At 51.4% G+C, this 71,536-nt stretch overlaps 2 protein-coding genes across 2 annotated transcripts; one reads left to right on the top strand and one right to left on the bottom strand.

The window, feature by feature from the left end:
• Window positions 1–21,469: 21,469 nt before the first annotated feature.
• LOC121274736 (hepatocyte nuclear factor 3-beta-like) lies at window positions 21,470–46,749 on the bottom strand. Its single transcript, XM_041182076.1, has 2 exons — window positions 46,504–46,749; window positions 21,470–22,651 (listed from the first exon to the last, which is right to left on the bottom strand). The coding sequence occupies exons 1-2, from the start codon at window positions 46,747–46,749 to the stop codon at window positions 21,470–21,472; spliced, it is 1,428 nt and encodes a 475-aa protein (XP_041038010.1).
• Window positions 46,750–65,262: 18,513 nt separating this feature from the next.
• LOC121274740 (somatostatin receptor type 1-like) lies at window positions 65,263–66,351 on the top strand. Its single transcript, XM_041182080.1, has one exon. It carries the CDS (start codon window positions 65,263–65,265, stop codon window positions 66,349–66,351), a length of 1,089 nt encoding a protein of 362 aa, XP_041038014.1.
• Window positions 66,352–71,536: the final 5,185 nt, after the last annotated feature.

Genomic DNA, 71,536 nt, shown 5'->3' with positions numbered 1-71,536 from the left:
ATCTCTGTAACATCCTCCAGCCCCTACAACCATTCCTATCTCTGTAACCTCCTCCAGCCCCTACAACCCTCCCTATGTCTGTAACCTCCTCCAGCTCCTACAACCCTCCCTATCTCTGTATCCTCCTCCAGACCCTACAACCCTCCCTATCTCTGTAACCTCCTCCACTCCTACAACCCTCCCTGTCTCTGTAAACTCCTCCAGCCCCTACAACCCTCCCTATATCTGTAACCTCCTCCAGCCCCTACAACCCTCCCTATCTCTGTAACCTCCTCCAGCCTCTACAACCCTCCCTATCTCTGTAACCTCCTCCAGCCCCTACACCCATCCCTATCTCTGTAACCACCACCAGCCCCTACACCCATCCCTATCTTTGTAACCTCCCCAAGTCACTACAACCCTCCCTATCTCTGTAACCTCCTCCAGCCCCTGCACCGCTCCCTATCTCTGTAACCTCCTCCAGCCCCTACACCCCTCCCTGTCTCTGTAACCTCCTCCAGTCACTACAAACCTCCCTATCTCTGTTAACTCCTCCACTCCTACAACCCTCCCTATCTCTAACCTCCTCCAGCCCCTACAACCCTCCCTATATCTGTAACCTCCTCCAGCCCCTACAACCCTCCCTATCTCTATAACCTCCTCCAGCCCCTACAACCCTCTCTATCTCTGTAACCTCCTCCAGCCCCTACAACCCTCTCTATCTCCGTAACCTCCTCCAGCCACTACAACCCTCCTAATCTCTGTAACCTCCTCCAGACCCTACGACCCTCCCTATCTCTGTAACCTCCTCCAGCCCCTACAACCCTCCCTATCTCTATAACCTCCTCCAGCCCCTACAACCCTCTCTATCTCTGTAACCTCCTCCAGCCCCTACAACCCTCTCTAACTCTGTAACCCCCTGCAACCCCTATAACCCTCCCTAACTCTGTAACCTCCTCCAGCCCCTACAACCCTCTCTATATCTGTAACCTCCTCCAGCCCCTACAACCCTCCCTATCTCTGTAACCTCCTCCAGCTTCTACAACCCTCCCAATCTCTGTAACCTCCTCCAGCCCCTACAACCCTCCCTACCTCTGTAACCTCCTCCAGCCCCTACAATCCTCTCTATCTCTGTAACCTCCTCCAGCCCCTACAACCCTCCCTATCTCTGTAACCTCCTCCAGCCTCTACAACCCTCCCTATCTCTGTAACCTCCTCCAGCCCCTACACCCATCCCTATCTCTGTAACCACCACCAGCCCGTACACCCCTCCCTATCTTTGTAACCTCCCCAAGTCACTACAACCCTCCCTATCTCTGTAACCTCCTCCAGCCCCTACACCGCTCCCTATCTCTGTAACCTCCTCCAGCCCCTACAACCCTCCCTATCTCTGTAACCTCCTCCAGTCACTACAAACCTCCCTATCTCTGTTAACTCCTCCACTCCTACAACCCTCCCTATCTGTAACCTCCTCCAGCCCCTACAACCCTCCCTATATCTGTAACCTCCTCCAGCCCCTACAACCCTCCCTATCTCTATAACCTCCTCCAGCCCCTACAACCCCCTCTATCTCTGTAACCTCCTCCAGCCCCTACAACCCTCTCTATCTCCGGAACCTCCTCCAGCCACTACAACCCTCCTAATCTCTGTAACCTCCTCCAGACCCTACAACCCTCCCTATCTCTGTAACCTCCTCCAGCCCCTACAACCCTCCCTATCTCTATAACCTCCTCCAGCCCCTACAACCCTCTCTATCTCTGTAACCTCCTCCAGCCCCTACAACCCTCTCTATCTCTGTAACCCCCTGCAACCCCTATAACCCTCCCTAACTCTGTAAACTCCTCCAGCCCCTACAACCCTCTCTATATCTGTAACCTTCTCCAGCCCCTACAACCCTCCCTATCTCTGTAACCTCCTCCAGCCCCTTCAACCCTCTCTATCTCTGTAACCTCCTCCAGTCACTACAACCCTCCCAATCTCCGTAACCTCCTCCAGCCACTACAACCCTCCCTATCTCTGTAACCTCCTCCAGCCTCTACATCCCTCCCTATCTCTGTAACCTCCTCCAGCCCCTACATCCCTCCCTATATCTGTAACCTCCTCCAGCCCCTACAACCCTCCCTATCTCTGTAACCTCCTCCAGCCTCTACAACCCTCCCTATCTCTGTAACCTCTTCCAGCTCCTACAACCCTCCCTATCTCTGTAACCTCCTCCAGCTTCTACAACCCTCCCAGTCTCTGTAACCTCCTCCAGCCCCTACAACCCTCCCTATCTCTGTAACCTCCTCCAGCCCCTACAATCCTCTCTATCTCTGTAACCTCCTCCAGTCCCTACAACCCTCCCTATCTCTGTAACCTCCTCCAGCCTCTACAACCCTCCCTATCTCTGTAACCTCCTCCAGCCCCTACACCCATCCCTATCTCTGTAACCACCACCAGCCCCTACACCCCTCCCTATCTTTGTTACCTCCCCAAGTCACTACAACCCTCCCTATCTCTGTAACCTCCTCCAGCCCCTACACCGCTCCCTATCTCTGTAACCTCCTCCAGCCCCTACAACCCTCCCTATCTCTGTAACCTCCTCCAGTCACTACAAACCTCCCTATCTCTGTTAACTCCTCCACTCCTACAACCCTCCCTATCTGTAACCTCCTCCAGCCCCTACAACCCTCCCTATATCTGTAACCTCCTCCAGCCCCTACAACCCTCCCTATCTCTATAACCTCCTCCAGCCCCTACAACCCCCTCTATCTCTGTAACCTCCTCCAGCCCCTACAACCCTCTCTATCTCCGGAACCTCCTCCAGCCACTACAACCCTCCTAATCTCTGTAACCTCCTCCAGACCCTACAACCCTCCCTATCTCTGTAACCTCCTCCAGCCCCTACAACCCTCCCTATCTCTATAACCTCCTCCAGCCCCTACAACCCTCTCTATCTCTGTAACCTCCTCCAGCCCCTACAACCCTCTCTATCTCTGTAACCCCCTGCAACCCCTATAACCCTCCCTAACTCTGTAACCTCCTGCAGCCCCTACAACCCTCTCTATATCTGTAACCTTCTCCAGCCCCTACAACCCTCCCTATCTCTGTAACCTCCTCCAGCCCCTTCAACCCTCTCTATCTCTGTAACCTCCTCCAGCCTCTACAACCCTCCCTATCTCTGTAACCTCCTCCAGTCACTACAACCCTCCCTATCTCTGTAACCTCCTCCAGTCACTACAACCCTCCCAATCTCCGTAACCTCCTCCAGCCACTACAACCCTCCCTATCTCTGTAACCTCCTCCAGCCTCTACAACCCTCCCTATCTCTGTAACCTCCTCCAGTCACTACAACCCTCCCTATCTCTGTAACCTCCTCCACTCCTACAACCCTCCCTGTCTCTGTAAACTCCTCCAGCCCCTACAACCCTCCCTATATCTGTAACCTCCTCCAGCCCCTACAACCCTCCCTATCTCTGTAACCTCCTCCAGCCTCTACAACCCTCCCTATCTCTGTAACCTCTTCCAGCTCCTACAACCCTCCCTATCTCTGTAACCTCCTCCAGCTTCTACAACCCTCCCAATCTCTGTAACCTCCTCCGGCCCCTACAACCCTCCCTATCTCTGTAACCTCCTCCAGCCCCTACAACCCTCCCTATCTCTGTAACCCCCTGCAACCCCTACAACCCTCCCTATCTCTGTAACCTCCTCCAGCCCCTACAACCCTCCCTATCTCTGTAACATCCTCCAGCCCCTACAACCATTCCTATCTCTGTAACCTCCTCCAGCCCCTACAACCCTCCCTATGTCTGTAACCTCCTCCAGCTCCTACAACCCTCCCTATCTCTGTATCCTCCTCCAGACCCTACAACCCTCCCTATCTCTGTAACCTCCTCCACTCCTACAACCCTCCCTGTCTCTGTAAACTCCTCCAGCCCCTACAACCCTCCCTATATCTGTAACCTCCTCCAGCCCCTACAACCCTCCCTATCTCTGTAACCTCCTCCAGCCTCTACAACCCTCCCTATCTCTGTAACCTCCTCCAGCCCCTAAACCCATCCCTATCTCTGTAACCACCACCAGCCCCTACACCCATCCCTATCTTTGTAACCTCCCCAAGTCACTACAACCCTCCCTATCTCTGTAACCTCCTCCAGCCCCTGCACCGCTCCCTATCTCTGTAACCTCCTCCAGCCCCTACACCCCTCCCTGTCTCTGTAACCTCCTCCAGTCACTACAAACCTCCCTATCTCTGTTAGCTCCTCCACTCCTACAACCCTCTCTATCTCTGTAACCTCCTCCAGCCCCTACAACCCTCTCTAACTCTGTAACCCCCTGCAACCCCTATAACCCTCCCTAACTCTGTAACCTCCTCCAGCCCCTACAACCCTCTCTATATCTGTAACCTCCTCCAGCCCCTACAACCCTCCCTATCTCTGTAACCTCCTCCAGCTTCTACAACCCTCCCAATCTCTGTAACCTCCTCCAGCCCCTACAACCCTCCCTATCTCTGTAACCTCCTCCAGCCCCTACAATCCTCTCTATCTCTGTAACCTCCTCCAGCCCCTACAACCCTCCCTATCTCTGTAACCTCCTCCAGCCTCTACAACCCTCCCTATCTCTGTAACCTCCTCCAGCCCCTACACCCATCCCTATCTCTGTAACCACCACCAGCCCCTACACCCCTCCCTATCTTTGTAACCTCCCCAAGTCACTACAACCCTCCCTATCTCTGTAACCTCCTCCAGCCCCTACACCGCTCCCTATCTCTGTAACCTCCTCCAGCCCCTACAACCCTCCCTATCTCTGTAACCTCCTCCAGTCACTACAAACCTCCCTATCTCTGTTAACTCCTCCACTCCTACAACCCTCCCTATCTGTAACCTCCTCCAGCCCCTACAACCCTCCCTATATCTGTAACCTCCTCCAGCCCCTACAACCCTCCCTATCTCTATAACCTCCTCCAGCCCCTACAACCCCCTCTATCTCTGTAACCTCCTCCAGCCCCTACAACCCTCTCTATCTCCGGAACCTCCTCCAGCCACTACAACCCTCCTAATCTCTGTAACCTCCTCCAGACCCTACAACCCTCCCTATCTCTGTAACCTCCTCCAGCCCCTACAACCCTCCCTATCTCTATAACCTCCTCCAGCCCCTACAACCCTCTCTATCTCTGTAACCTCCTCCAGCCCCTACAACCCTCTCTATCTCTGTAACCCCCTGCAACCCCTATAACCCTCCCTAACTCTGTAAACTCCTCCAGCCCCTACAACCCTCTCTATATCTGTAACCTTCTCCAGCCCCTACAACCCTCCCTATCTCTGTAACCTCCTCCAGCCCCTTCAACCCTCTCTATCTCTGTAACCTCCTCCAGTCACTACAACCCTCCCAATCTCCGTAACCTCCTCCAGCCACTACAACCCTCCCTATCTCTGTAACCTCCTCCAGCCTCTACATCCCTCCCTATCTCTGTAACCTCCTCCAGCCCCTACATCCCTCCCTATATCTGTAACCTCCTCCAGCCCCTACAACCCTCCCTATCTCTGTAACCTCCTCCAGCCTCTACAACCCTCCCTATCTCTGTAACCTCTTCCAGCTCCTACAACCCTCCCTATCTCTGTAACCTCCTCCAGCTTCTACAACCCTCCCAGTCTCTGTAACCTCCTCCAGCCCCTACAACCCTCCCTATCTCTGTAACCTCCTCCAGCCCCTACAATCCTCTCTATCTCTGTAACCTCCTCCAGTCCCTACAACCCTCCCTATCTCTGTAACCTCCTCCAGCCTCTACAACCCTCCCTATCTCTGTAACCTCCTCCAGCCCCTACACCCATCCCTATCTCTGTAACCACCACCAGCCCCTACACCCCTCCCTATCTTTGTTACCTCCCCAAGTCACTACAACCCTCCCTATCTCTGTAACCTCCTCCAGCCCCTACACCGCTCCCTATCTCTGTAACCTCCTCCAGCCCCTACAACCCTCCCTATCTCTGTAACCTCCTCCAGTCACTACAAACCTCCCTATCTCTGTTAACTCCTCCACTCCTACAACCCTCCCTATCTGTAACCTCCTCCAGCCCCTACAACCCTCCCTATATCTGTAACCTCCTCCAGCCCCTACAACCCTCCCTATCTCTATAACCTCCTCCAGCCCCTACAACCCCCTCTATCTCTGTAACCTCCTCCAGCCCCTACAACCCTCTCTATCTCCGGAACCTCCTCCAGCCACTACAACCCTCCTAATCTCTGTAACCTCCTCCAGACCCTACAACCCTCCCTATCTCTGTAACCTCCTCCAGCCCCTACAACCCTCCCTATCTCTGTAACCCCCTGCAACCCCTACAACCCTCCCTATCTCTGTATCCTCCTCCAGCCCCTACAACCCTCCCTATCTCTGTAACATCCTCCAGCCCCTACAACCATTCCTATCTCTGTAACCTCCTCCAGCCCCTACAACCCTCCCTATGTCTGTAACCTCCTCCAGCTCCTACAACCCTCCCTATCTCTGTATCCTCCTCCAGACCCTACAACCCTCCCTATCTCTGTAACATCCTCCAGCCCCTACAACCCTCCCTATCTCTGTAACCTCCTCCAGCCCCTACAACCCTCTCTGTCTCTGTAACCTCCTCCAGTCCCTACAACCCTCCCTATCCCTGTAACCTCCTCCAATTCCGGCCTCTTGACCATCCCCCGATTCCCATCGCTCCACCATTGGCGGCCGTGCCTTCAGCTGCCTGGGGCCCTCAGCTCTGGAATTCCCTCCCTAAACCTCTCCGCCTCTCTCTCTCTCTCTCCTTTACGATGCTCCTTAAAACCAGCCTCTTTGACCGATACCGATCTGTTGGTCACCTGTTCAGCTGTAGGTAAGCAGCCTGATTAGGGTCCGAGCTGGTGGAGTGTGGCACTGCCAGAGGTACTGTCTTTTGGGTGAGAGATCAAACCGAGGCCCTGCCTGCTCTCTTGGTTGAGTGTAAAAGTTCCCAGGGCCACTATTGAAAAAAGTGTGGGGGTTGTGGGGGGGATGGTGGGGTGGTGGGGGGAAGGTCTCCCCAGGGTGACCTTATTTTACGAGTTTTTCCTGGATTTGAGGGCACGGTCCAGTGGCCGCCAGGGAAGCTGTTTGTCCTTTAAATCCCGTGCGTGCGGACTACCCGCTCTTCACCTGCCCCCTCGCAGCACCGGCTGCATGCACCCTCCCCGCTCTAATGGACCTCAATCTTCTGCACAAGGGTTCGCCACTCTGGTTCTCCCCATTGACCCCGGGGCCACCGGGAAACAGGAGGTCAGTCGGAAACAGAGGTGCCCGCTGGTCTTCTGGAGCCTGCTGTGCTGTTCCGCGAGACCTGGGCTGCTGGCCAGCATATACAAAATCAACAGCTTGACAAGGTACAGGAAACGGGTGGGCAGCTACCCTTCAGCTGACCTCCATGTCTGAAACTCGGTCCACGGCGAAACTGCTCGTTTTCCTTTCAGTCAGACCCTGCCATGTGAGTCAGTGCCTGTTGTATTGTGTCCCCACCACCCCAGCGTGAGTCAGCAGAACAGCAGCTCTCTACTTTCAGTTGCTCACCTTCTATCAGCGCGCTGAGTCGGTGCTAATATCTCTCTCCCGCACCCCCCACCCCCCCCACCCCCCCAACAACACACAATCCTATCTGACACTCTCATTGTGTCCCATAGCTGTGTTGCAATACAACTCTGCCCCTTATCTCTCAATGCATCAGGCCCCATCCCGAGAGGGAACTGGAGGGCGTCCAGTTAGGGTGCTTTTAACGTCAGAATTAGGACCAGGTTGGGGAGGTTGGGGGTGGGGGGGGGGTGGTGGTGGTTGGTGGGGGGGAAGCGGAGTTGGGGGGGGGAATAGGCCATTCAGCCCCTCGAGCCTGCTGCTCCATCCGGTAAGATCATGGCCCGGTCTGATTGTGACCCCGATGCCACTTTCCTGTCTGTCCCCCCATAACCCCCTCAACTCCCTTGTCAATCAGAACCCTGTCTTGAATATATTCAGTGACATATTCTGGTTGGGGGGGGGGGGGGGGTGAATATTCCACAGACTGACCACCCTCTGGGAGAGGAAATTAATCCTCATCTCCGTCTTCAACAGGAGACCCCTTATTCTGAAACTGTGCCCCCCCCTCGTTCTAGATACCCCCGCGAGGGGGAAACATCCTCCCAGCCTCCACCCTGTCATAACCCCACCCCCCCCTCAGGATCTGATATGTTTCAATAAGATCACCCCTCATTCTTCTAAACCCCAATGGGTACAGGGCCCAACCTGCTCAACCTTTCCTCATGAGACAAACCCCCTTCATCCCGGGAATCAGCCAAGTGAACCTTTTCCAAACTGCTTCCTTTATCAGCAGGGGGCCAGGCAGCAATGTGACCCGTGCAGGAACGGTACATAGGAACCTGGCTTCACAAGAGCAAAACACTGCAAGCAAATGTTTTGCAGCCCAAAGGCAGAACGGGAAGCAGTGTCACATAACGCTCAGAGTGTCCAGGGCGCTCCTTGACTGGCCTCCCATCTTTCACCCACAGTGAAAGTTGCTCAACCCAAGTTGTGAGGACACAGAGTGAGAGTATATCCCTCCCAGAGGGAGGGGGGATAAATGTATTCCGACGACAAAGCTGCGCACCGGCTAGTCCAAGCTGGTGGGTATAGCGGTCACTGGCAGCCCCAAGCCCCAGGAGCTCATCCAGAACTCCCAGCTCGCACCAAGTCCCGTTCACCCATCATCATCCCCTGAGCTTGCTGACCTAGGTTGACCCTCTGACAGTGTGGCGCTCACTCAGTACTGACCCTCCGACAGTGCAGCGCTCCCTCAGTACTGACCCTCCGACAGTGCAGCACTCCCTCGGTACTGACCCTCTGACAGTGCAGCTCTCCCTCAGTACTGACCCTCCGACAGTATGGCACTCCCTCAGTACTGACCCTCCAACAGAGTGGCGCTCCCTCAGTACTGACCCTCCGATAGTGCAACAGTCCCTCAGCACTGACCCTCCAACATTGCGGCGGTCCCTCAGTACTGACCCTCCCTCAGCACGGCACTCCCTCAGCACTGACCCTCCGACAGTGCGGCTCTCCCTCAGCACTGACCCTCTGACAGTGCGGCTCTCCCTCAGCACTGACCCTCTGACAGTGCGGCGCTCCCTCAGCACTGACCCTCCGACATCGCAGTGTTCCCTCAGTACTGACCCTCCAACCGTGTGGCGCTCCCTCAGCACTGACCGTCTGACAGTGCAGCGCTTCCTCAGCACTGACCCTCCCTCAGCATGGCACTCCCTCAGCACTGACCCTCCGACAATGCAGCGCTCCCTCAGCACTGACCCTCCGACAGTGCGGCGCTCCCTCAGTACTGACCCTCCGACAGTGCGGTGCTCCCTCAGCACTGACACAAGTGTCCGCCTCGATTATGGGGCTTAGGATTCTGGAAGGGGTTGAACCCACAACTTTGTGATTCAGAGGCAGGAGAGAGAGAGAGAGAGAGAGGTAGCCACTGATCCATGCCTGACACCCTGGTGACAGTTTGTGTTGCTTGAGAATGATATGATTAGTGCAGCACGCCCTCCTTAGTGGGCCTGGGTCCTCAGAGCTTTTCCACAATACTTCTGCTTGTGCAGGTATACACGGGGAATCAACGAGTGTCCATCTTCTGTTGGTGGTCAATATCCTCCACCTCCTCCTCATTATCCCTCACCCTTGGGGGCTTTTGTGTGATAATTATAAAGGATTTCACACCTCCTGTTGCTCCCTGGGTGTCCTGTTGTCTTCAGTGTTAGATTCAGAACTAATTCATTTATTCTTAGTGCTCTTAGACAATAGGACATTATCAGAGGATTAGGTTGGTAGCCTTCACCCAGCAACCATGTTTGCAGTGCGATCCCTGCTTCTCCACTGTATCACCTTGTTAATGATACCATTTTCCCTTTTCCAAATTGCATAATTATTTCGAAATCAGGCAAAAAATTGCCACCTGTCAAACTTCCCCTGCCCATCAGATATCTTTGCTCGCTTTGTGTGTCGGCTGTGACTCAGTGGTAGTGTACAGTCATAACGGAGGGAGCGCCGTACTGTCGGAGGGTCAGTGCTGAGGGAGTGCCGCACTGTCGGAGGGTCAGTGCTGAGGGAGCGCCGCACTGTCGGAGGGTCAGTGCTGAGGGAGTGCCGCACTGTCGGAGGGTCAGTACTGAGGGAGTGCCGCACTGTCGGAGGGTCAGTACTGAGGGAGTGCCGCACTGTTGGAGGGTCAGAACTGAGGGAGAGCCGCACTGTCGAGGATTAGTGCCGAGGGAGCGCCGCAGTGTTGGAGACAGTACTAAGGGAGCGCCGCTGTGTTGGAGACAGTACTGAGGGAGCGCCGCTGTGTTGGAGACAGTACTGAGGGAGCGCTGCAGCGTTGGAGACAGTACTGAGGGAGCGCCGCAGCGTTGGAGACAGTACTGAGGGAGCGCCGCAGCGTTGGAGACAGTACTGAGGGAGCGCCGCAGCGTTGGAGACAGTACTGAGGGAGCGCCGCAGCGTTGGAGACAGTACTGAGAGAGCGCCGCAGCGTTGGAGACAGTACTGAGGGAGCGCCGCAGCGTTGGAGACAGTACTGAGGGAGCGCCGCAGCGTTGGAGACAGTACTGAGGGAGCGCCGCAGCGTTGGAGACAGTACTGAGGGAGCGCCGCAGCGTTGGAGACAGTACTGAGGGAGCGCCGCAGCTTTGGAGACAGTACTGAGGGAGCGCCGCAGCGTTGGAGACAGTACTGAGAGAGCGCCGCAGCGTTGGAGACAGTACTGAGGGAGCGCCGCAGCGTTGGAGACAGTACTGAGGGAGCGCCGCAGCGTTGGAGACAGTACTGAGGGAGCGCTACAGAAGTCTCCCCGCGGCGGTGCAAACTCTGAACTAACCCCTCACTTTCTGACTGTCACCAACTGATATGAAGGGTTCCCTTGATCTTGTTGATGGAGAACAGGATTCTGCCCAGTATTTACATATTGAATTCCGATAACTTTGCTTGTACAGCGGCACAAGTACAAGTGTGAGAGGAAGAAAAAATAATGCAATAACAGTGCTGGATCACTAGAAGGGGTGCCTGATGGGGCAGAGGAGGGGGTGTGTCTCCTGGGGAACTGGCTAAATGTCAGATTGGGGCATTGACACACTGCTACCTTGCTCTGTCGGTGGTGGACGGAGAGAATGATTAAGCTTGTGCCCATCAAGTGGGCCTCGATGGTGTTGGGTGCCTTCAGTGTTGTTGGGGCTAGCACTCAGACAGGCAAATGGAGCAGGGGGAGCGGGCGGAACCTTTACGTAGGTTGAGGGTATCACTTGACTGATACCTGGGATGAAGGGGGTTTGTCTCATGAGGAAAGGTTGAGCAGGTTGGGCCCTGTACCCACTGGAGTTTAGAAGAATGAGAGGCGATGTTATTGAAACATATCAGATCCCGAGGCAGGGTTTGACAGGGTGGAGGCTGAGAGGATGTTTCCCCCTCGTGGGAGAGGCTAGAAGCAGGGGGCACAGTTTATCAATGAGGGGTCTCCCACTGAAGACAGAGATGAGGAGAATTTTTTCCTCTCAGAGCGTCGTGAATCTTTGGAACTCTCTTCCCCGGAGGGCACTGGAGGCAGGGTCAGTGAATATTTTTTAAGGCAGAGGTAGATAGATTCCTGACTAACATGGGAGTCGAAGGTTATTGGGAGGTGGGGGATGGGGTGGTGTGGGGGTAGGCGGACTGTGGAGTCAAGGCCACATCCAGATCAGCCACGATCTTATTAAATGGCAGAGCAGGCTCGAGGGGCCGAATGGCCTGATTCATATGTTCATATGTGCTAAGGCAGTGTTGACTGCGGTTTATTTCTGTTTCATTTCTATAAGTGCACGACAGCCCTGATCCAGGCCCAAGAAGCAAATCCCTGCCTTTCTTTGCAGGTTTCAACCTTACCTTTTCACCCACAGAGCGAGCTGGCACTCATTGTACAGCCCGCTATCAGAGGGCAAACCAGTCCAAGCCGATGACACAGAGAACAAAAAAAGGAGCTGTTTGCCTTGAACAAGACTGCACATGATGGCCATACCGAAATAGCTTCGCTATCGCTTGGGAGATTTGTATCAGCACGGCTCCCAGTTTCACTCTGCCAGGTCAAGCCAGTTTGCTGCACTGTGGAGAGCAGTAATGCCACCAGTTAACACTCAAGCAGTCAGTGCCTGCATGCAGGAAATATCCAGGCTTGGGCTGACAAGTGACAACTAACATTCGCTCCACACAAGTGCCAGGCAATGACCATCTCCAACAAGAGAGAATCTAACCATCGCCCCTTGACATTCAACGGCATTACCCTCACTGAATCCCCCACTATCAACATCTTGGGGGGTTACCATTGACCAGAAACTGAACTGGACTAGCCAGATAAATACAGTGGCTACAAGAGCAGGTCAGAGACTAGGAACCCTGCAGTGAGTAACTCACCTCCTGACTCCCCAAAGTCTGTCCACCATCTACAAGGCACAAGTCAGGAGTGGGATGGAATACTCCCCACTTGCCTGGATGAGTGCAGCTCCCACAACACTCAAGAAGCTCAACACCATCTAGGACAAAGCAGCCCCGCTTGATTGGCACCACATCCACAAACATTCACTCCCTCCAACACCGACGCACAGTAGCAGCAGTGTGTGTACCATCTACAAGATGCACTGCAGGAACTCACCAAGGCTCCTTAGACAGAACCTTCCAAACCTACGATCACTACCATCTAGAAGGACAAGGGCAGCAGATAGATGGGAACACCACCACCTGGAATTTCCCCTCCAAGTCACTCACCATCCTGGCTTCGAAATATATCGGCTGTTCCTTCACTGTCTCTGGGTCAAAATCCTGGAACACCCTCCCTAACAGCACTGTGGGTGTACCTACACCACAGGGACTGCAGCGGCTCAAGAAGGCAGCTCACCACCACCTTCTCAAGGGGGCAATTAGGGATGGGTAATAAATGCTGGGTCCAGCCAGTGAAGCCCACACTCAGAGAGTGATTTAAAGAAGATTCAGTTTTCCCCACACTTGACCCTGAACCCCTGGCACCCAACCATCCCTCCCCACCCCCGCCCTGCCTGAGTCACGGGGGTCACAGTCGGCCTCAGGACTCTTGGTTGTGGAGGGTGTAGATTCAAAAGCACCTGATGCAGCTTTTTCGGCTATGGGTCAAAGGCTATCACAAAAACCCTTTAAAGAAGAACACGCAGAAGGAGGTCACTCAGCCCACCTTGACCATGCTTGCCCAGACTAATCCCACGTGCTCGCTCTTAGTCCATGGCCTTGTAGGTTGTACCACTCCAAGGGCACATCGGAGAGGCTTTTTTGAAATGTGGTGAGAGTTTCTGCCTCTACCCCCCTTTCAGGCACTGAGCTCCAGACCCCTAACACCTTCTGACTGAAAAAAATATCCCTCAACTCCCGGCCCACTGCAACCCCCCCCCAACCCCTCCCCAATTCCTTCTGTCAATTGCTTTAAATCTCTGCCCCATAGTTGTTGACCTCCCAGCTAAGGGGGAATAGATTTTTCTGAGCCATTCTAACCAGGCCTCCCATCATTATACCTCAATTAAAGTTCCCCTCAGGCTCTTCCAACTTTAAGAACAGATGGGGCCTTGTTTTAATGGCTTATCCTGAAAGCCAGCATCTCCAGCCGTGCAGCACTCCCTCAGCACTGACCCTCCGACAGTGCAAAGCTCCCTCAGTACTGACCCTCCGACACTGCGGCTCTCCCTCAACACTGACCCTCCAACAGTGCGGCGCTCCCTCAGCACTGACCCTCTGACCGCGCGGCGCTCCCTCAGCACTGACCCTCCGACAGTGCGGCGCTCCCTCAGCCCTGACTCCGGGGTCTGCTTGCCTGGATTATGGTGCTCAGGCCTCTGGAGCGGGACCTTGAACCCGCACTGCCCTCTGATTGTTAGGGGTCACCCCACACCCACAAAGGTGAGTTTCGACCTGAGGTCACTGGCTAGGGATTGAGATTGTGCTAACAATCCCTGCTCTGTGTGCTTGGGACATAGCTGCTTAGTCCTCTTGCCCTGACTGGGGTGGGTTAAGCAGACATTGAAGGCCCTGTGGAACATACTGGCAGTGATGGAGACAACATAATCATCTCTTTTCAATTAATGAAAATCAGAAACTGACTGACCAGAATGTCAGGCCAGGCCAGTGCTTTTAGTTTCTGAGCTCAATCTGTTTTATCCTCCTGCTTGAAGCAGCTCAGTCTTTTGTCAGTCTCCAAGGTTAGATAAAAATCTTTACTCTGAGTAGCTGATTGTGGGGTTTATCTATGCTTGGGTCAAAGGTGAAAGTTCGTCTTGAACTGGACAAACAAAGAGTCACCGTTTTTCTGTTTGCTGTGCTTGTGGTCAGTGAACCAGGCTCGGAACTGCAGCACACGCTGACCAGTCAATCCAACGTTTCCCATTTCAACTCTTGACCCCCCCCCTCAACCTCCCAAAGGTGCTGACTCTCGACAGGGGCATAGGATCGATCTTAGCGTGTGAGCACCAGAGAAGGCTATTCGGCTGTGGAAGAAAACCCGCACCCCCAATCCCGCCCTCGCTCAGTATCCACCCTGCGGTGTTCTGTAAGGTTTGAACTTCCCATTGACAGTTCCCAACTGGCAGACACCCATCTCTCCAGCTCCTGTCACCCCCTCGGGACGTCCCAAAGCCTTTCACAGACAATGAAGGAATTTTTTTTTGAAGTGTGCTGACTGCAGTAATGTAGGAAACTCAGCAGCCAATTTACGCACAGCAAGATCCCACAAACAGCAATGTGATAATCAACCAGGTCATCTGCTTTTAATGATGTTGGTTGAGGGAGAAATATTGGCCCCAGGACACCGGGGAGAACTCCCCCCTGCTCTTCTTCCAATAGTGGCCGTGGGATCTTTTACCCCCACCCGAGAGGGCAGAGAGGGCCTTGGGCTGGTCTTTGGGCTCGTAACCACAGACTCAGAACACAAAGAGCGACAAACTGAGCCCCAGCCCGGTGGAAGAGGCATGTTGACACAGACTTGATGGGCTGAATGTCCGCAACCTGCACTGGAGTATTCTTCAAATTGAAAAACATGGATAGCAACTGCAGCCAGTATTCTTGAGCAGCGCACCATGTCTCTGTCAGCAGTGTTGGGTCTAACTGCCAAGAGTGTCAGTGCTGAAGGAGCGCCGCACTGCCTGAGGGTCAGTGCTGAGGGAGCGCCGCACTGTCGGAGGGTCAGTGCTGAGGGAGCGCCGCACTGTCGGAGGGTCAGTGCTGAGGGAGCGCCGCACTGTCGGAGGGTCAGTACTGAGGGAGCGCCGCACTGTCGGAAGATCAGTCTGAGGGAGCGCCGAAATATCGGAGGGTCAGTACTGAGGGTGTGCCGCACTGTCGGAGGGTCAGTACTGAGGGGGCGCCGCACTGTCAGAGAATCAATGCTGAGGGGGCACCACACTATCGGAGGATCAGTGCTGAGGGAGAGCTGCACTGTCGGAGGGTCAGTACTGAGGGAGCGCCGCACTGTCGGAGGGTCAGTGCTGAGGGAGTGCCGCACTGTCAGATTATCGGTACAGAGCGAGCACAGTAATTAGTACTGAGGGAGCGCCGCACTGTCGGAGGGTCAGTGCTGAGGGAGCGCTGCGCTGAGGGAGGGTCAGTACTGAGGGAGCGCCGCACTGTCGGAGGGTCAGTACTGAGGGAGCGCCGCACTGTCGGAAGATCAGTCTGAGGGAGCGCCGAAATATCGGAGGGTCAGTACTGAGGGTGTGCCGCACTGTCGGAGGGTCAGTACTGAGGGGGCGCCGCACTGTCAGAGAATCAATGCTGAGGGGGCACCACACTGTCGGAGGATCAGTGCTGAGGGAGAGCTGCACTGTCGGAGGGTCAGTACTGAGGGAGGGTCAGTGCTGAGGGAGTGCCGCACTGTCAGATTATCGGTACAGAGCGAGCACAGTAATTAGTACTGAGGGTGTGCCGCACTGTCAGAGGGCCTGTACTGAGGGAATGCTGGTGTTGCTGGAGGTGCCCTCCTCCAGATGAGACAGTAAACTAAGGCCCCGTCTGTCCCCATGGCCAATGTTGGAAGAACTATGGTCCACCATCTACAAGGCACAAGTCAGGAGTGTGATGGAATACTCTCCACTTGCCTGGATAAGTGCAGCTCCCACAACACTCAAGAAGCTCAACTCCATCCAGGACAAAGCAGCCCCGCTTGATTGGCACCACATCCACAAACATTCACTCCCTCCCCCACCGACACACAGTAGCAGCAGTGTGTGTACCATCTACAAGATGCACTGCAGGAATTCACCAAGGCTACTTCAACAGCACCTTCCAAACCCACGACCTCTACCATCTAGAAGGACAAGGGCAGCAGACACATGGGGAACACCACCACCTGGAAGTTCCCCTCCAAGTCACTCACCATCCTGACTTGGAACTATATCGGCCGTTCCTTCACTGTCGCTGGGTCAAAATCCTGGAACTCCCTCCCTAACAGCACGGTGGGTGTACCTACACCACATGGACTGCAGCGGTTCAAGAAGGTAGCTCACCACCCACCTTCTCAAGGGGCAATTAGGGATGGGCAATAAATGCTGGACCCAGCCAGTGACACCCACATCCCGTGAATGAATAATGAAAAAGAGCACGGGTGGTGGCAGGGGGGTTGAAGTTCTCCCCGGTGTCCTGGGGCCAATATTTATCCCTCAACCAGCACCCACTAAAAACAGATGATCTGGGTCACTATCACGTTGCTGTCTGTCGGATCTTGCTGTGTGTAAATGGGCTGCTGCGTTTCCTACATCACAACAGTGACCGCACTGTCTGTGAAACGCTTTGGGAGGTCCAGAGGGGGTGACAGCAGCTGGAGAGATGGGGATCTTTCAACCCGTGCTGAAGTTGGAGCTGGTCGTCTTGGTCACTGTCACTATTCTGTTATTCCAGGCCCGCTGAAACAACTTGCTTTGTTTTGTTTCTCGCTGCAGTGTCTGTCCACGTGTACAACAAATCGCTTGCACAGAGAGAGAGAGAGAGATGGGCAGAGATCGATTTAATTACAGTTAATTAAAGATTACCAAACAATAGCCCACCCAGTCGCTGTCTCTTCTGATCCGTGAAGGGCAGGACAGTCTGTTGTGCTTTGTTTTATGAAGCCTCCTGAGGGAGGGGGGGATTTTTTTTTTTTGGAGCCACCTTCTGCCCCCGATTTCTCTCCCCCGCACCCCACCCCCCCACCACCACCTCCACCACCACCCCGCTGTGCTGAGTCCCACTGGCACCTCGCTCCACGTGGCTGCTTCTCCGACACCGTCGGGTGGTGGGGGACTGTCCTTCCGCTGTGGTCGCAGCCTCTTGCTGCCCGAGCTGTTCTTGCATTCACCCAGCTGCTCCCCGGGAGTCGGCGTTGGATTGGATTCTTCACCGGCAGCTCCCACTCCTCGGCTCGGACTCTGAGGCCAGGCCCTCTTCCTGCCGACTTAAGCCAAACTCGGCAGACGTTTTAGGATTTTTATCGGCGATCGTCCGGTTCTTGGGAGCCTCGCAGCGCAACTGAGAGGCTGGGGCTTGTTAAGGAAAGATTGAACAGGGCGGGGGCTCTCTCCTCTAGAAATGAGAAGGCCAAGGTGGGGGGGTGACCTGATCGAGCTCTTTAAAATGATGGAGGGGGTTTCGATAGGGTTGACGTAGAGAAGATGTTTCCCCTCGTGGTGGGGGGGGGGGGAGAGACCAGAACTAGGGGCCATCGATATAAGACAGTCACTAATAAATCCGATGGGGAATTCAGGAGAAACTCCTTCACCCAGAGAGTGGGGAGAATGTGGGACTCGCTCCCACAGGGAGCGGTCGAGGGGAATAGTATCGATACATTTAAGGGGGAAGCTGGATAAACACATGAGGGAGAAAGGAGTAGAAGGACATGGGGATGGGGGGAGGTGGAGGGGGGGGGTGGGTGGGAGAAGGCTCGTGTGGGACAGAAACGCCAGCAGATGGGCCGAGTGGCCTGTTTCTGTGTTGATGGACAGACACTGAGGCTGACAGAGCAGCTCTGGATAGATCTTCAGGCTCAAATGGGCGTCTGCAAAGGGACACACGAATTTCTCAAATAATCTATATGATTTGACATGGTGAGCGAGCGCTTCAGCACACAGCCCCTGACTTTGTGGTTCTCCTGCCATTCTTTATTCAACCCTCTCCTTTGCCGCCTGCAATTCTGTGTAAGGTTAACCCTTGCTTTTGGGCCGCAGGGTTGGAGGTGCATCACTTGGCTTGGGCCTTAGCTCTTGGAGCCAAGGCTGATTGCTTACACCAGCGGAGTCCCTTGGAGAGGGATTAACATCAGCCTTGGAGCCGCTTTGACGGGTCTTGCATACCGTGGATTTGGTGACAGTGCAACCCAACTCAGGCATGCTGTGGCGGGAGAGCGAGCGAGCGAGCGAGCAAAGCCGTGATGCACACCACAGTTGAATAGGACGTGGCACTCACGGAGGCTCAGGCTAGGAGACTTTCCCTTCCAGTGAGGGGGGCCGTGTAGGGCAGTGAGAGACGTCAGCTCGGAAAGAGGGAGGCTAGGGGACAACGGTGTAGTCGTAGAGACCCCAGCCCTTCTGGTTGACCCGCACTCAGACAGAGGCCGTTGGAATTTCGGACTGATGTGAGTCAGACTAGAATGTGCAGGAGACAGCGGTGGGGTGGGGCTGCTGCACACAGCACAGCACAGCGCATGCAGAAGTCCTGAAGCAGTTGGGGGTTTGGGGGGATGCAGGATGCATAGGAAAGGTGGAGTCTAGTCCAAGTGGATGAAACGATGTGAATGGGATGCCCGAATTCCTCCACAACTGTCACGCGGGATTGGCTGGTCTCTTCTTCAGGTGAATCACATGGCTGGGGTCAATTAAAGCCGGCGCAGGTCGGGGGTCAGGGCCTCCATGCCCTCTGCAACCCACAGAGCAAACTCTCGCCATCACAGAGGGACCCTCTGCCGCCCCCAATGTCCACAGGTGAGCAGGGGTTTAACCGTAACTGCGCGCACACCTGGTTAGACCACATCTGGAGTGACCGTGTGCAGCTCTGGAGGTCTCTGCAAGGAGATATTGGAAACGGCACAGCTTAGATTCACCAGAATTGGATTACGAGGAGAGATTACATAAAGAAGCTTAGGCTTTCCACACCTGGGGACACATAGGAACACCACCCTCCAAGTCACTCACCACCCTGACTTGGAAATATATCGGCCGTTCCTTCAGTGTCGCTGGGTCACAATCCTGGAACTCCCTCCCTAACAGCGCTGTGGGTGTACCTACACCACATGGACTGCAGCGGCTCAAGAAGGCAGCTCACCACGCACCTTCTCAAGGGGCAACTAGGGATGGGTAATAAATGCTGGGCCCAGCCAGCGATGCCCCCGTCCCACGAACGAACAAAAAAAATTGAGGTGGACATTGCAGGGTGCTTGAATCCATTTTCCGCAGCTTGCTCTCCCTGTTACAGGCCTCCGGTGTGAAACCTGAGGCTACAGCCACTCCATATCGCGCTGCTGGCTGTCCAGGAGACTGCCCCCCCCCCCACCCCCACCCCAAACCTTACCGCCTGCCTTAGGCGTGTTGGAAGGACCTACAGGTGGACAATCGACCCATTTGGTCAGGTTATCAACGCACCTTCCTTGACCAGCCAAGTCCTGAAGCTGGACTGGAACCCGGAACTCCTGGCTCGGGGCAGGGACACCACCCACAAGACCCCCGAGATCATTGCGTAAACCAGGCTTGCCTCCCCGGGAACGTCTGCATGTTAAGGGGCGATCGGGATGAGGTTTACTTTGGCTTTTGAAAGGAATTGCTAGGGCCATTAGTGAGAAACTATTCTCGCTGATTGATGGGTGGAGGGGGCGGGGGGGGGGGGTGGGGGTGGAGAGTGGGGGCGGGGGAGAGAGGGGGTGCGGTGGAGTGTGTCCAGAACGAAGGGCCAAACCTTAAAATCAGAACCGAGTCATTCAGGAGAGTATTTGGGAAGCCCTTCATCACACAGAGGGTGGTGGACGTGTGGAACCCTCTTCCACAAAGAGCACTTGATGTGGAGCCCCATTAACCATGTTAAAACCTGAGATCAGGAAGGTTTTTGCAAGACAGTTGATAGTCTTCATGGTCACCATTACGGAGGCCAGTTTAATATTTCAGTTAATAAATCCGGAGCTGAAAGCCAGTCCCAGTAGTGATGACCATGAAACTATCATCGATTGTGGTAAAAACCCATCTGGTTCACTAATGTCCTTTAGGGAAGGAAATCTGCCGACCTTACCCGGTCTGGCCTACATGTGACTCCAGACCCACAGCCACATGTGGTTGACTCTGAACTGCCCTCTGAAATGGCCGAGCGAGCCACTCAGCTCAAGGCAATTAGGGATGGGCAACAATTGCTGGCCTTGCCCAGCGACGCTCACATCCCATGGAAGTATAAATAAATAATACAGGAAGCTAAAGCAGCAGGATGGCGTTAGAGACAGATCAGTTATTATTTCATCATGTCCTGGTACATGAATCACAAAAATGTTAGCATACGAGTACAGCAAGTGATTGGGAAAGCAAATGGAATGCTGGCCTCTATTGAAAAGGAGATGGAGTATAAAAGTGTGGAAGTCTTGCTACAGCTGTACAGGGTGTTGGTGAGACCCCACCTGGAGTACTGTGCACAGTTGGGTCTCCTTATTTAAGGAGGGATAGACTCGCACTGGAGGCCGTTCAGAGAAGGTTCACTCGGCTGATTCCTGGGATGAAGGGGGTTTGTCTCATGAGGAAAGGTTGAGCAGGTTGGGCCCTGTACCCATTGGGGTTTAGAAGAATGAGAGGTGATCTTATTGAAACATATCAGATCCTGAGGAGGGGGGGGGGGGTGGTTATAACAGGTTGGAGGCTGAGAGGATGTTTCCCCCTCGTGGGGGTATCTAGAACAAGGGGGGGCACAGTTTCAGAATATGGGGTCTCCTATTGAAGACGGAGATGAGGAGGAATTTCCTCTCTCAGAGGGTGGTCAGTCTGTGGAATTCTCCCCCCCCCGCCCCCAGAGAGCAGGGGAGGCTGGGTCACTGAATATATTCAAGGCCGAGTTAGACAGATTTTGGATCGACGAGGGGGTCGAGGGTTATGGGGGGACAGACAGGAAAGTGGGGTTAAGGCCACAACCGGATCAGCCACGATGGTATAGAATGGCGGAGCAGGCTCGAGGGGCCGAATGGCCTCCTCCTGTCTTCTATTGTTGTGAATGGCGGAACAGAAGCTGAATGTACGAACATACGGCCTCCTCCTGCTCCTATGAGTGGTGGTGTCAGCCTTGAAGCAGATGACACTTCCGAGGAATGCGGCGCGCCCATCGAGAATCCTTTCCCCCTCGCAATGTCCATTCGACCCACAAAACGAAAGATTGACATGAACTAGCGTCGCTGATCGGCAGGCGAGAGGGTGGTTATCTGCAAAGCATGTACACGTCGGGTAAAGTCAAGTGGGTCTGGCGCAGGTTTCAGATGGAGCTCAGGATGGGCCGGGAGCAGAGCGACTGGTAGTGGGCTGAGTCGTTGGAGATGGACGGGAGGTCGCCGGCGGTTTTGGGGAACATGGAGCTCATTGTTAGATTGCTGCTCACCGAAGACCCATAGCCCGAATAAGACATCATCTGCTCGTGGGCTTTGAAGTCCATCCTGTTATGCTGATGCTCGGACACCATGAGGTTGGTGATGGAGAAGGGGTGGCTGGAGGGGAAGTGAGGGTCCGGCTTGAGGTAGATGTCGGAAGCCAGTTGGGAGAGGAACGACGGCTGAGAGGCTGCCAGGGAGTTGGCCTTGGCATCGGGCGGGCCCTCCTGCTCCAGCGAGCACCCTGGGCTGCCTCCGGGGGACGACCCTCCCAGCTGCGGGTAGAGGGGCCTCCCCTGCTCCCTGGGGGAGTCGAGGGAGGAGTCGGTCTCCGCGCCGCGGGCCGGGGACTTGTCGCTCGCTCCGGGGCTCCCGTGACAAGGCCCCGCGCTGTCCTTCGGCGGGGCGGCCGCCGCGCCCTTCTTCTCGCACTTGAAGCGCTTCTGCCTCCTCAGGTAGCAGCCGTTCTCGAACATGTTCCCCGAGTCCGGGTGCAGGGCCCAGTAGGAGCCTTTCCCCGGCTTCTCGGGGGCCCTGGGCATCTTGATGAAGCAGTCGTTGAAGGAGAGGGAGTGGCGGATGGAATTCTGCCAGCGTTGCTGGTTTTGCCGGTAATACGGGAAGAAGTCCATGATCCACTGGTAGATCTCATTCAGCGTCAGCATCTTGTGCACCGACTGCTGGATGGCCATGGTGATCAGCGAGATGTAGGAGTAGGGAGGCTTGGCGTGCGTGTAGCTCCGTCTGTAGGCCTTGGCGTCTCCGGGCAGGTCCAGGGCCCCCTGCCCGTAGCTCGGGTTGAGGACGGGGTTCCTGTCGCAGTAGGGGGCGATGTCCGTCATGAGGCCACCCTGGCCTCCGAACTGCCCCATGCCCGGGCACGACGGGGACCCCACCACAGCCATGTCCGAGCCCATGCTGCCGCTCAGGGCCCCTGGGCTGGCTCCCATCGCCGACAGCGGGTGGTGGCTCATCCCCGGATTGAGATACGGCATAGCTGTGGCTCCCGGGGATCTTGCGTTGAGGATGTAGGGGTTCCCCGGATTCATGATGCCTGCAGTTTGATAAGTCTGACACAGATAAAGATTAACATTTAATTTATGTTCAACCATAGAGTGCAATATCCAACTGTGCGGGCCAATCTAACTGAACCTGTTCTGCCTCAGCACCTTAAAGAGCTCGAGACTGGCTCAGAACAAGTGCCTGCATTTATATACAGCCTCTAACACGGTCCCATTCGGGACAGAATTTGACCCCAAGCCGCGTAAGGAGACATCAGGGCCGGGCAGTCAAAATCTCGGTCAAAGAGGTCGGTTTTAAGGACCGTGTGAAAGGAGAAGAGAGAGTGAGGGGAGGAGAGAGAGGTTTAGGGAGGGAGTTCCAGAGCTTAGGGCCCCAGGCACCTGAAAGCACGGCCGCCAATGGTGGAGCGATGGGGAATCTTCAAAAGCCGTCACCTTCGACAGAGGAAGAGAGGGAGAAAATTAGAGGTGGGGGGGTGGGGGGGCGGTGTTGAAAATGATCATTGTTTTGAAAAGTCCTGGCCTCTTGGAACGAGCTGATTTCCGATCTTTGAGCTAGATCTGATGGCTCACCTGTCACTCACAGTTCAGCCTCTGTCAAAGTTCAGTGACAAAGTCTAAAGAGTTCAAAGAACAATGGGAGTGGCAGAGGTCTCTGAGTGGGTGGTCTGCAGTGTGTCAAAGGGAAGGGTCTCCCTTGTTTGCACGTTGGCAGTGTGGAGAATGAGCTCATGAACCTTGAACAGGAGACTGTGTCGTGAGGGAACAAATGCCAAAAATGGGGATGGTCTAAATCTCTAGGCAGACCGCTGCACCCCTCACCAATCGGAATGAAGCTGTAAACACACTAGTGGCGATATGACTGTAGATTAGCAATGAATTGATATTCACCCCTTCTGGTTTACAAGTGGTCTCATTACAAAAGCAAGGAAGTTATATTAGACCCTTTATGGGACACAGAGGGAGCATCGTGTCCAATTCAGGGCCACACACTTTCGAAAGGATGTCAAGGTCCTGGAGAGGGTGCGGAGGAGATTTACTAGAACGTTCCCAGGGATGAGGGACCTCAGTTCATGTGGAGAGATTGGAGAAGCTGGGATTGCTCTCCTTAGAGCAGAGAAAGTTAAGGGGGAGATTGATTGAAAGGAGAGGCACTCAAGAGGACAACAATCAGGAACAGGGTTTCCAGAGATAAAAACAAAAAACTGCGGATGCTGGAAATCCAAAACAAAAACAGAATTACCTGGAAAAACTCAGCAGGTCTGGCAGCATCGGCGGAGAAGAAAAGAGTTGACGTTTCGAGTCCTCATGACCGTTTCTTCTCTGCCACTGCTGCCAGACCTGTTGAGTTTTTACAGGTAATTCTGTTTTTGTACAGGGTTTCCAGGCTGATTTTCTCCATTGTAATTTCAACTGTGAATCTTATGCTGAGGGACAGTGTAACAGAGAGAGTGTTATAACTGAGAGTCTTATACTGAGGGTCAGTGTAACAGAGTGTTATAACTGAGAGTCTTATACTGAGGGTCAGTGTAACAGAGAGAGTGTTATAACTGAGAGTCTTATACTGAGGGACAGTGTAACAGAGAGAGTGTTAAAACTGAGAGTCTTATACTGAGGGCCAGTGTAACAGAGAGACTGTTATAACTGAGAGTCTTATACTGAGGGTCAGTATAACAGAGAGAGTGTTATAACTGAGAGTCTTATACTGAGGGTCAGTGTAACAGAGAGAGTGTTATAACTGAGAGTCTTATACTGAGGGCCAGTGTAACAGAGAGAGTGTTATAACTGAGAGTCTTATACTGAGGGTCAATGTAACAGAGAGAGAGTGTTATAACTGAGAGTCTTATACTGAGGGTCAGTGTAACAGAGAGAGTGTTATAACTGAGAGTCTTATACTGAGGGTCAGTGTAACAGAGAGAGTGTTATAACTGAGAGTCTTATACTGAGGGTCAGTGTAACAGAGAGAGTGTTATAACTGAGAGTCTTATACTGAGGGTCAGTGTAACAGAGAGAGTGTTATAACTGAGAGTCTTATACTGAGGGCCAGTGTAACAGAGAGACTGTTATAACTGAGAGTCTTATACTGAGGGTCAGTATAACAGAGAGAGTGTTATAACTGAGAGTCTTATACTGAGGGACAGTGTAACAGAGAGAGTGTTAAAACTGAGAGTCTTATACTGAGGGCCAGTGTAACAGAGAGACTGTTATAACTGAGAGTCTTATACTGAGGGTCAGTATAACAGAGAGAGTGTTATAACTGAGAGTCTTATACTGAGGGTCAGTGTAACAGAGAGAGTGTTATAACTGAGAGTCTTATACTGAGGGCCAGTGTAACAGAGAGAGTGTTATAACTGAGAGTCTTATACTGAGGGTCAATGTAACAGAGAGAGAGTGTTATAACTGAGAGTCTTATACTGAGGGTCAGTGTAACAGAGAGAGTGTTATAACTGAGAGTCTTATACTGAGGGTCAGTGTAACAGAGAGAGTGTTATAACTGAGAGTCTTATACTGAGGGTCAGTGTAACAGAGAGAGTGTTATAACTGAGAGTCTTATACTGAGGGTCAGTGTAACAGAGAGAGTGTTATAACTGAGAGTCTTATACTGAGGGCCAGTGTAACAGAGAGACTGTTATAACTGAGAGTCTTATACTGAGGGTCAGTATAACAGAGAGAGTGTTATAACTGAGAGTCTTATACTGAGGGTCAGTGTAACAGAGAGAGTGTTATAACTGAGAGTCTTATACTGAGGGCCAGTGTAACAGAGAGAGTGTTATAACTGAGAGTCTTATACTGAGGGTCAATGTAACAGAGAGAGAGTGTTATAACTGACAGTCTTATACTGAGGGTCAGTGTAACAGAGAGAGTGTTATGACTGAGAGTCTTATACTGAGGGACAGTGTGAGGGAGAGAGTGTTATAACTGAGGGTCTTATACTGAAGGACAGTGTGAGAGAGAAAGTGTTATAACTGAGAGTCTTGTACTGAGTGTCAGTGTAACAGAGAGAGTGTTATAACTGAGAGTCTTATACTGAGGGCCAGTGTAACAGAGAGAGTGTTATAACTGAGAGTCTTATACTGAGGGCCAGTGTAACAGAGAGAGTGTTATAACTGAGAGTCTTATGCTGAGGGTCAGTGTAACAGAGAGAGAATGTTATAACTGAGAGTCTTATATTGAGGGCCAGTGTAACAGAGAGAGTGTTATAGAAACATAGAAACTAGGAGCAGGAGGAGGCCATTCAGCCCTTCAAGCCTGCTCCGCCATTCATTATGATCATGGCTGATCATCCAACTCAATAGCCTGCTCCCGCTTTCTCCCCATATCCTTTGATCCCTTTTGCCCCAAGAGCTATAAATAACTCCTTCTTGAAAACATACAATGTTTTGGCCTCAACTACTTTCTGTGGTAGCGAATTCCACTGGCTCACCACTCTCTGGGTGAAGAAATTTCTTCTCATCTCAGTCCTAAATGGTCTACCCCGTATCCTCAGACTGTGACCCCTGGTTCTGTCTCCCCCACCATCGGGAACTCGTACCTGTATCTACCCAGTCTAGTCCTGTTAGAATTTTATAGGTTTCTATGAGATCTTCCCTCATTTTTCCGAACTCTAGTGAATTTAATCCTAACCGACTCAATCTCTCCTCATATGTCAGTCCCACCATCCCAGGAATCAGTCTGGTAAACCTTCACTGCACTCCCTCTGTAGCAAGAACATCCTTCCTCAGATAAGGAGACCAAAACTGCACACAATATTCCAGATGTGGTCTCACCAAGGTCCTGTATAATTGCAGCAAGACATCCCTGTTCCTGTACTCGAATCTTCTCGCTATGAAGGCCAACATACCATTTGCCTTCTTTACCGCCTGCTGTACCTGCATGCTTACCTTCAGCGACTGGTGTACAAGGACACCCAGGTCTCGTTGCACATTCCCCTCTCTCAATTTATAGCCATTCAGATAATGATCTGCCTTCCTGTTTTTGCTACCAAAGTGGAAAACCTCACATTTATCCACATTATACTGCATCTGCCATGCATTTAACCACTCACTCAGCTTGTCCAAATCACACTGAAGCATCTCTGCATCCTCCTCAGAGCTCACCCTCCCACCCAGCTTTGTGTCATCTGCAAATCTGGAGATATTACATTTAGTTCCCTCATCTAAATCTTTAATATATATTGAGAATAGCTGGGGTCCCAGCACCGATCCCTGCGGTACCCCACTAGTCATTGCCTACCATTCGGAAAAAGACCTGTTTATTCCTACTCTTTGTTTCCTGTCTGCCAACCAGTTTTCTATCTATCTCAATACACTACCCCCAATCCCATGCGCTTTAATTTTACACACTAATCTCTTATGTGGGGCTTTGTCGAAAGCCTTCTGAAAGTCCAAATAAGCCACATCCACTTGCTCCCTCTCATCAACTTTACTAGTTACATCCTTGAAAGATTCCCTTTTTAAATAGTGGGGTTTCATTAGCTACCCTCCAATCTGTAGGAACTGTTCCAGAGTCTATAGAATCTGGGAAGATGACCTCCCATGAATACACTATTTCTTGGACCACTTCCTTAAATACTCTGGGATGTGGATTATCAGGCCCTGGGGATTTATCGGCCTTCAATCCCATCAATTACCCAACACCATTTCCCTACTAATACTGATTTCTTTCAGTTCCTCCCTCTCACTAAACACTGTGTTCCCCAACATTTCTGGTATGTTATGTGTGTCCTCCTTTGTGAAGACAGAACCAAAGTATGTATTTAGTTGGTCAGCCATTTCTTTGTTCCCCATTATAAATTCCCCTGTTTCTGACTGTAAGGGACATAACATTTGTCTGCACCAATCTTTTTCTCTTCACATACCTATAGAAACTTTTGCAGTCAGTTTTTATGTTCCCTGCAAGCTTACTCTCGTACTCTACTTTCTCCTTCTTAGTCAATCCCTTGGTCCTCCTTTGCTGAATTTTAAACTGTTTCAATCTTCAGGTCTGTTGTTTTTCTGGCCAATTTGTATGCCTCTTCCTTGGATCTAATACTATCTCTAATTTTCTTTGTAAGCCATGGTTTGTCCACCTTTCCTGTTTTACTTTTGCGCCAGACAGCAATAAACAATTGTTACAGTTCACCCATGTGCTCTTTGAATGTTTGCCATTGCCTATCCAGCTTCATCCCTTTAAGTAATGTTTCCAAATCCATCATAGTTAACTCATGCCTCATACCATCGTAGTTTCTGTTATTAAGATTCAGGAGGATTACAACTGAGAATCTTATACTGAGGGACAGTGTAACATGGAAAGTGTTATAACTGAGAGTCTTATACTGAGGGTCAGTGTAACAGAGAGAGTGTTATAACTGAGAGTCTTATACTGAGAGTCAGTGTAACAGAGAGAGTGTTATAACTGAGAGTCTTATACTCAGGGTCAGGGTAACAGAGAGAGTGTTATAACTCACAGTCTTATATTGAGGAATAGTGTAACAGAGAGATTGTTATAACGGTCAATCTAATGCTAAGGGTCAGTGTGAGAGAGCAAGTGTTATAACTGAGAGTCTTATACTGAGGGACAGTAGTGAGAGAGAGAGTGTTATAACTGAGAGTCTTATACATAGGTTCAGTGTAACAGAGAGAGTGTTATAACTGATAATCTTATACTGAGGGACAATGTAACAGAGAGATTGTTATAACGGTGAATCTAATGCTAAGGGTCAGTGTGAGAGCGCGAGTGTTATAACTGAGAGTCTGATACTGAGGGTCAGTGTAACAGAGAGATTGTTATAACTGAGAGTGTTATACTGAGAGACAGTGTAACAGAGAGAGTGTTATAACTGAGAGTGTTATACTGAGAGACAGTGTAACAGAGAGAGTGTTATAACTGAGAGTCTTATACTGGGGGTCAGTGTAACAGAGGGAATGTTATAACTAAGAGTCTTATACTGAGGGACAGTGTAACAGAGAGAGAGTGTTATAACTGAGAGTGTTATACTGAGGGTCAGTGTAACAGAGAGAGTGTTATAACTGAGAGTTTTATACTGAGGGTCAGTGTAACAGAGAGTGTTATCACTGAGAGTCTTATACTGAGGGTCAGTGTAACAGAGAGTGTTATAACTGAGAGTCTTATACTGAGGGACAGTGTAACAGAGAGAGTGTTATAACTGAGAGTCTTATACTGAGGGACAGTGTTACAGAGAGAGTGTTATAACTGAGAGTCTTATAATGAGGGACAGTGTAACAGAGTGTTATAACTGAGAGTTATACTGAGTGTCAGTGTGAGAGAGAGTGTTATAACTGAGAGTCTTATACTGAGGGTCAGTGTAACAGAGAGAGTGTTATAACTGAGAGTCTTATACTGAGGGTCAGTGTAACAGAGAGAGTGTTATAACTGAGAGTCTTATACTGAGGGTCAGTGTAACAGAGGGAACGTTATAACTAAGAGTCTTATACTGAGTGTCAGTGTAACAGAGAGAGTGTTATAACTAAGAGTCTTACACTGAGGGTCAGTGTAACAGAGAGAGTGTTATAACTGAGAGTCTTGTACTCAGGGCCAGTGTGAGAGAGAGAGTGTTATAACTGAGAGTCTTATACTGAGGGTCAGTGTAACAGAGAGAGTGTTATAACTGAGAGTTTTATACTGAGGGTCAGTGTAACAGAGAGTGTTATAACAGAGAGTCTTATACTGAGGGTCAGGGTAACAGAGAGAGTGTTATAACTGACAGTCTTATATTGAGGAATAGTGTAACAGAGAGATTGTTATAATGGTCAATCTAATGCTAAGGGTCAGTGTGAGAGAGCAAGTGTTATAACTGAGAGTCTTATACTGAGGGACAGTAGTGAGAGAGAGAGTGTTATAACTGAGAGTCTTATACATAGGTTCAGTGTAACAGAGAGAGTGTTATAACTGATAATCTTATACTGAGGGACAATGTAACAGAGAGATTGTTATAACGGTGAATCTAATGCTAAGGGTCAGTGTGAGAGAGCAAGAGTTATAACTGAGAGTCTTATACCGGGGGTCAGTGTAACAGAGGGAATGTTATAACTAAGAGTCTTATACTGAGGGACAGTGTAACAGAGAGAGTGTTATAACTGAGAGTGTTATACTGAGGGTCAGTGTAACAGAGAGAGTGTTATAACTGAGAGTTTTATACTGAGGGTCAGTGTAACAGAGAGTGTTATAACTGAGAGTCTTATACTGAGGGACAGTGTAACAGAGAGAGTGTTATAACTGAGAGTCTTATACTGAGGGACAGTGTTACAGAGAGAGTGTTATAACTGAGTGTCTTATAATGAGGGACAGTGTAACAGAGTGTTATAACTGAGAGTTATACTGAGAGTCAGTGTGAGAGAGAGTGTTATAACTGAGAGTCCTATACTGAGGGTCAGTGTAACAGAGAGAGTGTTATAACTGAGAGTTTTATACTGAGGGTCAGTGTAACAGAGAGTGTTATAACAGAGAGTCTTATACTGAGGGTCAGTGTAACAGCGAGTGTTATAACTGAGAGTCTTATACTGAGGGCCAGTGTAACAGAGAGAGTGTTATAACTGAGAGTCTTATAGTGAGGGTCAGTGTAACAGAGAGAGTGTTATAACTGAGAGTCTTATACTGAGGGTCAGTGTAACAGAGAGAGTGTTATAACAGAGTTTTATACTGAGGGTCAGTGTAACAGCGAGTGTTATAACTGAGAGTCTTATACTGAGGGTCAGTGTAACAGAGAGACTATTATAACTGAGAGTGTTATACTGAGAGACAGTGTAACAGAGAGAGTGTTATAACTGAGAGTCTTATATTGAGGGTCAGTGTAACAGAGAGAGTGTTATAACTGAGAGTCTTATACTGAGGGTCAGTGTAACAGAGAGAGTGTTATAACTGAGAGTCTTATACTGAGGGTCAGTGTAACAGAGAGAGTGTTATAACTGAGAGTCTTATACTGAGGGTCAGTGTAACAGAGAGAGTGTTGTAACTGAGAGTCTTATACTGAGGGTCAGTGTAACAGAGGGAACATTATAACTAAGAGTCTTATACTGAGGGTCAGTGTAATGGCGAGTGTTATAACTGAGAGTCTTATACTGAGGGTCAGTGTAACAGAGAGAGTGTTATAACTGAGAGTCTTATACTGAGGGTCAGTGTAACAGAGAGTGTGTTATAACTGAGAGTTTTATACTGAGGGTCAGTGTAACAGAGAGAGTGTTATAACTGAGAGTTTTATACTGAGGGTTAGTGTGAGAGAGAGTGTTATAACTGAGCGTTTTATACTGAGGGTCAGTGTAACAGAGAGAGTGTTATAACCAAGAGTTTCATACTGAGGGCCAGTGTAACAGAGAGAGTGTTATAACTGAGAGTTTTATACTGAGGGTCAGTGTGAGAGAGAGTGTTATAACTGAGAGTTTTATACTGAGTGTCAGTGTAACAGAGAGTGTTATAACTGGGAGTTTTATACTGAGGGTCAGTGTAACAGAGAGAGTGTTATAACTGAGAGTCTTATACTGAGGTTCAGTGTAACAGAGGGAACGTTATAACTAAGAGTCTTATACTGAGGGTCAGTGTGAGAGAGACTGTTATAACTGCGAGTCTTATACTGAGGGTCAGTGTAACAGAGAGAGTGTTATAACTGAGAGTCTTATACTGAGGGTCAGTGTAACAGAGAGAGTGTTATAACTGAGAGTCTTATACTGAGGGTCAGTGTAACAGAGAGAGTGTTATAACTGAGAGTCTTATACTGAGGGTCAGTGTAACAGAGAGAGTGTTATAACTGAGAGTCTTATACTGAGGGTCAGTGTAACAGAGAGAGTGTTATAACTGAGAGTCTTATACTGAGGGTCAGTGTAAGGGAGAGTGTTATAACTGAGAGTCTTATATTGAGAGACAGTGTCACAGAGAAAGTGTTATAACTGAGTCTTAAACTGAGGGACATATATTAGGGACAGGTGACCTAAGGCTTAGTTAAAGAGGTCAATTTTAAGTAGCGTCTTAAAGGAGGTGCGAGACAGAGAGAGAGAGAGACAGAGAGAGAGGGTCGAGTGGTTTAGGGAGGGATTTTCAGAGCTTAGGGCCCCAGGCAGCTAAAAGTACGGCCGCCAATGGTGGAGCGATGGGAATCGGGGGATGCTCAAGAGGCTGGAATTGGAGGAGCCCAGAGATCTCAGAGGGTTGTTGGGGCTGGAGGAGGTTACAGAGATAGGGAGGTTTGTACGAGCTGGAGGAGGTTACAGAGATAGGGAGGGTTGTAGGGGTGGAGGAGGTTACAGAGATAGGGAGGGTTGTTAGGGCTGGAGGAGGTTACAGAGATAGGGAGGGTTGTAGGGGCTGGAGGAGGTTACAGAGATAGGGAGGGCTGTTGGGGGCTGGAGGCGGTTACAGAGATAGGGAGGGTTGTAGGGGCTGGAGGAGGTTACGGAGATAGGGAAGGGTGTAGGGGCTGAAGTAGGTTGCAAAGATAGGGAAGGTTGTAGGGGCTGGAGGAGGTTACAGAGATAGGGAGGGGTTGTAGGGGCTGGAGGAGGTTACAGAGATAGGGAGGGGTTGTAGGGGCTGGAGGAGGTTACAAAGATAGGGAGGGTTGTAGGTGCTGGAGGAGGTTACAGAGATGAGGATGGTTGTAGGTGTTGGAGGGGGTTACAGAGATAGGGAGGGGTGTAGGGGCTGGAGGAGGTCACAGAGATAGGGAGGGTTGTAGGGGCTGGAGGAGGTTACAGAGATGGTGAGGCTTGTAGGGGCTGAAGGAGATTACAGAGACAGGGAGGGGTGTAGGGGCTGGAGGAGGTTACAGGGATAGGGAGGGTTGTAGGGGCTGGAGGAGGTCACAGAGATAGGGAGGGTTGTAGGGGCTGGAGGAGGTTACAGAGATAGGGAGGGTTGTAGGGGCTGGAGGAGGTTACAGAGACAGGGAGGGGTGTAGGGGCTGGAGGAGGTTACAGGGATAGGGAGGGTTGTAGGGGCTGGAGGAGGTTACAGAGATAGGGAGGGTTGTAAGGGCTGGAGGAGGTTACAGGGATAGGGAGGGTTGTAGGGGCTGGAGGAGGTTACAGAGATAGGGAGAGTTGTAGGGGCTGGAGGAGGTTACAGAGATAGGGAGGGTTGTAGGGGCTGGAGGAGGTTACAGAGATTCGGAGGGGTGTAGGGTCTGGAGGAGGTTACAGAGATAGGGAGAGTTGTAGGGGCTGGAGGAGGTTACAGAGATAGGGAGGGTTGTAGGGGCTGGAGGAGGTTACTGAGATGGGGAGGGGTGTAGGGGCTGGAGGAGGTTACAGAGATAGGGAGGGTTGTAGGGGCTGGAGGAGGTTACAGAGACAGGGAGGGGTGTAGGGGCTGGAGGAGGTTACAGGGATAGGGAGGGTTGTAGGGGCTGGAGGAGGTTACAGAGACAGGGAGGGGTGTAGGGGCTGGAGGAGGTTACGGAGATGGGGAGGGTTGTAGGGGCTGGAGGAGGTTACGGAGATAGGGAGGGTGTATGGGCTGGAGGAGGTTACAGAGATAGGGAGGGTTGTAGGGGCTGGAGGAGGTTACAGAGATAGCGAGGGTTGTCGGGGCTGGAGGAGGGTACAGAGATAGGGAGGGTTGTAGGGGCTGGAGGAGGTTACAGAGATAGGGAGGGGTGTAGGGTCTGGAGGAGGTTACAGGGAGAGGGAGGTTTGTAGGGTCTGAAGGAGTTTACAGAGATAGGGAGGGTTGTAGGGGCTGGAGGAGGTTACAGAGATAGGGGGGTTGTAGGGGCTGGAGGAGGTTACAGAGATAGGGAGGGTTGTAGGGGCTGGAGGAAGTTACAGAGATATGGAGGGGGTCAGGCCATAGCCGGATTTGAAAAGCAGGATGAGAATTGTAATGCTGGGCTCCATCTCCATTAAAGTGTTTTGAGGTGTGGCCGTGGGGAAAGGAACTCCGCTGGGGCCCTTTTCTGATGGTGCCCTTCTGCACCGACACTCGGGGCGCTGAGCGTAATCCGGGCTCCCAACCCCTCGGAAACCCCCAGACTACGTCTACCTGACCAGGCGGAGCAGGTTGAGTGGTAGCCCCTTCCCTCCTCCCCCCTACCCCCAGCCCCGGGCCACCCCTCTCCACCTCCAGCAGCATTTTTCAAACAGGAAAGAGAAACTCCATTTAAAACCGTAAAGTCTCTTCCACCCTTGACGCGCACAGTCTGAAACGTTCGCCCGCTTTTGAAAGTGCAGTGAGCAAAGAGCGATTTAACAGACCTCACTCTCCTGGTGGTAACCGCTCCAGTCGGAAAAGTCCACTCCGTCCAGTTTAATCCCACTGAGCATGGTGAGGGTCCACTCCGGCTCCTCTCTCTCTCTCTCTCTGTCTTTCCCAGTCACCCAGATTTCTCATGGAGAGGGAGTGAGGCAGGGAGAGCAAATACTTGGACAGCCTGGTGTGGAGAGAGTTCTCCCAGTGCGTGACACGAGTGACCCGACTCTCTCTCTCTCTCTCTCTCTCTCTCCCTCCCTCACTCTCGCTCTGTCTCTCTCTGTGTGACTGTTGCTCTTCGTTCTAACCTCCTCTCCTTATCCCTTCAGCTAAAATTTAAATACTCATTTCCCACCTCTTGAGACAGCCCTCTCCACCCCCCATGTGTTCCTATTGTACACCTGGGTGTCTCAACTGACTCATTTGAAATGCGTTTGCTTGCTCTTTATCCAGCTATTTGCTTATTTGATAGGAATGGTAATTTAAACACTGCACTGCAGGAAGTTGATGCAATTAATTTGCTACGAGACTGGACTTTTCTTCTGTGTGTGTGTGTGTGTTAGTCAAATTTTCTCATTTTCTACAAAATATTGTTAAATCAGAAGTACTCACTTTTTACCCAGTTTCCGCTCCATCTGTCACACTTTGCAGCTCTCTCATCTGTGCTTTGGATTCAACCTCTACCCCACCATTCCCAAAATCTCAATCCACACTGACACTGCCCCTTGTCAGCGCAGAGGGAGCACCGCACTGTCGGAGGGTCACTACTGAGGGAGTGCCGCAATGTTGGAGGGTCACTACTGAGGGAGTGCCGCACTGTCGGAGGGTCACTACTGAGGGAGTGCCGCACTGTCGGAGGGTCAATACTGAGGGAGCGCCGCACTGTCGGAGGGTCAGTACTGAGGGAGCGCCGCATTGTTGGAGGGTCAGTACTGAGGGAGCGCCGCACTGCGGAGGGTCAGTGCTGAGGGTATGCCGCACTGTCGGAGGGTTATTAGTGAGGGAGTGCCGCACTGTCGGAGGGTCAGTACTGAGGGAGAGCCTCACGGTTGGAGGGTCAGTACTGAGGGAGTGCCGCACTGTTGGAGGGTCAGAACTGAGGGAGTGCCGCACTGTCAGAGAGTCAGTACTGAGGGAGCTCAGCTGTACACTATGTGTATACTAGGGAACAACTGTATAATCAAGGGGCAGCTGTACACTGTCTGTATATCAGGGTACAGCTGTACACTGTATGCTTACCAGGTGCAGTTGTACATTGTATACAATGGAGCAGCTATACACTCTCTGTTAACAAGGGGACAGCTGTATACAAGGCGGACAGCTGTACACTGCCTGTTTACAAGGGACAGCTGTACAGTGCCTGCATACCAGGAGGCAGCTGTACACTGTGCGTACATCAGGGGACAACTATACACTGTCTGTATACCAGGGGCTTGTTTTTATTGCCTGTATATCAGGCAACAGCTGTACACTATCTGTACATCAGGGGACAGCTGTACGCTGTCTGAGTACAAGGTGACAGCTGTACACTGTCTATATACCAGGGAACAGCTGTACACTCTGTATACAAGGGGACAACTGTACACTGTCTGTATACTTCAGGGCAGCTGTGCACTTTCTGTACATCAGGGGACAGCTGTACACTGTCTGAATACAAGGTGACAGATACACACTGTATACCATGGAAGACCTGTACACTGTCTATATACTAGGGAACAGCTGTACACTATGTATACAAGGGGACAGCTGTGCACTGTCTGTATACCAGGGAATAGCTGTACACCTTCTGTATACCATGGAATAGCTGTGCACTGTCTGTATACCAGGGGACAGCTGTGCACTGTCTGTGTACAAGGGGACAGCTGTACTCTGTCTGTATACAAGGGAAGAGCTGTACACTGTCTATATACCAGAGGTCACCTATATACTGTCTGTACACCAGGGAACAGCTTTACATTGCCTGTATACTGGGGGCAATGGTACATTCTCTGTATACCCAGGGAACAGCTGTACACAGTACATCAGGGGCAGCACTACTCTGCATGTATACCAGGGGGCAGCTATACACTGTCTGTATACAATGGGATAGCTGTACACTGCCTGTATGCAAAGGACAGATGTACACTGTCTTTATGCAAGGGGACAGCCGGACACTGTCTGTTTACAAGGGAACAGCTGTACAGTGCCTGTATGCCACAGGGCAGCTGTATACTGTCTGTAAACCAGGGGCCTGTTTTCACTGAATGTCTACCATGTAACAGCTATACACTGTCTGTACATCAGGGGACAACAGTACACTGTGTCTATGTCATGGGGCAGCTGTACACTTGTCTGTATACCAAGGGACAGCTGTATTCTAGCTGTGCGCCAGCGAACAGCTATACATTGTACATCAGGTAACAACTGTACATTGTCTGTATACCAGGGAACAACTGTACACTGTCTATACATCAGGTGACAACTGTACACTGTCTGTATACCAGGGGACAGCTGTGCACTGTTGGTATGCAAGGTGATAACTGTACATTGTCTGTATACTAGTGAACAGCTGTACACTGTCTGTATACAAGGTGACAGCTATACATTGTATATAAGGTGACAGCTGTACACAGTATCTGTATAATAGGTAACAGATGTACATTTTCTGTACATCAGGGGACATCTGTGCACTGTTGGTATACAAGGTGATAGCTGTACATTGTCTGTGTACCAGGGAACAGCTGTACACTGTCTGTATACAAGGTGACAGCTATAAACTGTCTGTATAACAGGCAGCATGTTTACACTGTCTGTACATCAGGGGACATCTGTGCACTATTTGTATACAAGGTGACAGCTGTACACTGTCTGTATACCAGGGAACAGCCGTATACCTTCTGTCGGCTGGGGGCACATGTACACTGTCTGTATTACAAGGTGATAGCTGTATAATGTCTTTGTACCAGGGAACAAATGTACACTTTCTGTATACTAGGGAACAGTTGTATACTGTATGTATACAAGGGGACAGCTGTACACTGTCTGTATACCAGGGAAGAGCTGTACACTGTCTGTATACCAGGGGTCAGCTGTATACTGTCTGTACACCACTGAACAACTGTACATTGGCTGTATACCAGGGAGAACTGTACACTCGCTGTATACCTGGGAACAGCTGTATACTGTCTATACATTAGGGAGCAGCTTTACACTGTCTGTGTACCAGGGGATAGCTGTACACTTGTACACTGTCTGTATATCAGGGGAAGCTGTACTATGTCTGGATGCCAGGGGCAGATGTACACTGCCAGTACATCAGCAGACAGCTGTACACTATCTGAATACCAAAGACAGCTGTACATTGTCTGTATACGAGGGGACAGCTATACACTGTCTGTATACAAGGGGATGGTTGTACACTGTCTGTACACCAGGGAAGAATGTACACTGTCTGTATACCAGGGGTCAGCTGTACATTGTCTATACCCTAGGGAACAGATGTACATTGGCTGTATACCGGGGGCAACAGTACACTTGCTGTATACCAGGGAACAGCTGTACACTGCCTGTGCATCAGGGGGCAGCTGTACACTCTCTGAATACCAGGGGACAGCTATACACTATCTGTACATCAGGGGCAGCTGTACTCTGTCTGTATACCAGGGGCAGATGTACGCTGCCAGTACATCAGTGGACAGCTGCACACTACCTGTATACCGGGGGCAGATGTACACTGCCAGTACATCAGTGGACAGCTGTACACTGTCTGTATACTGGGGCAGCTGTATGTTGTCTGTATACAAGGGGGCAGCTATACACTGTCCGTATACAAGGCGACAGCTGTACACTGTCTGTATACACTGTCTTTATACAAGGGGACAGCTGTACACTGTCTGTTTACAAAGGGACAGCTGTACATTGTCTGTATGCCAGGGGTCTGTCTTGACTGTCTGTGTACCACGTAACAGCTATACACTGTCTGTACATCAGGGGACAACTGTACACTGTCTCTATATCATGGGGCAGCTGCACACTGTATGTACACAAGGGAAGAGCTGTACACTGTCTGTATACCAGGGGTCAGCTGTATACTGTCTGTACACCAGGGAATAGCTGTTCATTGGCTGTATATCGGGGACAATGGTACACTCGCTGTATACCTGGGAATAGCTGTACACTGCCTGTGAATCAGGTGGCAGCTGTACACTGTCTGAATACCGGGGAACAGCTGTACACTGTCTGTACATCGGGGCAGCTGTATTCTGTCTGTATACCAGGGGACAGCTGTACACTTGTACACTGTCTGTATTTCAGGGGCAGCTGTACTCTGCCTGTATTTCAGGGGCAGATGTACACTGCCAGTACATCAGCGGACAGCTGTACACTATCTGTATGCCAGAGGCAGCTATACACAGTCTGTATACAAGGGGATAGTTGTACACCATCCTGTATACCAGGGAAGAGCTGTACACTGTCTGTATACCAGGGGTCAGCTGTACATTGTACACCAGGGAACAGATGTACATTGGCTGTATACTGGAGGCAACAGTACACTCACTGTATACCAGGGAATAGCTGTACACTGCCTGTGCATCAGGGGGCAGCTGTACACTGTCTGATTACCAGGGAACAGCTATACACTGTCTGTATACAAGGGGATGGTTGTACACCATCCCGTATACCAGGGAAGAGCTGTACACTGTCTGTATACCAGGGGACAGCTGTACACTGTCTGTACATCAGGGGCAGCTGTACTCTGTCTGTATACCAGGGGACAGCTGTACACTTGTACACTGTCTGTATTTCAGGGGCAGATGTACACTGCCAGTACATCAGCGGACAGCTGTACACTATCTGTATGCCAGAGGCAGCTGTACATTGTCTGTATACAAAGGGACAGCTATACACTGTCTGTATACAAGGGGATGGTTGTACATCATCCTGTATACCAGGGAAGAGCTGTACACTGTCTGTATACCAGAGCTCAGCTGTACATTGTCTGTACACCAGGGAACAGATGTACATTGGCTGTATACTGGGGGCAACAGTACACTCACTATATACCAGGGAATAGCTGTACACTGCCTGTGCATCAGGGGGCAGCTGTACACTGTCTGAATACCAGGGGACAGCTATATACTGCCTGTACATCAGGGGCAGCTGAACACTGTCTGTATACCGGGGGCAGATGTACACTGCCAGTACATCAGCGGACAGCTGTACACTGTCTATATACCAGAGCAGCTATACATTGTATACAAGGGGGCAGCTATACACTGTCTGTATACAAGAAACAGAAGTACACCGTCTCTATACAAGGGGACTGCTGTACACTGTCTGTTTACAAGGGGACAGATGTCCAGTGTCTGTATGCCAGAGGGCAGCTGCACTCTGTCTGTATAACAGGGGCCTGTTTCAACTTTCTGTGTACCACGTAACTGATATACACTGTCTGTACATCAGGGGACAACTGTACACTGTCTCTATATCATGGGGTAGCTGCACACTGTCTGTATACCAGGGGACAGCTGTACACTGTACATCAGATGACAACTGTACACTGTCTGTACATCAGGTGACAACTGATCACTGTATACAAAGTGACAGCTATACACTGTGTATAGCAGGTAACAGGTGTACACTGCCTGTACATCAGGGTACATCTGAGCACCGTCAGTATACAAGGTGACAGCTGTATACTCTCTGTATACCAGGGGACATCTGAGGACTGTCAGTATACAAGGTGACAGCTGTACACTCTCTGTATACCAGGGAACATCTGTGCACTGTCTGCATACAAGGTGACAGTTGTACACTCTCTGTATACCAGGGAACATCTGTGCACTGTCTGCATACAAGGTGACAGCTATACACTGTTGTATACCAGGGAACAGCCATACACTTTCTGTATATGGGGGGGCGGCTCTACACTGTCTGTATACAAGGTGACAGCTGTACAATGTCTGTATACCAGGGAAGAGCTGTACATTGTATGTATACCAGGGGTCAGCTGTATTCTGTCTGTACACCAGGGAACAGCTGTACACTGTCTGTATATCAGGTGGAAACTGTTTACTGTCTGTACATCAGACAACAACTGTACACTGTCTGTATACAAGGTGACAGCTATACACCATCTGTATACCAGGTAACAGGTATACACTGTCTGTACATGCGGGTGCATCTGTGCACTGTCGGTTTACAAGTTGATAGCTGTACACTCTCTGTATACCAGGGAACAGTTGTACACTGTATATAAGGTGACCGCTATACATTGTCTGTATACCAGGTAGCATGTGTACACTGTCTACACATCAGGGGACATCTATACACTGTCGGTATACAAGGTGACAGCTGTACAATCTCTGTATACCAGTGAACAGCCATTCATTTTCTGTACACCGGGGGCGGCTGTACATTGTCTGTATACAAGGTGACAGTTGTACAATTTCTGTATACTAGGGAAGAGCTGTACATTGTCGGTATACAAGGGCTCAGGTGTACTCTGTCTGTACACCAGGGAACAGCTGTACACTGCCTGTACATCAGGTGACAACTGTACACTACCTGTATACAAAGTGACAGTTATACACCATCTGTATACCAGGTAATAGGTGTACATTGTCTGTACATGAGGATACATCCGTGCACTGTCTGTATACAAGGTGACAGCTGTACACTCTCTGTATACCAGGGAACAGCTGTACACCGTCAGTATACAAGGTGACAGCTATACACTGTCTGTATACCAGGTAGCATGTGTACACTGTCTGTACATAGGGGACATCTGTGCACTGTCTGCATACAAGGTGACAGCTGTACACTCTCTGTATACCAGGGAACAGCCATTCACTTTCTGTATACCGGGGGCGGTTGTACATTGTCTGTATACAAGGTGACAGCTGTACAATGTCTGTATACTAGGGAAGAGCTGTACACTCTCTGTATACCAAGGCTCAGGTGTAATCTGTCTGTACACCAGGGAACAGCTGTACACTGCCTGTACATCAGGTGACAACTGTTCACTGTCTGTATACAAAGTGATAGCTATACACTATCTATATACCAGGTAACATATGTACACTGTCTGTACATCAGGGTACATCTGTGCATTATCGGTATACAAGGTGACAACTGTACACTGTCTGTATACAAAGTGACAGCTATACACCAAAACAAAAACAGAATTACATGGAAAAACTCAGCAGGTCTGGCAGCATCGGCGGAGAAGAAAAGAGTTGACGTTTCGAGTCCTCATGACCCTTCGACAGAACTTAGAGTTAGAGTCCAAGAAAGAGTTGAAATATAAGCTGGTTTAAGGTGTGTGGGGGTGGGGAGAGAGAGAGAGAGAGAGAAGTGGAGGGGGTTGGTGTGGTTGTAAGGACAAACAAGCAGTGATAGAAGCAGATCATCAAAAGATGTCACCAACAACAGAACAAAAGAACACATAGGTGTTAGAGTTGGTGATATTATTTAAACGAATGTGCTAATTAAGAATGGATGGAAGGGCACTCAAGGTATAGCTCTAGTGGGGGTGGGGAGAGCATAAAAGATTTAAAAATATTTAAAAATAATGGAAATAGGTGGGAAAGAAAAATCTATTTAATTTATTGAAAAAAAGCAAAAGGAAGGGGGAAACAGAAAGGGGGTGGGGATGGAGGAGGGAGCTCAAGACCTAAAGTTGTTGAATTCAATATTCAGTCCGGAAGGCTGTAAAGTGCCTAGTCGGAAGATGAGGTGTTGTTCCTTCAGTTTGCGTTGGGCTTCACTGGAACAATGCAGCAAGCTAAGGACAGACATGTGGGCAAGAGAGCAGGGTGGAGTGTTAAAATGGCTAGCGACAGGGAGGTCTGGGTCATTCTTGCGGACAGACCGCAGGTGTTCTGCAAGGCGGTCGCCCAGTTTACGTTTGGTCTCTCCAATGTAGAGGAGACCACATTGGGAGCAACGAATACAGTAGACTAAGTTGGGGGAAATGCAAGTGAAATGCTGCTTCACTTGAAAGGAGTGTTTGGGCCCTTGGACGGTGAGGAGAGAGGAAGTAAAGGGGCAGGTGTTACATCTTTTGCATGGGCATGGGGTGGTGCCATAACAGGGGGTTGAGGAGTAGGGGGTGATGGAGGAGTGGACCAGGATGTCCTGGAGGGAGCGATCCCTACAGAATGCCGACGGGGGGGTGAAGGGAAGATGTGTTTGGTGATGGCATCATGCTGGAGTTGGCAGAAATGGCGGAGGATGATCCTTTGAATGCGGAGGCTGGTGGGGTGATAAGTGAGGACAAGGGGGACCCTATCATGTTTCTGGGAGGGAGGAGAAGGTGTGAGGGCGGATGCGCGGGAGATGGGCCGGACACGGTTGAGGGCCCTGTCAATGACCGTGGGTGGAAAACCTCGGTTAATGAAGGAGGACACGTCAGAGGAACTGTTTTTGAAGGTAGCATCATCGGAACAGATGCGACAGAGGCGAAGGAACTGAGAGAATGGGATGGAGTCCTTACAGGAAGCGGGGTGTGAGGAGCTGTAGTCGAGGTAGCTGTGGGAGTCGGTGGGTTTGTAATGGATATTGGTGGACAGTCTATCACCAGAGATTGAGACAGAGAGGTCAAGGAAGGGAAGGGAAGTGTCAGAGATGGACCATGTGAAAATGATGGAGGGGTGGAGACTGGAAGCAAAATTAATCAATTTTTCCAAGTCCGGACGAGAGCATGAAGCAGCACCGAAGTAATCATCGATGTACCGGAGAAAGAGTTGTGGAAGGGGACCGGTGTAGGACTGGAACAAGGAATGTTCCACATACCCCATAAAGAGACGGGCATAGCTGGGGCCCATGCGGGTACCCATAGCCACACCTTTTATTTGGAGGAAGTGAGAGGAGTTGAAGGAGAAATTGTTCAGCGTGAGAACAAGTTCAGCCAGACGGAGGAGAGTAGTGGTGGATGGGGATTGTTCGGGCCTCTGTTCGAGGAAGAAGCTAACGGCCCTTAGACCATCCTGGTGGGGGATGGAGGTGTAGAGGGATTGGACGTCCATGGTGAAGAGGAAGCGGTTGGGGCCAGGGAACTGGAAATTGTTGATGTGACGTAAGGTGTCAGAGGAATCATGGATGTAGGTGGGAAGGGACTGGACAAGGGGAGAGAGAAGGGAGTCAAGATAACGAGAAATGAGTTCTGTGGGGCAGGAGCAAGCTGAGACGTCGGTCTACCGGGGCAGTTCTGTTTGTGGATTTTGGGTAGGAGATAGAAGCGGGCTGTCTGAGGTGGGCGACTATCAGGTTGGAAGCTATACACCATCTGTATACCAGGTAGCAGGTGTACACTGTCTGTACATCAGGGTACATCTGTACACTGTTGGTATACAAGATGACAGTTGTACACTCTCCGTATACAAGGTGACAGCTATACACTGTCTGTAAACCAGGTAGCATGTGTACACTGTCTGTACATCTGGGGACATCTGTGAACTATCGGTATACAAGATGACAGCTGTACACTCTCTGTATACCAGGGAACAGCTGTACACTGTCTGTATACAAGGTGACAGCTATACACTGTCTGTAAACCAGGTAGCATGTGTACACTGTCTGTACATCTGGGGACATCTGTGAACTGTCTGTATGCAAGGTGACAGCTGTACACTCGAAACGTCAACTTTGCTCTTCTCCGCCGATGTGCCAGACCTGCTGAGTTTTTCCAGGTATTTCTGTTTTTGTGACAGCGGTACAATGTCTGTATACCAGGAAACAACCATATGCTTTCTGTATACCAGGGGTCAGCTGTATACTGTCTGTACACCAAGGGACATCTGTACACTGTCTGTATATCAGGGGACAGCTGTACACTGTCTTTATACAGCAGGGCCAGCTATACACTGTCTGCAAACTAGGGCACATCTGTACACTGCCTGTATACCGGGGCTCAGTTGTACACTGTCTATATACCAGGGGACAGCTGTATACTGCCTGTACATCAGGGGACTGCTGTGCCTTGTCTGGATATCAGGGGCAGCTGTACACTACCTGTACACAAGAGGACAGCTGTCCACTGTCTGTACATCAGGAGGCAGCTGTATACCTAGGGACTGCTGTACACTGTACATCAGAGCACAACTGTACCCAGTCTGTATACCAAGCGGCTGCTGTACACTGTACATCAGAGCACAACTGTACCCAATCTGTATACCAAGGGGCTGCTGTACACTGTACATCAGAGCACAACTGTACCCAGTCTGTATACCAAGGGGCTGCTGTACACTGTACATCAGAGCACAACTGTACCCAGTCGGTATACCAAGGCACTACTGTACACTGTACATCAGAGCACAACTGTACCCAGTCTGTATACCAAAGGGCTGCTGTACACTGTACATCAGAGCACAACTGTACCCAATCTGTATACCAAGGGGCTGCTGTACACTGTACATCAGAGCACAACTGTACCCAGTCTGTATACCAAGGGGCTGCTGTACACTGTACATCAGAGCACAACTGTACCCAGTCGGTATACCAAGGCACTACTGTACACTGTACATCAGAGCACAACTGTACCCAGTCTGTATACCAAAGGGCTGCTGTACACTGTATGTACGTCAGGGGGCAACTGTACATTGTCTGTATAGAAGGGACTGCTATAGACTGTATACTAGGGACAGCTGTAGACTCACTGTGTATATGGGGACAGCTGTACACTGTCTGTATGCAAGGGAGCAACTGTACACTGTCTTTTTACTAGGGGACAGTTGTACGCTGTCTGTTTACAAGTGGACAGCTGTACACTGTCTGTATACCACGGGGCAGCCGTAGACTGTGTGTACAGCAGAGAACAGCTGCACACTGTCTGAAAACAAGGGGACAGCTGTACATGTCTGTGTACAAAGGGACAGCTGTACACAGACTGTATACTAGGGCACAGCTGTACACTGTACATCACGGACAGCTGTACACTGTCTGTATACAAGGGGGCAGCTGTACACTGTTTATAAGGGGACTGCTGTACACTGCCTATATACCACGGGGCAGCTATTCACTGTGTGTACATCTGGGGACAGCTGTACACTGTCTGTATACAAGGGCCAGCTGTGCACTGTCTTTATACCTTTGGACAGCTGTACATTGTCTGTATACCATAGGGCAGCTGTATATTCTCTGTACACCAGGGGACAGCTGTACACTGTCTGAATATCAGGGGACAGCTGTATATTGTCTGTATACAAGGGCCAGCTGTGCACTGTCTTTATACCTGGGGACAGCTGTACACTGTCTGTAAACCAGGAGACAGCTGTACTCTATCTGTATACCAGGGGACAGCTGTACATTGTCTGTATATGACAGGGCAGCTGTATATCGTCTGTATACCACACACACCTTAAACCAGCTTATATTTCACCCCTTTCTTGGATTCACTCAAGTTCTGTCGAAGGGTCATGAGGACTTGAAACGTCAACTCTTTTCTTCTCCGCCGATGCTGCCAGACCTGCTGAGTTTTTCCAGGTAATTCTGTTTTTGTGGCTGGACATTGTCTGTATACCAGGGGATGGCTGTACACTGTCTGTACATCGGGGGGCAGCATTGACTATCATTTGAAGCAGCTTGTGCACACACACACACACAAACACACACACACACACACACACACACTATAACACAAATCCTCATCGGCTGTTCTTCAGTTCCAGGATAATGTCCACTCTGCCACAGGGCTTCAGGTGAGTGAACGGGCCGATTCCTGACCCACAGATCTTTGCACACGTGGGGCAGGATGTCCCCATGGGGCAGTGAGTTCCGGGAGTGCAGGATTTCCTCCCTTTCCCTTTCCCTCCGTGCTCCCGTTCTGCCTCAAGGTGAAGATGTTGTGACTCAAAGAGTGAGGCAGCCCGACGGGCAGGTTGTTGCCACTTTGAACGAGCAGTCGCGAGCTCCTCCCGCTCATTCATGTCCATCCTGTCGAACTTCACAGGAGAGACCCAGGAGTGTTTTTCTTTGCCCTCCCCTGGAACGCTGGCCATTTGAGAGTTGAGAAAACAGGGCCGAGTGGGGGAAGAGGCTTTGTGGCCACCCAGACACAGTGTCCAGGCCAACCAGGCAGGACTTTTGCCCGAATGTTTGTGCGGAGCTGACCCTGGCGTTTGACCGACAGTCGTCCCATTGAAATAGGAAGGTAGCGGCAGAGCCATTGCTGATGGAATTTCTCTAGCACTCTTCTGCGTCACTGATACACAGCCCAGGTCTCACTGCAGTGCAGGAATGGGGGTGACAACGACTGCTCTGCGCACTAGGATTCTTGTTGATTTGAGGAGGTCATTGTGGTCGAACCCTCACTGCTGTATCTGGTAGCAGGCTGAGCTGCCGCAGCCGATCCGGTGTTGGATCTCCTCGTCTATGGTGGCCTTTGGAGAGCGGTGGCTGCCAGGGTATGGGGGAAGTGCTCAACCTATTCCAGAGTCTCTCCTTCAATATATATGGGAGGTGGGAACGTTTGACTGAGCAGATCCGGGCTGATATGAGCTTTGTTCTGGCAACGTTCTAGGACAGGCTGAGTCACGTGTATGCGGGACTGGAGAGACCGAGAGTGGATTGCAACTCTGGTGCAGAGACCCTGCGCCCACCTGCAAACTGTAGATCAGGTATTGCCCAGGGTGGTCAGTTTAGTTTTGGCACGGAGGCGACTGAAGTGAAAGAGTTTTCCACCTGGGTGGTATTTAGTACTCGCACCGGGGGGGGGGCAGTTGATCTTCGAGGTGGTGACTACTTACCGTCAGGCAGACTGTGAATAGTGTGGGGACTGTCGCACGGCCCTGACTAACATTGGTCTGGATTTTGAAGGCGACAGCCTCAATCTCCCACTCGAGACAGTAGCAAGCCTTGTCGCTGTGGAGCAGCTGCAAGGCAGCGATGACTTTTCTCGAGCGTCCAGGCCTCTGGAACACCCGCCCAGGAGCCGAATGCTTCTGGTCAGCTCGGTGAACCTGATGAGGAGCTCCCGGCGTGACTCTCGGCATCTTTCTTGGATCCGCCCGGCAACAAAGACCACCCCGGAGGTTCCTCCGGGTGGGTCTAAATCCACGCCGCGTCCCTGGGAGAATTTCCCTCGGCCCGCAGGGGTGGGGGGGTGGGGGGGGTGGTGCGGAATTACTCCATGGGTCTGGACAGACAGGCTGCGGCATAGAACACTCCCCGGGGGCAGGTATTTGCGGGATCATGCTGTGCGCAGGTTTGACTGCCCCCCCCCCCCCACCCCACAACCCGCCGTTTCCCACCTGACCAGCGTTGGCCCCGATCCGAGGGTGGTCGGTGGGATGCTTCGGGTCGTTGTCCCGAGCTGGCCACAAAAGCGCTGGAGAGGCCACGCTCCCCGTGCTCCAAGGCCTGAGGCGCCTTTAAATTGGGCCCTGTGCTGCGGTGTGTGCCCAGCGTTGACCAAGCTTTGGGCTCCCCCCCCCCACCCACCCCAATCCCAAATACCCCCTGAGGGCCGGAGCTGGCTGGGGGCCCAAGTCTGTCTGATTGACGTTCCCGTGAAGCACTTTAGAGGTGTTGTTTCACTGAGTTAAAGGCGCTAGGTAAATGCAGGTGGTTGTTGTCCTCGTGCAACTGAAGCCCCCCCCCCCCCCCCCCCCCCCCCACCTTCCCCCCCCCCCACCTACCCTGTTTTGCACTCTTGCCTTGTGGTGTTGGGCAGCGAATTGCTGGTGTTGCCAAGAATGCCCACATCTCATGGAAGAATCAATTAAGACCAGGTTTTGAGCTCTGACGCTCTTTCTACATGCTGCCTCTCGGACACGTGCTTGCACACTTCACCCCTGTGTTCTTCTCAGGTCAGCCCAGGGAGCGTGTGAAGAACGTGGGGGGGTCGGGCAGGGGGAGCATGTTAAGCTCCGGTTTTCCGACTGCTTTCCTTCAGCCTGTCTCTCACAGAGGGCGCAATACTTTAAGGAGCAACTGGAACTCACTACAACGTAAAGTCAAATGATCCAGCGTTCTGTCATTTCAAACTCATCAGCATGAACTCTCAGAGAATTCCAACCCACCTCCCTTACTTCAAGCAGCTGCTGATTCTCACTGATGTACAGGGACCCCCTCCTCTCCTGAAGGTGCTGACTCTCACTGGGGTACAGGGACCCCCTCCTCTCCTGAAGGTGCTGACTCTCACTGGGGTACAGCGTCCCCCTCCTCTCCTGAAGGTGCTGACTCTCACTGGGGTACAGGTCCCCCTCCTCTCCTGAATGTGCTGACTCTCACTGGGGTACAGGTCCCCCTCCTCACCTGAAGGTGCTGACTGTCACTGGGGTACAGGTCCCCCTCCTCTCCTGAAGGTGCTGACTCCCACTGGGGTACAGGGTCCCCCTCCTCTCCTGAAGGTGCTGACTCTCACTGGGGTACAGGGTCCCCCTCCTCTCCTGAAGTTGCTGACTCTCACTGGGGTACAGGGTCCCCCTCCTCTCCTGAAGGTGCTGACTCTCACTGGGGTACAGGTCCCCCTCCTCTCCTGAAGGTGCTGACTCTCACTGGGGTACAGGGTCCCCCTCCTCTCCTGAAGGTGCTGACTCTCACTGGGATACAGGGTCCTCCTCCTCTCTGAGAGAAATCTTAGAGAGTTGCCTAATGCTGGTCAGTTTTGTCCGGAGTGGAAGTGGACAGTATAGCAGGTTTAGTGTCAGGGATGTCTGGAGTTGGAACACTTGAACTCTAAATGAATCATCAGGTTGCTGAAACACTTCCCATTAAGTTGAAAATTGTAGACAGACACTTGTGTGTTCCAAAGGGAGTTCCAGGAACACACAGAACTTCCAAACCCTACAAGATGGACTTGGAAAAGTGGTTCTTGAATAGTGTCCAGTTGTGGTGACTCATTTCAGATATAAATGTATTATTTCCTAACATTACGTTTTCTGATTAAGTGGGAATTGGAACGTGGTGATTTTTTACAGATTAAGTCTTCAATTGCTCTCCTCCAGTCCTATCCCTAACTCCTGAGGGCCCTGGCTCATCACTGTTTACCCTGTCCATTAGCGGGTAACTCCATCTTGTTCTTTCTCGATTCATCTCTGTTTCTCTCTCTCTTTTTGTCTATCTATCCCGCTCTTTGCCTCTCTCTCTCCTCTCTATCTGTCTCTCTTTGTCTATCCCACTCTCTATCTCTCACTCAATCTCTCTGTCTTGAATTCTGACTCTGTTCTGTCTCTCTCTGCCTCTTTCTAACTCTTTGTCTCTCTTGTTCAAAGTCTCCATCTCACTGTATCTTTATTTCTCTTTCACTGTATGTCTCTCTCTTTCCCATGCCCTCTCTATCACCTCTGAAGGACGTGGATTCAAGTGTTATACCGGGCAACTGAACACAAAAATCCAGGTGCCATTGCTAAGGGAGCGCTGCACAGTTGGAGAGTCAGTACTCTTGGGGGTTCAGCACTGAGGGAGTGCCGCGCTGTCGAAAGGTTGGTACGGAGGGAGCGCTGCACTGTCGGAGGGTCAGTACTGAGGCAGTGCTGCTGTGTCGGAGGGTGAGCACTAAGGTAGCACTGCGCTCTGGGAGGGTCAGTTCTGAGGGAACACCGCACTGTTGAAGGGTCAGTACTGAGGAGGTGCTGCACTGTTGGAGGGACTGTACTGAGGGAGCGCTGCAATATCAGAGGGTCAGTCCTGAGGGCGCGCCACACTGTCAGGGGCCAGTACTGAGAGAGAACCGCACTGTTGGAAGGTCACTGCTGAGGGAGCGCCGCACTGTCGGAGGGTCAGTCCTAAGTGAGTGCCGCACTGTCGGAGGGTCAGTCCTAAGTGAGTGCCGCACTGTCGGAGGGTCAGTACTGAGGGAGTGCCGCACTGTCGGAGGGTCAGTCCTAAGTGAGTGCCGCACTGTCGGAGGGTCAGTACTGAGGGAGTGCCGCACTGTCGGAGGGTCAGTCCTAAGTGAGTGCCGCACTGTCGGAGGGTCAGTCCTGAGTGTGTGCCGCACTGTTGGAGGGTCAGTGCTGAGGGAGTGCTGCACTGTCTGAGGGTCAGTGCTGAAGTAGCACCACACTGTCGGAAGGTCAGTACTGAGGGAGTGCCGCACTGTCGGAGGGTCAGTGCTGAGGGAGTGCTGCACTGTCTGAGGGTCAGTGCTGAGGGAGTGCTGCACTGTCTGAGGGTCAGTGCTGAAGTAGCATCACACTGTCGGAAGGTCAGTACTGAGGGAGCGCCACACTGTCGAAGGGTCAGTACTGAGGGAGTGCCGCACTGTCGGAGGGTCAGTACTGAGGGAGCGCCGCACTGTCGGAGGGTCAGTACTGAGGGAGTGCCGCACTGTCGGAGGGTCAGTGCTGAGGGAGCGCCGCACTGTCGTAGGGTCAGTACTGAGGGAGCGCCGCACTATCGGGGGGTCATTGCTGAGGTAGTGCCGCACTGTCTGAGGGTCAATACTGAGGGGGCGCCGCACGGTCGGAGGGTCAGTGCTGAGGGAGCGCCGCACTGTCGGGGGGTCAGTACTGAGGGGGCGCCGCACTGTCGGAGGGTCAGTGCTGAGGGAGCGCCGCACTGTCGGAGGGTCAGTACTGAGGGAGCGCCGCACTGTCGGAGGGTCAGTGCTGAGGGAGTGCCGCACTGTCGGAGGGTCAACACTGAGGGGGCGCTGCACTTGGGTTGGTTCCTGCACAGCTTGATAAAAGAACTCCCATTTCTTCAGTGCCTTTCACCACCTCAGCATGTCCCTGTTGTGATAAAAAGACTCCAATCACTGATCAAAGATTGTTTAAACACATTGTAGATTCATTTATCTAAACTAGGCACATGAGACCAGGTATAAAAGGTTGGAAAACCTGAGGATATAAGAGCTGTGTGCCTGCTCTCTGCTGAAACTAAAACTGGATCACATGACACACTTCCTTCCTACTGACATCATGCTGCAACCCTTCAAATGAATATTACAGCATTCCCTCTTACATTTTAAAGATAACTGCCCCCTTCCAAAGAAGTATAACTATTTATAAGACATGCTTATGTTTAGTTACCTTGACATGAGTCTATAATCCTAATCTTTTCTTTGTTGTTGGGGGTGTTGCTGGCTAGGCCAATATTTATTGCCCTTCCCTCATTTCCTTTAAGAACTGAGTTGCTTGCAAGGCCATTTCAGAGTCAATTGCATCGCTATGGGTCTGGAGTTACATGTAGGCCAGGCCAGGAAAGGTCAGCAGATTTCCTTCCCTAAAGAGGGATTAACAATGATATCATGGTCATCATCAAACTTTCAACTCCAGATTTTTATTTATTTATAGAGTTCTTATGTCACCATCTGCTGTGGTGGGATTCGAACCTAGGTATGCCATGGCATTACTTTGGGTCACTAGTCCGGTGACAAAGCCACTATACGATCGCCTCCCCAGTTTCTAAAGCATGGAGGTAATCTGCTGGTCCACCCAGATCTTGTGACTGGTGACCTTGTCTGGAGGTTTCTTTAATTGCTCTCAGTGATCGGTGGGATTGTCGTCCTTGGATGTTGTTCCTGGTTGGCATTTGGGATCTTGTCCTTGATGCAGTCGGACTGCAGGGTGGTTGAGGAGCTGGAATGGATCTGATTTGTCCTCGGTGACGTCTCACAGTTGCGCCTTTGTGTGTAACGACTCCATAGGAACTTGGGTTCCGAACAAATCCTGGTCACCTGGGCTGGTTGCCACAAACCTTCCGTGGGATCCTGGATGCAAACTTGTTGTCCCAGCTGTAAACTTGGCAATTCTGTACCTGCATTTGTATCGGGCACGTTGGTCATCTTCTCTTGTAGGTTTGAATGTTGTTCTCTAGTTTCTGAGAGAGCACAATGGGTAAGGGTAGGTAGATTGGTGCGCACTGGTCTGCCAAACATGACCTCTGCCAATGATGGAATAGTTGCAGTTAAAGGAGTTGCTCTCGGATGTAACATTGCAATGTGTAAATCTTATCTGGTCTGTCTACATTTGAGAATTAGGGATTTCACCATGTGCATCATTTATTCAGCTAGGCCATTAGATCTAGGGTAATGAGGAGAAGAAGTAATGTGATCAATATTCCACTTCTCACACATATCCTGAAATGGCTTACCAATAACTTGTGGACCGTTATCCGTAATGATTTCACTAGACGCACATATAAACTCAAATAGCTCTTAGAATGTGTCTGATGGTCGTGCTTGACATGTTGTACAATTGTCGAATAATGGGGTACTTGGTAAAGTAGTTAACGATGACGGTGAAGTCAGTGTCACAGACATCAAAGAGGTCGGGTGTGATTTCGGACCAGGGATGGGCAGGAGCTTCATGTGGAATCAGTGACTCTTTGTGCTGACTTGGCACATGCTCTTGACATACCTTGCAATTCTTGAAGATAACTTCAATGTCACTGTTCATACCCGGCCAATAGACTCTCTCTCTTGCGAGTCTTCTCGTGTGATCTATGCCCGTTTGTGAGTGATGTAGTTGTTGAAGAATATCAGGTCTCAAAGATTCTGGGATGGTGACCTGTCTGCCTTTAAAAATGACACCCCAGGAGATGCCTAGCCTACCCGCTAAGGCCAAAATGGTTTCATGTTCGTAGACATGCTGAATTAAATCAGGCCATCCTTCAGTGGTGGTTTTCCAGTTTCTGTAGTGTGGAATCTTTCACTGTACCTTCTTGTAGCTGCCGGCATTTGTGTTGCTCACAGTGTACCAGATCAATTGACCGACTTGCATTCTCCTGCAAGTGTGATGTTGCAGCTCCCTTGAAATTGCCAATTTTGTCGAAACATCCTGGATATTTCAATGTTGGGTCATGAGCTGAGGTGATGGGAGTAGTTTTTGAGGTTGATCCGCAGTCTGGTGTCTGACTGATTCCATGGATTGTCACTAGTATGAGGTCACGACATGCCGGTAGACCTGTGATTGTTGGGCCTTTAGTCTCCCTGGTGTAGAACACCTGTGATACCCAGGAGGATTGATTGTACTTGCACTCCAGAATTATGGATCTTGTACATGGAATAAGGGAACCGTTGTACACAGAGTTTCACAGCAGTAGCTTTCACCATGGCCCTCCACATCTGTGGATGCAGGTCTGTTGTATTCACAGGGGCAGTGTGTTGGCACTTGCCCCTATGTCAACCTTGGACAATAAAGAGTACTTAAACTTTCTTAGAACAGATAATTTGAACCTTGGCAAACGCTTTGGATGGTGAGACAGTAGCTATGTGTTCCACGAGATTGAATGTGTGAAACATGAGTTCACCGCTCTTGGTCTTGTGCACATCATCGTTATTTTCTGGTTTGTCAGTCACCTCATGCATATGTTTCTGACGGGAAACCGGATGGTCATTCTTACTGCTTGAATGTACCCGTTGTGTGCGGTCCATTTTGATCAGTGCATGGCTCTTTGTAGTTGCATCAGCCTTTGCTTAAGTACCACTGCCAATAGCCTTTTCTGCCACATGCCTTGCAGTATTGATGGATAGCTGGGCATTTTGTTGGTGCATGCAGAAGACCACACCTTCCATATTGTTTGCTAGGCTTAGGTGTTCTAGTAAGCTCTTCAGCAATTGTGATTGTGCTTAGGATTTGTAAGCTTAGCCGACCTGCAAGATCACTTCATGCTTATGTCCATCCTTGAGTAGCTCTTCAATGCTGTACGTTCTGGACTTGTCTAGTAGATCTTTCTGGAACACTTCCATGTGAGTGGATGTGATCACCAGCTCAACAATTCTGTCTGCTAGCTCTGAGTTTGAGAAATCACAGCATGTAACCTTTACTCTGCATCTGTTGGTGAGGTCGTCTATGGATTCTGTAAGCTGTTGTCAAAATGACATGGACTCTAGTTAGTGAATACGGAAGTTTAACCTGATGCTGAACTGGTCTTTCAGCATAGTCCATATCTTTTGGGAGTCCTTTAGCTTTTCTGCTGTTAATCCTGACTTGTTCAGCCTATGTTGACCCTCATTCCCAATTGCTAGGTGAACTTTTATGGCTTGCTTGTCTGGTTCACACACACCTGAATCAAGAAACCAAAGCTCCAGAGTGAATTCAGAGTAGGTCAACTTCACTTCAACTGAAACTCGGGAATTGTGTGGACACTTTGACAATATCCCTTTGACCTCCCTTCTCCTGGGTTGAGTGTTGCTATACCCGCTCCTCCCTTTATAATTGCAACCTTCTCTGGCTCGATTTTTATGATGACTCTTTTTTGTTTGACTCTCCCTCAATCGCTATCGATCTGGCCCACACCTTGGTTACTCACCTTCAGCAACTGAGCTAACCCGATGCTGGAGCTCTTGATGCCCTGTCCCACTCAATTGGACATATTGTTTAGTAGGAACTACTGGTGCACACCATGTCATGTTTTTATAATTATATAAATGCATCAATCACTCATAAAGGGTTTGGTAAACAGGTTGTGAGTTCATTTATCTAAACTAGGCACGTGGGAACAGATAAACATGGACAGAAAACTTGAACACATTAGAGCCGTGTGTGCGTGCCCTGCTGAAAGCAAAAGTGAAACTGAGACTGAATCACATGACAAAGTTCCTTTTTATTGATGTCATGCTGCAATCCCTTAAAGGCATATTACAACCACCCCAAAGCGCTTCACAGCCATTGAAGGGCTTATGGAAGGTACAAGTTGTAATTTAGGAAACATGGAAGCCAACGGTCGCACAGCATTATCCCACGGACAACAAGATGTACCTGCCCTGGAAACATATCGCTGGTTTTAAACAATTGCTTTGGTTACAAGCACCTGTGACAATTGAGGAATCTACTTCTGCCGGTGTCAAATCACACTGTCGATTCAAACTAGTGGCCTTGCACAGTCAGCGAAGCAACTCTGAGACGCTTCTGCATCAGTGGGATTGCATCTGACAGCTCTGATTAATCCTGTGTCCTTTCTGACCCAGTGGGATGCTGCAGCATTTCTGAAGGCTGGCCTCCAGAGCAGTGAGAAATTGGATTATAGATACCACATGCTGTGGATTCCAAACTACAGCTTGTTTTATTATTATTCCTTCAACCCCCTCACCCATCACAGCAGAGCCCACAACTGACTTTGCACCAGCAAACATTCAGACACTGAATTGCAAACTTCTATAAGGCTTCATTACACTTTAAAAATTCCATCTCTTCCATACAGCCGGCTATGGTGCAACGCTAAATTACTACAGGTCAGAGGAAGTCTGTCTCACATTCCCCGGGATAGATTTCAGTCCAGGGGCCTGTTTATAGATCACACTGATCTGTCCACGGTCCCAATAGGAGAGGCCCCTACAATGGTGCGAAGGTAAAATCTGAGCTGGTTTTTATACTTTCCAGAGGTAGCAGAATGTACTGCAAGCACCTCACAGAAATAACCCTCCCTATCTCTGTAACCACCTCCAGCCCCTACAACCCTCCCTATCACTGTAACCTCCTCCAGCTCCTACAACCCTCCCTATCTCTGTAATCTCCTCCAGCTCCTACAACCCTCCCTATCTCTGTAACCTCCTCCAGCCCCTACACCCCTCCCTATCTCTGTAACCTCCTCCAGCCCCTACAACCCTCCCTATCTCTGTAACCTCCTCCAGCCCCTACAACCCTCCCTATCTCTGTAACCTCCTCCAGCCTCTACAACCCTCCCTATCTCCGTAACCTCCTCCAGCCCCTACAGCCCTCCCTATCTCTGTAACCTCCTCCAGCCCTTACAACCCTCCCTATCTCTGTAACCTCCTCCAGCCCCTACAACCCTCCCTATCTGTGTAACCTCCTCCAGCCCCTACAACCCTCCCTATATCTGTAACCTCCTCCAGCCCCTACACCCCTCCCTATCTCTGTAACCTCCTCCAGCCCCTACAACCCTCCCTATCTCTGTAACCTCCTCCAGCCCCTACACCCCTCCCTATCTCTGTAACCTCCTCCAGCCCCTACAAACCTCTGAGATCTCTGGGCTCCTCCAATTCCGGCCTGTTGACCATCCCCCGATTCCCATCGCTCCACCATTGGCGGCCGTGCCTTCAGGTGCCTGGGACCCTGAGCTCTGGAATTCCCTCCCTAAATCTCTCCGCCCCCCCCTCTCTCTCTCTCTCTTTCTTGCTCTCACTCTCTCTCTCTCTCCTCTCCTTTAAAATGCTCCTTAAAACTGACCTCTTTGACCAAGCTTTTGGTCCTCTAATATCTCCGGATGTGTTTCGGGGTCAGATTCTGTCTGACTGATGTACCTCGGGGATGGTTTACTGTGTTAAAGACGCTAGATGTTGTTCTCGTGATCTCAATGCTCCAGAACCAGGTATTGGGCGCCAGGTGCTTTTAATTCACACATTTCAGCTCCAATATCTATCGTCTATTAAATTTAGTGATGAATACTGCATGGGATTCTCAACCTGAAATGTTAAGCATGAGTCCCAACTGTCAGCACACCTGTGTTCTGCTAGTTGAATTAAAATACATCCGTGACCTTCATTCCTACAGCTCCAGGTCTGAATCCTACCCTCAGGAGAGGAGGGGGACCCCTTTCCCCAGTGAGAGTCAGCACCTTCAGGAGAGGAGGGGGACCTGTACCCCAGTGAGAGTCAGCACCTTCAGGAGAGGAGGGGGACCTGTACCCCAGTGAGAGTCAGCACCTTCAGGAGAGGAGGGGGACCCTGTACCCCAGTGAGAGTCAGCACCTTCAGGAGAGGAGGGGGACCCTGTACCCCAGTGAGAGTCAGCACCTTCAGGAGAGGAGGGGGACCTGTACCCCAGTGAGAGTCAGCACCTTCAGGAGAGGAGGGGGACCTGTACCCCAGTGACAGTCAGCACCTTCAGGAGAGGAGGGGGACCTGTACCCCAGTGAGAGTCAGCACCTTCAGGAGAGGAGGGGGACCTGTACCCCAGTGAGAGTCAGCACCTTCAGGAGAGGAGGGGGACCCTGTACCCCAGTGAGAATCAGCACCTTCAGGAGAGGAGACTGCGAGAAATGGATGAATGGAAAAATTTTGGACATGGATTTATACAAACCGACCACTCAAATTCCGCCCTCTGAGTAATGAGCAGACTGTGATCCTTAATGAACTAAGATGATAAGAGCTTACAAATTAGGAGCAGGAGGAGGCCATTCAGCCCCTCGAGCCTGCTCCGCCATTCTATACCATCGTGGCTGATCTGATTGTGGCCTTAACCCCACTTTCCTGTCTGTCCCCCCATAACCCTCGACCCCCTCGTCGATCAAAATCTGTCTAACTCGGCCTCGAATATATTCAGTGACCCAGCCTCCCCTGCTCTCTGGGTGGGGGGGGTAGAATTCCACAGACTGACCACCCTCTGAGAGAGGAAATTCCTCCTCATCTCCGTCTTCAATAGGAGACCCCTTATTCTGAAACTGTGTCCCCCTCGTTCTAGATACCCCCACGAGGGGGAAACATCCTCTCAGCCTCCACCCTGTCAAACCCCCCCCCCCTCAGAATCTGATATGTTTCAATAAGATCACCCCTCATTCTTCTAAACTCCAATGGGTACAGGGCCCAACCTGCTCAACCTTTCCTCATGAGACAAACCCCCTTCATCCCAAGAATCAGCCGAGTGAACCTTCTCTGAACGGCCTCCAGTGCGAGTCTATCCCTCCTTAAATAAGGAGATCCAACTGTGCACAGTACTCCAGGTGCAGTCTCACCAATGCCCTGTACAGCTGTAGCAAGACTTGCAGACTTTTATATTCCATTCCCCTTGGAATAAAGGCCAGCATTGTACTTGTCTGTCAGTCTGAGCTTGCTCATCCCACCCCGTTTACAGCTCAGCCATCTGAAGATCTGCAATTTATCAACCATTCTATTATTAACCCTGATTCTAGTCTTTGAGATGCTGGGTTGACCCGATAGCAGGAGAACTCTGGTGTAGAAAGATGGTGGGATGTGCTTCCCTGTGGAGGGTTAGGAGAGGCCTGTTGCTAACTGTCCGTTCTCCCAGTCAGATGAACTGACAATCATTGACACATCCTCTGAGCACAGTTGGTGGGTCTGCCTTCCCATGCTGCTTAGCAGAACATTGGTACAGTCATCTGCCCATGAGCTATCTCCTCTTATTATCTATTTTATTGAGACTCAGGAAGCAGTCAGTCAGGTAGACTGTGGCGAGCTTGACACACTCATCAGACGATAGGCTCCCCCAAAATGAGCTACCATGGAAATCTTCATTAACTTCCTGCTCGTAACTCTTTCCACACCGGAGTGCACACACAAATTAACACATCCTCTACACCGTCCCCATCGAACACTCCCAGGACAGGTACAACATGGGGTTAGATAGAGAGTAAAGCTCCCTCTACACCGTCCCCATCAAACAATCCCAGGACAGGTACAGCACAAGGTTAGATACAGAGTAAAGCTCCCTCTACACCGTCCCCATCAAACAATCCCGGGACAGGTACAGCACAGGGTTAGATACAGAGTAAAGCTCCCTCTACATTGTCCCCATCAAACACTCCCAGGACAGGTACAGCACGGGGTTAGATACAGAGTAAAGTTCCCTCTACACCATCCCCATCAAACACTCCCAGGACAGGTACAGCACGGGGTTAGATACAGAGTAAAGCTCCCTCTACACTGTCCCCATCAAACACTCCCAGGACAGGTACAGCACGGGGTTAGATACAGAGTAAAGCTCCCTCTACACTGTCCCCATCAAACACTCCCAGGACAGGTACAGCACGGGGTTAGATACAGAGTAAAGCTCCCTCTACACTGTCCCCATCAAACACTCCCAGGACAGGTACAGCACGGGGTTAGATACAGAGTAAAGCTCCCTCTACACTGTCCCCCTCAAACACTCCCAGGACAGGTACAGCACGGGGTTAGATACAGAGTAAAGCTCCCTCTACACTGTCCCCATCAAACACTCCCAGGACAGGTACAGCACAGGGTTAGGTATAGAGTAAAGCTCTCTCTACATTGTACTCTGAAGCACCAACTATTTATTGATCAATGAATCTGCTGAGGTTTTGAGTACACATATTGCATAAATGTGTTGAGAATGAATAGCAGTTTGATTGAAGAGTTATTTTGGAGGCAGTATAAGGGAGAGCTGCTATTTCCACCGGAGTATCTGATGAGTTGAGGAGAGGATGGGATTGCAGACATTTACAGGGAGTTTACGTTAGTATTCAAGGTCTGGAATCTGATTATTTTCACTGCACCATGCACTTACTCAAAGGAATTGAACTATATTCTTGTTATACCCCTTGAACGGGAATGTAACATCAATCAAGATGGAGGCAGCATCGCATTGCATGACTGACCTCTTCCTGTGCCAGCCTAGGCATGGACACTCCACTGTGGGAGGTTTGACAACTCAAACTCGAACCTGACACCCCTTCTTTCTATCTCGTTCTCCATCAGTTTGCTCATCATTTCTCTGTTCTCTCTCCTTCTGGTTCCCTCTCTCTTTCATCCCCTTTGCCTTACTCTCTTCTGTCACATTCTCATTCCTTCTGTCTCACTGTCACTCTCCCTATCTCTCGAATTCTGCCTCTCTCATTTCTCTCTTCCCTCCCATCCCTCCACCTCACCCTCATGTCCTCTCCCTATCTGCCTCTCTTTCGGATTGTGTCTGTCTTGCTCTACCTCTCCTGCTCTCGGTGTCTCTCTCCTTCCCTTGATTTTTCTCTCCATTGTCCGGTAGTCTGGAGCTTGTAGCTTTACTTCTTATGCTCGTGGGGAGAAACACAAGGACCCCAAATTTCAGACAATCACAACAATTCACACTGCAGGAGGAAAGGGTGCCGATTGGTTGGCAAATTGTGTCTGATTGGCTGAGGCGTTGCCCTGGAGAAAGCAGCGGAGAACTACAGGCTCCCCAAACTCCCAGTTAATTCAAAAATGGCGCAAATCTTGAACATATTCCGTTGGTTTGCAGAGGACGGGCACCTGCCCATGAACGTACGACACTTGTAGCCAGCATAAATGAGCCACACTACTGAGCCCGACTGATTATCTAAACTGGTTGTTAGCATAGCTAGGAGCGCACTCAGCATTGCTCAGCGAGTGCTGTCCTGTCGTGGAATCACACCCAGCGGTAGGTGTCTTGTTTTGGGTTTTGTAAGTGTGGGGCTGGTTGAGTAACGGCCTGCGCTCTGCCTGTGACGGACAGCCAAAGGGGCGTGCCGTTTGATTCGATCAGCCAATCACCAGGGACCGCAGCGTACACCCTGCGCACACGGCATCACACCGGCAAGCGAGGCCCACACACCACGTTGGGTGGGAAGGCGGAGTGTCCTTTCGGCCCGTCAGCGGCGTCCTGTTCATGGAAAGCCCCACTGGCACAGCCAGCGCATTGGCGCAGCAAGAAGCAGCTTGCTGGGTCCGTACCCCACCTTTTGGAGTGGTTTGCCTCGCTGGGGTTGTTTGGGGGTGGGGGGGGGGCGGTGGTGCGGGTGCGGGCACTTCACTCCTTCACTGCCTGTGAGACACTTTGGGAGGTCCTGGGGCAGTGATAGGAGCTGGAGAGAGAGACAGGGATCCTGGGCGTGAAGGGGAGGGAGGATTGGGGGGGGGGGTGGGGGACTGGCGGTGGGGGTAGGGGGCAGGTGCCAGGGTTGGTGGGGGGTGGGGGGGGGGTGCAGGGGGAGCGGTGGGGAGGAGGTGCAGTGAAGGAGGGGCCCACAGCGCTGGGAACCCCAGAGGGGGCTGATGAGGCTCAGTGGGGGCCAAGTTGAAGCTCAAAAGGACGAAACATGAACTGGATGCAGAGTGGTGTGCAGGGGCTGGGGGTGGGGGCAGGAGGTTGGACGGTTGGCTGGTGATATTTGGAGATGAGCTGAGATCTCCTGACGCACTGCAGGTAGACAGATAAATAACGGAGGGAAAGTTAAGGGAAATGTCAGGATAGAAGGTGAGAGAGAGAGAGATCAGTTACTGTGCAAAACAAAGAATCAGCCCTTATTTTGTGACATTTAAGAGGTTTGTTTCGTTGGCACAGCGACCTGTGTGGCTGAATCTCTGAAGGTAAAACTGTAACTTCAACTGTGACATTTGGAAGGAAGGAACCAAGTGAAATAAAAGATAGTTTGATGTTGAAGAGGTTTCTTATCTCCAAAGTCTGATCCAATTCATTGGTCCGCTGGGGATTCTGAAATGACAAAGGACGCGGCAGAGGTAACTCAGCCTGCCTCCTGTCCACTGGCCCCAGATCCTTATCAATTTACACAGATACCAAGAGAGAGATAGAACACAGGCAATACGTGACAGAGATGGTGAGATAGAGAGAGAGCTGTAGAGAGGGAGGCAGACAGAACAGAGAGAGGAACAGAGAGAAGGCGAGGGAGACAGAGAGGGGAAAAGAGAGAGAGGGGAAAAGAGAGACAGAGAGGGGGAAGAGAGAGGGATGGACAGAACAGAGAGAGGAACCGAGAGAAAGCGAGGGAGACGGGGGAAAGAGAGAGAGGGAGGGGGAAGAGGGAGGGAGAGGGAAAGAGAGAGAGGGAGAGTGGAAGATAGAGAGAGGGGAAGAGAAAGGGATAGAACAAAAGCAATATGTGACAGAGATGGTGAGATAGAGAGAGAGCTGTAGAGGGGGGAAGAGAGAGGGGTAGACAGAACAGAGAGGTGAACTGAGAGAAAGTGAAAGAGGGAGAGGGGAAGGAAGAGAGGGAGAGAGAAGAGAGAGAAAGGGGAAGAGAGAAAGGGAGGGGGAAGAAGGATAGTGGAAGAGGGAGAGGGGAAGAGAAAGAGGGGGGAAGAGGGAGAGGGGAAGAGATCGGGAGATGGGGAAGAGAGAGAGAGAGGGGGAAGTGAAAGATGGAGAGAGAAAGAGAGGGAGAGGGAAAGAGAAAAGGAGAGAGGGGAAGAGAAAGCGAAAGAGGAAATAAACGATCACTGTTGTGATGTAGGAAACTCAGCAGCCCATTTATGCACAGCAAGATCCCACAAACAGCAATGTGATAATGACCCAGATCATCTGTTTTTAGTGATGTTGGGTGAGGGATAAATATTGACCCCAGGACACCGGGGAGAACTCCCCCCTGCTCTTCTTCCAATAGTGGGCGTGGGATCTTTTACACCCACCCGAGAGGGCAGACAGGGCCTCGGTTTAATGTTTCATCCTGAAAGATGGCACCTGTTCCCTCTTTCTCTCTCTATCCCTCTGTCGCTCTCTGTTTCTATCAATCTATCTCTTTCTCTATTTCCAACTCTCTCTCCCTCCGGCTCTCTCTCTCTCTCTCTTTCTCTCTCCCTCTCTCTATCTCCCTCTCTCTGGGTCTCTCTCTCTCTTTGTCCCTCTCTCTCTCTCCATTTCCCTCTCTCTCTGGTCTCTCTCTTTCTCTCTGACTTTCTCTCTCTGTCTGTCTCTCTCTCCCCCCTTTTCTCTCTCCCTCTCTCTCGTCTCTCTCTTTCTCTATCTCCCTCTCCCTTTGGATCTCTCTCTTTCTCTCCCCCTCTGTCTCTCTCTCACACTCTATCTCTCTGTCTTTCTATCTCTATCTCTCCCTCTCTGTCTCTCTCTCTCTGTCCCTGTCTCTTTGCCTCTCTCCTCTCTCTTTCTGTCTCTCCCTCTCTCTGTCTCTCTCTCTCTGTCTCTCTCTCTCTCTCTGTCTCTCTCATTTTCTGTCTCTCCTTTACAGTGTCTCCCTGTCTCTCTCTCTCTCTGTCTCTCTCTCTGTCCCTCTCTCTGTCTCCCTCTCTCCCTTTCTCTCTCTCTGTGTCTTTCTCTCTCTGTCCCTCTCTCTCCGTCCTTCTCTCTCTGTCTCTCTCTGTCCTTCTCTCTCTCCCTTTCTCTCTCTCTCTCTGTCTTTCTCTCTGTCTCTCTCTCTCTCTGTCCCTCTCTCTCCCTCTCTCTCTCTTCTGTCTCTCTCTGCCTTTCTCTCTCTGTCTCTCTCTCTGTCCCTCTCTCTCCCTCTCTCTCTCTTCTGTCTCTCTCTGCCTTTCTCTCTCTGTCTCTCTCTCTGTCCCTCTCTTTCCCTTTCTCTCTCACTCTCTCTCTGTCTCTCTCTCTCTGTCCTTCTCTCTCTGTCTCTGTCCTTCTCTCTCTCCCTTTCTCTCTCTCTGTCTTTCTCTCTGTCTCTCTCTCTCTGTCCCTCTCTCTCTCTCTCTCTCTTCTGTCTCTCTCTGCCTTTCTCTCTCTGTCTCTCTCTCTGTCCCTCTCTCCCTTTCTCTCTCTCACTCTCTCTCTGTCTCTCTCTCTCTCTCTCTCTCTCTCTCTCTCCATTCTGGTGCTGATGTTGAGACTTGGTTAATCCTTCACTCGGATTTAATTCTCTCTCCTGGCAGCTGATTGGCTGCTGATGCCGCTCTGTGGGGGGGGTGGGGGGCGTGGGGGTGGGCTGTATCTGAGAAGGAGCGAGGCTGGCAATAAGAGACCCAGTGAAGATAGGGGAAGAGAGATAGCGGAAAGGAGCTGAGTGGGACTAACAGAGATATTTCCAGCTTCCAGAAGCCATGTGCAGAAATGCGCAGTCCAATCGCATTCAACAGCGGAAGATATCTTGTCTTCAGAACAGTACGTCTGCAATCGAAATCTGAAATTAGTTTAACTGCTAAGCAAGTTTTGTTCATCTAAGATGCATATCAGATTTTGGTACAACATTATTCTCATTAACATAGGAGCAAATATTACCTTTAAGCTCCTCAAGTGGACAGAGCGGGGAGTGTAGCGGGGTGAGCGGTGTTTTCTCAGAGCTGTCTGGAGTTTACAGTGGGGTTCAGGGGTCTGTGTTAGGAGCCCCCGCTCTTCCTGATGATGTATGAATGAACGGCTCGAGGGTTTACAGGACAGAGCTTCCCAGTTTGCAGCTGGGACCAAACTGGGAGGCGTTGTAAACAGTGAGGTCGGTGAGAGACTTCAGAAGGACACAGACAGGTTGGTGAAGTGGGCAGGCACATGGCAGATACAGTTTAACACCGAGAAGTGTGAGCTGATTCATTTTCAGAGGGAGAAGGAGAAGATGCAAATTAAACTCAACGGGACAATGTTAAAGGCGGGGGGGGGGGTGGGTGGTGGAGGGACAGAGAGGCCCAGGGGGACGGAGGGAGGGGCTGTATGTCCAAATCATTGAAGGTGGTGGGACAAGTAGAGAGCGGCTGTTAAACAGGAAGACAGAATCCTGGGCTTTACAAATAGAGACACAGATACAGAGACAAGGCTGTGATGTGAAACCCTTTCCAAACACAGGTTAGACCCCAGCAGGAGGATCCTGTCTATTTCTGGGCCCCACACTTTAGGAAGGATGTCAAGGTCTCAGAGAGGGTGCGGAGGAGATTTTCTAGAATGTTCCCAGGGACGAGGGGACCTCAGTTCATGTGGAGAGACTGGGAGAAGCTGGGATTGTTCTCCTTAGAGCAGAGAAGGTTAAGGGGGAGATTGAATCGAGGCATTCAAAATCAGGAAGGGTTTTGGATAGAGTGAATGAGGAGAAACTGTTTCCAGTGTCAGGAGGGTCGGTAACCAGAGGGACACAGATTGAAGAGAATCGGTAATAGAGCCAGAGGGGGAGATGAGGAGAATGTTTTTTTTACACAGCGAGTTGTTGTGATCTGGAAGGCGCTGCCTGAAAGGGCGGTGGAAGCAGATTCAATAGGAACTTTCAAAAGGGGGGAATTGGATAAATACTCGAAAAGGAGAAATTTGCAGGACTGTGGGGGGGAGAGAGCAGGGGAGGGGGACTAATTGGATAGATCTTTCAAAGGGCCAGCACAGGCTCGATGGGCTGAATAGCCTCCTGCTGTCCTGTGTGACTCTGTGTTTGTGCGTTTTTTGCAGATGTTATCCGAGGCTCTGGAATGAGAGACAACAGCTTTGACTGAGGAGAGCGTGTCAGGGGACCCAGCCCAGACTTCGATCCGAAAACTCGTTTTTCCATGTGTGGGCTACCTCCGGGGTTTCCGGAACTTGACCCTTCCTTCCAGAGCAGCTACACTGGTGGACTGAGGGGAAGAAAGCCATCCTTTCCACCCCCAGTCCCATCCGGAGAAGTTGTGAGAGACAAGACGTGGCCTTCGTTCCTGGGTGGAGATGTGGAATTGGAAGGACCTGCCCTGATCCAACTCTCTGTGGAAGGGCCAATTTCACTGTGATCTCATTCTCCACTTGTGGAAGAGAGAGAGAGAGAGAGGGCGGGGTGGACAGAGACAGTGAGAGACAGAGAGAGAGAGGGACAGAGACAGAGAGAGACACAGAGAGAGAGAGACAGAGGGGGGAGAGAGAGAGAGAGACAGAGATACAGAGAGAGAGAGACAGAGGGAGTGAGAGAGAGAGAGACGGACAGAGAGAGGCAGAGAGAGAGGCAGAGACAGAAGGAGAGACAAAAAGAGATAGAGACAGGGAGAGAGAGAGACAGAGGGAGAGAGAGACAGAGGAAGAGACAGAGAGAGAGAGACAGACAGAGGCAGAGGGAGAGACACTGCTAAGGTCGGGCGGTGTGAGTGCTGACCTGTTTCTAAAGGAGCTGCCTAGACTGAGACACTTGAGAGAGGATGTTAGGAAGCGTCTCTCAGGATCACCGAGAGTGTTGTCTCCTCACCCAAGCTGGCTGGTGGGGTGAAGACCTTAAATGAGAGGGACTTGAATAGCAGCTCTTTCACCAGCAGCGCCTGTCCAGACCAAAGCAGAATGAAGCATCTCAACAAATCCTGGGAAGAGTTTCCCAAGTCCGGGCTCCCGAACACCTCCAGCTCCGGTGGAGAGAACTTCGATGCCAGCACGATTGTCATCCCGTCCATTTACGCCCTGGTCTGCTGCGTGGGCGCGCTGGGCAATGCCATGGTCATCTATGTCATCCTCAAGTACGCCAAGATGAAGACGGCCACCAACATCTACATCCTGAACCTGGCGGTGGCCGACGAGCTCTTCATGCTGAGCGTTCCTTTCCTGGCTACCTCGGTTGCCCTGCACCACTGGCCCTTCGGGTCCCTCATGTGCCGCCTGGTCCTGAGCGTCGATGGCGTCAACATGTTCACTAGCGTCTTCTGCCTGACCGTGCTGAGCGTGGATCGCTACATCGCGGTGGTCCATCCCATCAAGGCAGCGAGTTGCCGGAGACCGACAGTGGCCAAAATCATCAACGTCCTGGTCTGGGTGCTCTCCTTGCTGGTCATCCTGCCCATCGCTATCTACGCGGACACTGTCCGCACCTCCGAGGGGACAGTGGTCTGCAATCTGCTGTGGCCTGAGGCCTCTTGGTCCAAGGCCTTTGTGGTCTACACCTTCCTCCTGGGGTTCCTGCTGCCGGCCTTGGCCATTTGCCTCTGCTACTGCCTCATTGTGCTCAGGATGAGGTCTGTGGCCCTCAAGGCAGGCTGGCTGCAGCGCAGGAGGTCCGAGAAGCGTATCACCTGGATGGTGATGCTGGTGGTGGCCGCCTTCGCCGTCTGCTGGATGCCCTTCTACGTTGTCCAGATGGTCAACGTCTTCCTGTACCCGACGGACCCCACCCTCACCCAGCTCTTCATCATCCTCAGCTACGCCAACAGCAGTGCCAACCCCATCCTGTACGCCTTCGTCTCGGACAACTTCAGGCGCTCCTTCCAGAGGATCCTCTGCTTCCGCTGGTTCGACGCTGGCCTCAAGGAGCCTGTCGACTATTGCGCCCTGGCCCTCAGGAGCAAGGTTTGCCATGCCAAGGAGGACCAGCAAGACTGCCTGGGCTCTGAGATGGCCTACCGGAATGGGACCTACACCTCGAGGGTGACCACCTTATAACAAGGCTCCCGAGTGCTGCTGGGCTTTGCAACTGTACTGAAATCCAGTCACAGCCAACTTACAAGATCAGCTTCACGTCCCGACAAAGAACTCCCCCATCTCTCCATCTCCCCATCTCTCCATCTCCCCATCGCTCCATCTCTCCATCCCCCCATCTCTCCATCTCCCCACCTCTCCATCTCCCCATCTCCCCATCTCTCCATGTCTCCATCTCCCCATCTCTCCATCTCTCCATCCCCCCACCCACCCATCCCCCATTTCTCCATCTCCCCATCTCTCCATCTCTCCATCCCCCCATCTCTCTATCTCTCCATCTTCCCATCCCCCCATCCCCCCTCTCCCCATCTCCCCATCTCTCCAGATCCTGTCAACCCCTCGGGACGTCCCAGAGTGTTTCACACACAGTGAAGGACTTTCTTTTTGAAGTGTGGTCACTGTTGTAATGTAGGAAACTCAGCAGCCCATTTACGCACAGCAAGATCCCACAAACAGCAATGTGATAATGACCCAGATTATCTGTTTTTAGTGATGTTGGGTGAGGGATAAATATTGACCCCAGGACACCGGGGAGAACTCCCTCCTGCTCTTCTCCCAATAGTGGCCGTGGGATCTTTTACACCCACCCGAGAGGGCCTTGGTTTAATGTTTCATCCTGAAATACGGGACCTCCGACAGTGCGGCACTCCCTCAGTACTGACCCTCCGACAGTGCGGCGCTCCCTCAGCACTGACCCTCCGACAGTGCGGCGCTCTCTCAGCACTGACCCTCCAACAGTGCGGCACTCCCTCAGCACTGACCCTCCGACAGTGCGGCGCTCCCTCAGCACTGATCCTCTAACAGTGCGGCACTCCCTCAGCACTGACCCTCCGACAGTGCGGCACTCCCTCAGCACTGACCCTCCGCCAGTGCGGTGCTCCCTCAGCACTGACCCTCCGACAGTGCGGCGCTCCCTCAGTAATGACCGCCCGACAGTGCAGCACTCCCTCAACACTGACCCCCGGACAGTGCGGCGCTCCCTCAGCACTGACCCCTGGACAGTGCGGCTCTCCCTCAGCACTGACCCTCTGACAGTGCAGCTCTCCCTCAGCACTGACCCTCCGACAGTGCGGCGCTCCCTCAGCACTGACCCCTGGACAGTGCGGCGCTCCCTCAGCACTGACCCTTCGACAGTGCGGCGCTCCCTCAGCACTGACCCTCCGACAGTGCGGCGATCCCTCAGCACTGACCCTCCGACAGTGCGGCACTCCCTCAGCACTGACCCTCCGCCAGTGCGGTGCTCCCTCAGCACTGACCCTCCGACAGTGCGGCGCTCCCTCAGTAATGACCGCCTGACAGTGCAGCACTCCCTCAACACTGACCCCCGGACAGTGCGGCGCTCCCTCAGCACTGACCCCTGGACAGTGCGGCTCTCCCTCAGCACTGACCCTCTGACAGTGCAGCTCTCCCTCAGCACTGACCCTCCGACAGTGCGGCGCTCCCTCAGCACTGACCCCTGGACAGTGCGGCGCTCCCTCAGCACTGACCCTCCGACAGTGCGGCGCTCCCTCAGCACTGACCCTCCGACAGTGCGGTGCTCCCTCTGCAGTAGGGATGATGCAGTTGGCAGTTTGAGGGTGAGGAATTGGTGGGGTATGGGGTGGGACGGGTGTGAGTTGTTCCTGGGGCATGTTTCCCGGTGAGAGATGAGGTGGGGGTGCAAAACGTGCCCTTCCTGCTGTCCGACAGGGCTTGGAAATGTTCAATCTCGAGCTAACAGCACTGAGGAGCTCGGGATTTAATCGCTCACCATCAGCCTGTAAATCAGAGCCCTGGCCAGACAAAAGGACATGTGGAAAATTTGACAATTCGTTCAGTGTTGGCTATCATCGTGGATAAGATTGCAAGAGCATGTGTGAAACTTGCTTTTGCAATGGAAAAGGGGATGTTTGCAATGAGACTCCAGCAAATATTTCCAGAGGGTGGGGGCTGGTGTCTGTCCTGTGCAGAAACTCTTAACCTCTTTTTGAAAGTTACATCACTCGGTTGGACGCGCAGAGCAGATCTGCCAACACAGCTCCCCCTTCTCGGCGGGCTCAGTTTACAACCGTCACCCACCCACACTGCCCTTCAGAGGCCACCCCCTCCATCCTCCCCCACCCCCCACCCCCCCCACCTTCCCGGCAGCTTGCTCGAGCACCCTGACCGAGTGGCCTCGGTGCTGGGCCCAAGTGAACTATTCGACCCTCGGAGGATCCGCGGTAGACCAAGTACTGTCAGCCGGCACGAGACAGCAGGTGGTCAGGATCCCCGCAACGAGGGTCCAAGACGGAATGTGACCCTCAGCTTCGGGATACAGCGAGCTGTGCACAATGAATACTGTCCCCCGCCCCCCCCACCATCTTTCACTTTGGGTAGCAGTGTGATGGAGGGACAGGAGTAATGTCCTGGGAGTGTTTGATGGGGACAGTGTAGAGGGAGCTTTACTCTATACCTAACCCCGTGCGGTACCTGTCCTGGGAGTGTTTGATGGGGACAGTGTAGAGGGAGCTTTACTCTGTATCTAACCCCGTGCTGTACCTGTCCTGGGAGTGTTTGATGGGGACAGTGTAGAGGGAGCTTTACTCTGTATCTAACCCCGTGCTGTACCTGTCCTGGGAGTGTTTGATGGGGACAGTGTAGAGGTAGCTTTACTCTGTATCTAACCCCGTGCTGTACCTGTCCTGGGAGAGTTTGATGGGGACGGTGTAGAGGTAGCTTTACTCTGTATCTAACCCCGTGCTGTACCTGTCCTGGGAGTGTTTGATGGGGACAGTGTAGAGGGAGATTTACTCTGTATCTAACCCCGTGCTGTACCTGTCCTGGGAGTGTTTGATGGAGACGGTGTAGAGAGAGCTTTACTCTGTATCTAACCCCGTGCTGTACCTGCCCTGGGAGTGTTTGATGGGGACAGTGTAGAGGGAGATTTGCTCTGTATCTAACCCCGTGCTGTACCTGTCCTGGGAGTGTTTGATGGGGACAGTGTAGAGGGAGCTTTACCCTGCATCTAACCCCGTGCTGTACCTGTCCTGGGAGTGTTTGATGGGGACGGTGTAGAGGGAGCTTTACCCTGCATCTAACCCCGTGCTGTACCTGTCCTGGGAGTGTTTGATGGGGACAGTGTAGAGGGAGCTTTACTCTGTATCTAACCCCGTGCTGTACCTGTCCTGGGAGTGTTTGATGGGGGCAGTGTAGAGGGAGCTTTACTCTGTATCTAACCTCGTGCTGTACCTGTCCTGGGAGTGTTTGATGGGGACAATGTAGAGTGAGCTTTACTCTGTATCTAACCCCGTGCTGTACCTGTCCTGGGAGTGTTTGATGGGGATGGTGTAGAGGGAGCTTTACTCTGTATCTAACCCCGTGCTGTACCTGTCCTGGGAGTGTTTGATGGGGACAGTGTAGAGGGAGCTTTACTCTGTATCTAACCCCGTGCTGTACCTATCCTGGGAGTGTTTGATGGGAACAGTGTAGAGGGAGCTTTACTCTGTATCTAACCCCGTGCTGTCCCTGTCCTGGGAGTGTTTGATGGGGACAGTGTAGAGAGACCTTTACTCTGTATCTAACCCCGTGCTGTACCTGTCCTGGGAGTGTTTGATGGGAACAGTGTAGAGGGAGCTTTACTCTGTATCTAATCCCGTGCTGCTCCTACCCTGGGAGTTGTTAAAATGTGAATTTTCTTTGGTTAAATGTCCCTGTTTGGAGACTTGAAGAAGGTGAAGGTTTGAAAGTAGGAATTTGACTGGGTTAAATCCTCTTTGCTCTCACTTTGACTGGATCTCGTACATCACAAGCCAAATTAATTATCTCACTCATCATTGTTCCCTTGACAATGAAGCTGTCTCTGGTGCAGCATCACAGAATTATTACATCACAGACGGAAGCCATTCTGCCCATCGTGTCTGTGCTAGCTCTGTGAACAAGCAATTCACCTGTCGTCACTCTCCTTGCCTTCTTCCTGTGATGCTACACATCCTTCCTTGTCGGAGAAGAATCCGATTCCCTTTTGAAAGCCTTGTTTGACCCTGCCTCCATGACAGGCTCAGCCAGCACATTCCAGATCCCAACCGCTCGCTCGCTGCCCAAAAACCTTTCTCCTCGTCTCTCCATTGCTTCTTTGGCTGGTCACCTTAAACCTGTGTCTTCTCGCGGTCGGCCCTTCTGCAGGCATTGTGGGACTGCCTGTGACACACTGACGTGTCACCAATGCTCCGCCTCGACAGAACTGTCCGACTGTGTGGTGCATCACACACTTGCCGCTGACCGTCCCCAGTGCGTGTGCATGCTTCCACTGATCTGGAATGGGGGGCGCCCAGAGCTAACCGATTCCGACTCCTGAACTCCTCATTAACTCCAGGCACTGTGGGGAAGGCGAGGGGCATCCTGGACAGGTGAATTCAGGTCATGTTTCAAGTGATTTACAGTCAAGTCAAGGGGTAAAAGAAAGAGTAAAGGAACATTCTAATAGGATGAACCAGTATTCCCCTGGACAAAGCCTCCCCAAATCTTTCAAATGCAAATAGACTCACAGAGGGAGAGCTGCACTGTCGGAGGGTCAGTGCTGAGGGGGTGCTGCACTGTCGGAGGGTCAGTACTGAGGGAGCGCTGCACTGTCGGAGGGTCAGTACTGAGGGAGCGCTGCACTGTCGGAGGGTCAGTACTGAGGGAGCGCTGCACTGTCAGAGGGTCAGTGCTGAGGGAGTGCCGCCCTGTCGGAGGGTCAGTGCTGAGGGAGAGCCGCCCTGTCGGAGGGTCAGTGCTGAGGGAGCGCCGCACTGTTGGAGGGTCGGTGCTGAGGGAGCGCTGCACTGTCGGAGGGTCAGTGCTGAGGGAGCCCCGCACTGTCGGAGGGTGAGTACTGAGGGAGCCCCGCACTGTCGGAGGGTCAGTGCTGAGGGAGCGCCGCACTGTCAGAGGGTCAGTGCTGAGGGAACACCGCACTGTCGGAGGGTCAGTGCTGAGGGAACGCCGCACTGTCGGAGGGTCAGTGCTGAGGGAGTGCCGCACTGTCAGAGGTGCTGTCTTTCAGGATTAGACATTAAACCGAGGCCCCGTCTGCCCCCTCGGGTGGGTGTAAAAGATCCCACGGCCACTATTGGAAGAAGAGCAGGGGGGAGTTCTCCCCGGTGTCCTGGGGCCAATATTTATCCCTCACCCAACATCACTAAAAACG

The sequence above is a fragment of the Carcharodon carcharias genome, assembly GCF_017639515.1.
Source record: "Carcharodon carcharias isolate sCarCar2 chromosome 37 unlocalized genomic scaffold, sCarCar2.pri SUPER_37_unloc_3, whole genome shotgun sequence".
Taxonomy (NCBI): domain Eukaryota; kingdom Metazoa; phylum Chordata; class Chondrichthyes; order Lamniformes; family Lamnidae; genus Carcharodon; species Carcharodon carcharias.
This window is presented reverse-complemented; position numbering and strand designations above follow the sequence as displayed.

Excerpts from the sequence above, each read along its gene's own strand:
- LOC121274736 (XM_041182076.1), bottom strand. The coding sequence starts at position 46,749 with ATGCCGAGAGTCACGCCGGGAGCTCCTCATCAGGTTCACCGAGCTGAC. Across the intron at positions 22,652-46,503 it reads TATTCACAGTCTGCCTGACG|ACTTATCAAACTGCAGGCAT; the intron begins GTAAGTAGTCAC and ends TATCTGTGTCAG.
- LOC121274740 (XM_041182080.1), top strand. The coding sequence starts at position 65,263 with ATGAAGCATCTCAACAAATCCTGGGAAGAGTTTCCCAAGTCCGGGCTC.